The sequence below is a fragment of the Dioscorea cayenensis genome, unplaced genomic scaffold, assembly GCF_009730915.1.
Source record: "Dioscorea cayenensis subsp. rotundata cultivar TDr96_F1 unplaced genomic scaffold, TDr96_F1_v2_PseudoChromosome.rev07_lg8_w22 25.fasta BLBR01001381.1, whole genome shotgun sequence".
NCBI lineage: Eukaryota > Viridiplantae > Streptophyta > Magnoliopsida > Dioscoreales > Dioscoreaceae > Dioscorea > Dioscorea cayenensis.
The window spans coordinates 1-61,087 of NW_024087772.1; the positions used below are offsets into that span (position 1 = coordinate 1).

General features: G+C 39.6%; 2 protein-coding genes and 2 non-coding genes across 4 annotated transcripts; 3 read left to right on the top strand and 1 right to left on the bottom strand.

Annotated features, from left to right (window-relative positions):
- The first annotated feature begins 18,868 nt into the window (after positions 1 to 18,868).
- On the top strand, positions 18,869 to 20,211 carry LOC120256291. The gene is made up of 2 exons (XM_039264002.1): positions 18,869 to 19,464; positions 19,815 to 20,211. The coding sequence occupies exons 1-2, from the start codon at positions 18,869 to 18,871 to the stop codon at positions 20,209 to 20,211; spliced, it is 993 nt and encodes a 330-aa protein (XP_039119936.1).
- Positions 20,212 to 39,897: 19,686 nt separating this feature from the next.
- LOC120256293 lies at positions 39,898 to 40,004 on the bottom strand. Its single transcript, XR_005535259.1, has one exon. It is a non-coding gene; the product is annotated as a small nucleolar RNA R71 (small nucleolar RNA).
- Positions 40,005 to 41,287: 1,283 nt separating this feature from the next.
- LOC120256292 lies at positions 41,288 to 43,661 on the top strand. The gene is made up of 3 exons (XM_039264003.1): positions 41,288 to 41,477; positions 43,163 to 43,375; positions 43,570 to 43,661. The coding sequence occupies exons 1-3, from the start codon at positions 41,288 to 41,290 to the stop codon at positions 43,659 to 43,661; spliced, it is 495 nt and encodes a 164-aa protein (XP_039119937.1).
- A 6,998-nt stretch (positions 43,662 to 50,659) lies between these two features.
- Positions 50,660 to 50,766, top strand: LOC120256294. The gene has a single exon (XR_005535260.1). It is a non-coding gene; the product is annotated as a small nucleolar RNA R71 (small nucleolar RNA).
- The last annotated feature ends 10,321 nt before the right edge of the window (positions 50,767 to 61,087 follow it).

Here is a 61,087-nt window from a genome sequence, read left to right on the forward strand (position 1 = left end):
ATAATCAAAGTGGTATTAATTAATGCTATGTTCATGTATTTTTTTGGCATCTATCTTTAGATGATTGACATAAGGACTGGTTTTCATTATTAGGAGGGAATTGACTAATGTTATGTTGATTTTTTTATCCTATTTGTAGAAGACATAAAAATGAGAACCCGATCGGGAGTGGATGTATAATGTACTTGTAGATGGGATGAGATACATTAATCCCGAATTTTTGGTTGGAGTTGAGACATTTGTTGAATATGCTTGTCATCAACCAAAGATTTATGGATTGTGATAAAAATAAGGTGTCCCTCATTGTAAATGTCAAAACCAAAGGTATCTTTTAATAAGTCAAGTTGCATCTTACTAGGGATGGATTTGTCAAGGATTACTATCAATGAGTTTGCCATGGGGAACCTTTTAGATATATCAAATCCTATGCAAAACACAATGCAATTCATCTTTTACAGGAGAAGTAGAAGGATCAAATCTATATCGCAACATGGTCATGGGTGCCATTGGTTCTAATTTTGACCCAAATTATGGTGAAAAATGAGGAGGAAACACCAGATCCAAAAACTCAAAAGATTATATGCCATGCTTCAAGCACCGATGAGCCATTGTGGGCGTGTTGTTCTAAGCACTCACGCTTGTCAGCTATGACAAGATTGTTGAATATCAAATTTGAGTTTCATATGTCAGAGAAGTGTTATGATGCAGTATTGCAATTAATGAATGAAACATTACCAACTGATAATAAATTGGTTGGTAGTTTTTATGAAACAATGAAGTTTGCTACAAAGTTAGGTCTTCCTTTTGAGAAGATCCACTATTGTACTAATGGATGCATGATATACTGGAATAGCGATATTGATAGAAGAAGTTGCAAGTTTTGTGATCATCCTCGATATAAAAATAGACAAAGAGCATCTCTAAGAGGGAAAATTGATATACCATATCAAAAGATGTACTATTTTCCTCTTACACCCAGACTACAAAGATTGTATGCTTCAGAAGTTACAGCTAAGTATATGAGGTGGCATGATGAACATAATAAAAAAGATGGTGTTATGTGCCATCCATCTGATGCAGAGGCATGGAAACATTTTGATCGAACAAATCCATCTTTTGCATTAGAGGCTCGAAATGTAAGACTGGGATTATGTACAGATGGATTTCAACCATTTGGGCAATCAGGTAAGCAATATTCTTGTTGGCCTATTATTGTGACACCATATAATTTGCCACCATGGATGTGCATGAAAGAGGCTTACATGTTTTTGACTATTATTGTACCTGGCCCAAGAAATCCAAAACAGAAGTTAGATGTGTACTTGCAACCTTTGATAGCAGAATTAAAAGATCTTTGGGAAGTTGGTGTTCTCACATATGATGTTTCTAAGAGACATAATTTTCTTATGAGAGCTGCACTTATGTGGACCATTAGTGACTTTCAAGCATATGCAATGTTGTCTGGGTGGAGTACAGCAGGCAAAAAAGCTTGTCCATATTGTATGGATAAATCAAAAGCATTTAGCCTTTTAAATGGTGGAAAAGTTTCTTGGTTTGATTGTCATCGTCAATTTCTACCATAACATCATACTTTTAGAAGAAATAAAAATGAGTTCATGAAGAATAGAATTGAAGATTCTCCACCTCCTCTTATGTTGACTGGAAAACAAGTTTTAAAGCAAATTTAGGATTTAAAATTGAAGAAAGTAACAGATCTTGGTGCTGAACAATGGAATGCTCCTATTTACAAGTCATGTGGTTGGAACAAACGCAGTATCTTTTGGGATTTGCCATATTGGAGTACTAATCTCGTCCGTCATAATCTTGATGTCATGCACATCGAGAAAAATGTTTTTGAGAATGTGTTTGATACAGTGATGGATGTTGAAGGAAAAACAAAGGATAATGCAAAATCGAGAGAGGATATAAAATTTATTGCAGGCGTAAGGAGTTGGAGAAAAATGATTTAACAGGCAAATATCTCAAAGCTTATTATAGTTTGAGCACAAAAGAAAAAAAGGTTGTGTGATTGGGTGACAAAACTCAAGTTTCCAGATGGGTATGTTTCAAATATTTCAAGGTGTGTGGACATGCACAAATATAAGCTTTTTGGGATGAAAAGTCATGATTGCCATGTATTTATGCAACGGTTAATTCCAATTGCTTTTCGTGAATTATTGCCATGATCTGTGTGGAAAGCATTAACTGAGTTGAGCTTGTTCTTTAAAGACCTTACATACACTGTGATTAAAGAAGAAGATATGATTAGACTCCAAGAAAATATTCCTATAATTTTGTGCAAACTAGAACGAATATTTCCTCCTAGCTTTTTTAATTCTATGGAGCATCTTCCTATTCACTTACCTTATGAAGCAAGAGTTGGGGGACCTGTTCAATATCGTTGGATGTATCTTTTTGAGAGATATTTGAAAGTTAATAATTTATCATTTTTATTTATAAAAATGTTAATTTATGAACTAATAAACATATTTAATCATGAGTTAGGTTCTTGCGGCAATTGAAGTTAAAAGTAACCAATAAAGCAAAGGTTGAAGGTTCAATTTGCAATGCATACTTGGTTCAAGAAGTGTCTACCTTTTGTTCTCATTACTTTGAGCCTCACATTAACACAAAATTAAGAAAATTACCTTGTAATGATGACGGAGGTGAGATGGAAACATATAAAGGAAATCTTTCTATATTTACTTATCCCGGTCGATCTTATGGGTGACAAAAATCAAGATGGTTGACTGATGAAGAGTATAGTGTTGCGGTAACTTACGTCTTGTTAAATTGTGATGAGATTCAACATTATGTCAAGTAAACTTCTTAGTAGTAATTTAATAAATATATAATTCTATTACACTCATTCTTATTAATTAAGATTCTTAATTTGAAGGATATTTGTGGAAGAATTAAAGGTAAATGTGCAAAATATGATTGATGAGCAAGTAACTTATAATTCTTTTATTATTTTTTTATGTTTTTAGGATATTAATTTTATATTTATTTAATAGGTACATGATCCAAACAATAATGTCACTAGTCAAATCATTAAGGATGTTGCTTTGGGGCCTTTAAGAAATGTGATCAATTATCCTATATATTTTGTTAATGGGTTTAAATTCCATACAAGCGATTATAGTTTGGGAAAATCAACCATCAATAGTGGAGTGTGCATCAAAGGTTCTAATTACAGTGACCTATCAAGTGATTATTATGGTATTTTAAAAGAAATTATCGAATTAGAGTATCCAGCACTTCCAATTAAAAAGGTTGTCCTCTTCAAGTGCGATTGGGTTGATCCAACTGCAAATGTTGGGAAGAAAGTTCATAAGGACTACAATCTTGTTAATATCAATCATAAAAGAAGGTTTAACAAATATGAACCTTTCATTTTGGCAGAACAAGCACTTCAAGTATATTATGCACCTTATCCAAGTATGAAGCATGACAAAGTTGACTGGTGGGCTGTATGTAGAATTAAATCAAGATTAGTTATTGAGATCCCTATAACTGATTTGCCATTCCAAGATGATGAAGTAGAAGTGCATTTGATTGATATGATTGATGATGTAATAATACCTTTAAATGATTCAAATGGTGCTTTTGTTGATGTAGATGATGGACATGATGATGTTAACTTAGAAGATGCCGCTGAACCTGATTTACAAGAAACAGAAATGGAAGATGATGAAGATGATGAAGATAATAACATGTCTATTGATAGTGAATAATGTTATTTAAGTTTTAATGCACTGAATATACTTTACTTTTAACCTCACGTAGCATTTTCGAAGTCAAGTTTTATTGTATCTATTGAGTATAATTTGCTTTAAACCTTATGTAGTATTTTCTATGTTATGTTTTATTTTAATTTACCGAGTATAATTTGCTTTTAACTTTATGTAGCATTTTCTAAGTTTTTCTTTATGATATTATTATGCACTTGCAATACTTTATTTGAATTTGTTTATTGTTATTATATCAATTTAGTCTTTTTTGTAGACATGCCTAGAGGTAAAGGATTGGGCCATATCGAGGAGAAAGGTCATGCGGGGATGTACACTAATCCTACAAATGAAGAGAACTTAACAAACTCAGAGATGCCATTCAACTTAATGATAGTAGCAAACCGAGGCCCCCTAATCCCACAAATGCATCTTGTGATATTGCAAACAATGACCCAAATCATACAATTTCAACTCCTACTATATCCCAAGCTAGTAATGATCCATTTGATGCAATAGCTAATGGAGGTAGACTTCGCATCGTGGTTGTGAATGAATTGTAAGTATTTTTTTTAAAATATGATTATATGTTATAATATATGAACACATTTACATGTTTATAATTATAACATGTTAGAACCCTCTAACAAATTTTCACATGTGATAACAAAGGTGTTCAAGCAAAAGGTGGACACTAATGGCTACATATGGAAAACAATTTCACAAGCTACAAAAGATTTTTATTTTGAGGAGTTTAGGGTATTTTTATTTTGAATTCAAGTTATTTATTTCATTCTATTTTCATTATGGAATAACAAGTTTATTGTTTTGTAGAAGCATTGTGTGTGGGATTCTTCAATGGAGTCTCAAGTGAAGGTGGCATGGGTTGTGAAAGCTTCACAACGATACAGTGATTTTTTGCGAGATATAAGAAATTCTGAAAAGAAACCAGAATACATGTCTGATAATGTTTGGAGACATTGGAAAGCCTCTTGGGATAAACCTGAATTAAAGATGAAATGAGAAAAAAATTCAAATAACCGAAGGAGCATTGCAGGGCCATCATCTCATACTGGAGGGTCAATATCAAATGTTGAACATGGCAAAAGACTTGTAAGTATAAATAGAATTTATTTGTATGATGAATGAATGCAATATAATAAAATTAACTTGCATGTTATATGAGTTTACAATTGTTGTAGTATAAGGTAAAGTACTTTATTTTTATTTATGTCTAAAATTACATTTGCTTTTATTGTTAACTAAATGATTATATCTAGTCAAAATGTATATGTTGTCAATGTTATAAGAATCTTCATTTGGATGAATGTGTTCACACCATGAGTGGTTATTTTTTTTTTATTATTTATTACTACTAAAAAGCATGATGAACAAACCTTGTTTACATATGTTTTTTTTTTATTAATGTCTAAAATTTCATATGTTTTTATTCTTAACTAAATAATCATAGCTAAAGCGTATATTTTGTGTATGTTATAGGCATCTTCATTAGGCCGTATGCCTACACCACATGAGTTGTTTCTTTTTACTCATACTAAGAAACATGATGGGAAAATTTTTATTGATGAAAAATCAAAATCACTCAATCTCAATGTAAGTTTTTAAAGTCTTTTAAATCATTAAGATTTTTCATTTTTCATAGTTTATTTGTAATTATTGATTTACATATTTTATATTATGCATATAAGATAAAGTATTGAGCTTGAGAGAGGCACCTCAAACATTTTTTGGATCTGGAAATGATAATTCTCAACTAATAGATGAGGTCGCACTTTATTATGAGGCAGTTGGTGGTGAAAAAAAGAGAAGGGTGTATGGTCTTGGATCTCAAGCATCTTATTATTGTGGTGGTAATACAAATGCAAGCAAATCAAGTACTAGCTCTTTTGAATCACAAAATTAAGAGGATCTTCAAAATGAGTTGGCAATTATGAAGAAGAAGATAGAGGCTCAAGATAATTTGATAGTTGATTTGAAAAGAACAATTGAGATGTTGTGTAATCACATCGGTATGCCTCCTCTACATGGAACACAAAATGCAAGTAACAATCAACCAAAGGAGAGTGAAGGCACAAGAGATGGAGATGGAGATGGTGGTGAAGATCCTTGACTTTTATAAATATTAGTGCTTTAATTGCTACTTTTTTTTTGCTTGTCTAACTTAGGGTATTTTTTTGTATTGTTACTTGTTGTTGATGTCTTACATTCTTATGTAGTGGTATTATTGATATTCTAAATACTTATGAATTCCCATATTTTATTTATAGTATAATTTATAAAAATATTGGAGATTGCTATTTTTAAATTATATTGAATTTGGGATTGAATGGATGTAGGTTCAATTAATTGCTTATTGAATGCACAGGAATTTTAAAATTTTAACATTAGAATTACCTAGGTATTACACAGGGAATCTATATAATTCACAAAAGCGTTACCTAGGGATTACCCAGGGATTTTATATTATTAATAAGATATTTACCCAGGGATTTTCTATTATTAACGATATATTTACCTAGTACTTACCCAGGGATGTTTCGTGGGGACATTTACCGAGCGATTCCCCAGGGATTAATCCATGGGTAATTCCTAGTATTTTATTAAATCCTAGGAATTAATTAGCTAGGGATATCAATTATGTACCCAGAGATTGATCCGTGGGTAATTTACATAGGGATAAGAAATTTCGTGGGTAATGTTTTACCCACGAGCAATTTACCTAGGGCCTCAAATCCCTGGGTATTATCTTGGTAAACAGATTTACCCAGGGATTTTTATAGTGTTACCCACAAAATTATCCATGGGTAAATTGTTACTTTCTTGTAGTGATTAAACTGTGCCGACTGCTATATCATCTGGATGAATACTGGCTTTAGCTCAAAATTCTGAGCCGTAATCTATGGCCGCACAATACTAGACCGTGTGCCTAGAACTGCGGGTCTGGCATAATCTGATAGTGTCCTCTGCTGCTCATTCTGTTCTGCCATATTATCTGACCCTTCACCTTCTACCTCAGCTTGATTTGACTGTTCTAGCACGGGTTCTTTTCCCCTTCTATGAAGTGTTCGTTCAAGTTCAGGATTTCCTTCAACCAATGTCAAAGGGTTCCCTCAGGTCATAAACTCAAGCTGCAATCAAAGAAAGAAAAACAAATCAGATTGATGGAAGAATAAGAAATTGTAAAATAGAATAAATGGTGAATAGCTAAAATAGCAAAATCCAAAGTGTTTCTAAAATGCCTATTCCCAAGCAACGATGCCAAAAACTTGACAAACGCCCTTTGCGTGTGTACCGTAAGTGCACAGGTTTATTGAAGTAATAATACCTTGGTGAGCGGGTAGTCGTATCCACAGGGAATAGTGATTAGAAACACAAGGATTGCTATTTAACTAAAGTAAAGATGGATCGATAATGGTGTGAACAATATCAATATGAAAAGAGATAAAAAAACAAGAAAGGGAGATGCTATAAAAAATAATAGGAAAGGCAATCGATAGAAAGTGGAGCACACGGACATTGCTCCGCCTGGGACTATTGCTTCAAGTACAAAACCAACTATTATATCTCCTAACTGATGCTTAAAGAGTCATGGAAATCCTAAAATACATGGTCCCAAACCTAAGGTCAACCATGACTACCCCTACACTATACCCCGGTGCAGAAATCGCTCAGTCTCAACACCTCACATTGTCCAAAGTTACTTAAAGCTCTAGGGACTTCAAGTGATCAACCCTATTCCCTGACATAGATTCAACCCTTTTGTCCAGGCGAAAGACCCCTAGTGACAATTAAGCCCCAGATACTAAGGATTACTTCAACACTTCACTCTATTGCTTGCTCAACTAAGCCACAACAGAGTTCGTCTCGTAGCCCTTCACTCTATTGTGATCGCAAAGAACTCTTGGAACGTGGAGGTAGGATAAATCACACCGGAGGGGAAAGGGACATTCTGCTACCTCTCGACTCACCCTCTTGACCCTCTCCAATCTTGCTTTGTTTAACCTTCATGGTGTGTCACTCACTCACAAGGATTACAAATGTAGGTTCTCAACCCTAGTGTCACTCTAAGGGAAAACCCATTCAACAAGCATTCAAGACTAGAACTCAATTAAAGACATCAATTAAAGAAACAAAATAGAAAGGTCAAAGAAACGATATCATCCTAGGGTTTACAAGTCCAAGTACCCACTAGGGGTTTAGCTCTCCATGGAACAAGATACAATCAATAATGAAATCGAAAGTAAAAAACATGCAATCCATAAGTAGAACCCCTTGTAGTCCGTATCGATGGTCTTGTGAAGCAGCCTCATGATAAGTGCTTATATATTAGTAATACGAAGTATACTTTTCTTATGATGAGCATTACTTTTCTCAGATTTTATCACTAATAAATGTATATTTGTGTTTTTTTGTACATGTAGGGCTGTGGAGACAAGTATGGAAGAAAGAAGCCAAAGTAGATTGTGTTTGCATTTTGTTGATGGAATCATAGAGTGAACAAATGTGAAGATACAAGTTGTGCTCAAAGACATGTAGGTATGTGCCAACCTCCGTTGTGCTCAAGTGAATATTCAAATTGGATGGGCACAAAGGCAGTCACACTCATGTGTTCCGACTTGTGCAATGCTAGAAAGATTGTCGTCAAATGTGTTTTTATTTAAATATGCAACACGATCTACAGCATGGATTTGTGCCCATTTATGTTGCCTCGATGAAAAGTGTGGATTCGGGAGTATTTTGGTGGAGTACTGAAGCAGGTACTGTAGCAAATCAGTGTAACAAATTATTGTAGCAGTTACTATTCACAGGCCACTGAAAAACAAATTTCTGCAGATTCACACGAGCGTGTGGAAATTCCACAGGGCAGTGTAGATGCCCGATTCCATCCCTATTTAGGTCACGATTTCAGCCCGATTTGGGGATCCTTCTTTCCATCCTTTGGCCTATCTTTTCTCACCTTTGGAGGCACCCGCGGCTAGGGTTTGGAAAGGCTTTAGCTAGGCTTTTGGAAAGATTTACGGCCTTCAACACTGCATTTCTTTCAGAAGAGAGTTATTGGGGGAGCTTTCGTTGGCACCGATCCGGCGAGGTATGACCTAGGCTTGACAATGGGACCTTTGGAGAAGACGCGAACACTCCACAAGACCATCGACATAAACACCAAGGTGGTTTTATTCATGGACTGCATATTTTTATTTTTAATTTCATTATTGATCGTATTTTGCTCCATGTATAGCTAAACCGCTAGTGGGTACTTGGGCTTGTAAACCCTAGTATGATATTGTTTCTTTGACCTCTTATTATGCTTTCATTAATTGATGTTTTTAATAGAGTTCCAATCTTCAATGCTTGTTGAGTTGATTTTCCCTTAAAGTGACACTAGAGTTGAGAATCCATTTTGGTAATCCTTGTGGATGTGTTGTCACCATGAGCGTTAGAAAATGCTATTTTTGAGAGGGTTGAGGGGTGAGTCCAGAGATAGTGGAGTGGTCCCTTTCCCCTCCGGTGTGATTTATCCTACCTCCACGTTCCAAGAGTTCTTTGTGGTCATAATAGAGTGAAGTGCTAAGAGACGAACTCCGCTGGGGCTTAGTTGCACAAGCAATAGAGTGAAGCATTGAAGTAATCCTTCATATATGGGGCTTAATTTTGACTAGGGATCTTCCGCCTAGACCAAAGGGTTAGGTCTATTTTAGGGAATAGGGTTTATCTCTTGGAATTCGAAGAGCCTAAAGCAACCTAGCACAATGTGAGTGTTGAGATTGAGAGATTTCTCCACCGGGGCATAGTGTAGGGTTAGTTACCCCATTTATCGTCAATTGCCTATCCTATCTTTTATTTGCGCCTCCTTCTTCTTTTCTTATTTCTATTTGCATTGATTTTTATTCACATCACTATTAATTCATTTTCATTCTAGTTAAATAGCAATCTTTGTGTTTCTAATCATTGTTTCTTGTGGATTCGACTACTCACTCACCGGGGTATTATTACTTCGACTAACTCGTGCACTTGCGGTACATACACAATAGGGTGTTGTCAAGTTTTTGGTGCCGTTACCGGGGACTAAGCGTTTTAGAAACACTTTGCATTTTGCTATTTTAGCTATTCATCATTCATTCTATTTCACATTTTCTAATTGTTTCATCATTCTAATTTGTTTCTTTTTCTTTGATTTTAGGAAAAATGATCAACATAGATGAATTATTTGACACAATCATGGGAATGGTTGAAGATATTGAACAGAAAGTTCAGTTGTTTGCAATACAGTCAACTTCATGTTGTAACTTATAAGAGCAATTCACCATCAACCATACAGTGGAAAGATCAGTTGTTAATTACATTGATAGAATTCAGGAGTAGAGTTGTGAGTTCGATAGTGTGCTGGATCAGTTTAAAAAGGCTACACTGGCATCTGTAAGCGATCATTTGGAAGAAAGCTTGGAGAGGGTCTTTGCACAGTTCGACTCTTCCTATCATGAACAAAGACAGGAACTTTTCTCATTAGGCATTTCAACTTTAGTACATGGAATTTGTGAGATAGAGGATGTTGTTGTTGTTGAAGGTAATTCAGATGCACATGCACAAGCGGAAGTGGTGGAGAATGATCTTGAACAAGGGTCGGAAAATTTTGAGGAAATTAATAGATTAAAGGAAAGCAGATTGTGACCATCGGTTGAGGAACCACCCAAGTTAGAGCTCAAAACTTTGCCGGCACATTTGGAATATGCTTTTCTAATGGAAGGATCAAAGCTACAGGGAGGAATAACAGTTGTGAGAAATGAAAAGAATGGATTAATTCCAACCAGGACAGTTACAGGGTGGCGCGTCTGTATTGACTATAGAAGATTGAATGATGCGACTCGAAAGGATCATTTTCCATTGCCTTTCATTGATCAAATGTTAGAACGATTGGTAGGACATCAGTTTTATTGTTTTCTTGATGGTATGTCAGAATATTTCCAAATTCCTATAGCTCCAGAAGATCAAGAGAAGACAACGTTTACTTGTCCCTATGGGACTTTTGCCTACAGAAGAATGCCTTTTTGGTTGTGTAATACACCAGCGACATTCCAGCATTGCATTACTGCCATCTTTGACGATCTCCTAGACGATATCATGGAGGTATTCATGGATGATTTTTCAGTATTTGGGGACTCTTTTGACATTTGCCTGAAGAATTTGGAGAGAGTGCTAGTAAGATGTGAAGAGTTAAATTTTATTCCTAATTTCAAGCTCATGTACGATGCAAGTGATTATGCCATTGGAGCAGTGTTGGGTAAGAGGAAAGGAAAATAGTTTCATTCAATTTATTATGCTAGCAAGACTCTCACGAGTGCTCAAGAAAACTATACAAGTACAGATTAAGAATTGTTAGCAGTGGTGTTTGCTTTCGATAAGTTCAAGCCATACCTCATCTTATCTAGGGTCACTGTATTCACTGATCTCTCGGCACTAAGCTATCTCATGAGCAAGGCTGATGCAAAACCGAGGTTGATTCATTGGATCTTATTGTTGCAAGAGTTTGACGTGGAGATAAAAGATAAGAGAGGAACCGAAAATGTGGTTGTAGACCATCTGTCTCGGTTGGAGGGGTGCGAAGGTCAAGAGTCGTCAAGCAAAGTAATTAATAATTTCTTCCCCGAAGAACACTTGTATGCAGTTTAGAGTTCAAAATCAGAGGACACTCTATGGTTTGTAGATTTTGCAAACTACTTATCAGGGAAAGTACTTAAGCAGGGCCTCACATTCCAGCAAAAGAAGAAGTTCTTCAGTGATTTGAAAAATTACTTTTGGGATAATCCATACCTGTTCTGTATTTGTGCAGATCATATGTTCCGAAGATATGTATCAAGGGAGGAAGGTTTGGACATCCTAGTACATTGTCATTCCGGGCCAGTTGGGGGGCATTATGCTTCAAGTAGAACTGTTGAAAAAAGCCTTAGCGACCGGATTCTATTGGCTAACTTTATTCCAGGGTGCACATCAGTTTGTTCTACGATGTGATATTTGTTAGAGGGCTAGAAACTTATCATGACGGGAAGAACTGCCTCAGAACCTGATGCAATTTTGTGTGGTATTTGATGTATGGGGGATTGATTTCATTGGACCATTTCCAAAGTCTAATGGTAATCAATATATTTTGGTGGCATTGGACTATATTTCTAAATGGGTGGAGGCTCAAGCTCTACCTACTAATGATGCTAGAACCGTGGTTAAATTTTTGAAGAGGTTGTTCACTCGATTTGGAACTCTACGAATTATCATTAGTGATCGAGGAACTCATTTCTGTAATACTAAACTTAAGAAAGTGTTGAAGTGCTATGGAGTGCATCATCGCCTTGCTACCCCCTACCACCCACAGACAAGTGGTCAAGTGGAAGTCACGAATAGAGAGCTTAAGAGAATCTTGACAAAGTCTGTGGAACAGGGAAAATGGGATTGGTTAGAACACTTGGATGACACATTTTGGGCTCACAGAACAGCTTATAAAACACCGATAAGGACCACCACCTATAATTTGGTATATGGTAAGTCATGTCATTTGCCCGTGGAGCTCGAGCATAAAGACTATTGGGCCATCAAGGCCATGAATTTTGACTTGAACAAAGCGGGGAAACAAAGAATTCTTTATCTCAATGAGTTAAATGAGTGGAGGATGAAGGCATATGAGAATGCAAGGATTTATGAGGAAAGAATTCAGAAGTGGCATGATAAGCATATCAAAAATATGAAAGAATTCAAAGTCGGCGATCAAGTGTTATTGTTCAATTCTCGTCTAAGGCTCTTTCCAGGAAAGCTCAAGTCCATATGGTTTGGGCCATATACCGTAACTGAGGTGTCACCCCATGGGGCTATTGAAATTTCTCACCGAGAGAAAGGTACATTCAAGGTTAACGAACATCAGCTAAAACCTTATTTTGGTGGAGAGGTTAGTAAAGATGACAAGTATTCTTTCTCCATGAGCCCCCGTGAGGTAAGGTCAGGTATGTCAAGCTAAGTGATGTTAAACAAGCGCTTCTTGGGAGGCAACCAAAGTCTTTACTATTTTTCTCGGTTTTCGATAGTGTTTGCATGAATAAGAGCTTGAGTGTTGGTGTCTTGATCTTTTACAAGCTATTGTTGTGATTTTCTCGTGGATTATTGGTATTATCATGTGCTTTATTGTGTGTGGCGAAGTTTTCTTGGTCGTTTGAGCGTGTCTTTCATGAGTCTCTGGTTACTTTTGCATAATATAGGCAGGCTTTGAATAGATGTAAATGTTCAAAAATTTTCAGCCGAGTCTGTGATTTTTTCTAAGTCATCCAGAGAAGACACACGGCCGTGTGGAATTTTCACATGGGCGTGTGTTTCTGTTCAAAGTTCAACTTCTCTATCCCAAGAAGACACAGGGGCGTGTGAATTCCCATGTGGATGACCCTGTGAATTACACACTGGCGCGGGTAATTTCCACACGCCCATGTGAAATTCTGCAGAGAGTTCTCATCCATCCCAAGAAGACACAGGGACATCTGAATCCCCCTGTGAGTACCCCTGTGAAGATCCACGGCTGTGTGGAATTTCCACATGGGCATGTGAAACACTTAGAGAAATTATCGTGTGGACAGAGGAGCCACAGGGGTGTGTGGGTGCACCTGTGGGTTGGTCACACGAGCGTTGGGAATTTCCACACGCCCGTGTGGGTGTGTTCAAAGGCAAAAAAAACTATTCTGAGAGCACACAGGGGCGTGTGACTGTCCCTGTGAGGCTCTCCTGTGGAGTCACACGAGCGTGAGTAATTTTCACACGCCCGTGTAAATGTAGAAAATTCAAACGACCGTAATTTCTCTTTATAAATCTTGTTCACCTTTTCATTTTCACACTCCCAAACACTTTAAGAAGGCATCCTCGCACTGTCCCGACTTTGCACCGTCAATTTAGAGAGGTTTTACTCGAGTTTTCTGGCAGATTTCAAGGTTTTCATCTTCATCTTATCGGTAAACCCTCATTCTCTCTTTTCTTCACCATACTTGATTTATTTCGATTAAACTGGTGAATGTTTCTTTGTTTCTTTGATTAAATGGTTGGTGCATGTTTAGAATAATTTTAGAAACAATTTTGGGATGTATTTTTGGATTTTTAGCACAAGGGCCGTGCGGTTCAGATGCCCCGTGAATCCACATGGGCGTGTGGAATTTCCACACGACTATGTGGATTTCTGCAGTATTCTTATTTTGAATGAATTTGATCGATTTCTTCTCAATACTTGCTGGTATGGACCCCAGGAAGAAGTAACATGCCGGCAAGCGTCTTAGAGATCATTCCCCAGAGCCAGAACACATGGAGTTTGCGATTCCCGAGCATTAGGCTCGGTTGGAGCCATTATCGAAGCTCAAGTTCAGTCAGACATGATTCTCAGACTTGAGTGCGCTCAAGGAGGTTCAGTTGGCTGATGATATGGCTGATGAGATTGAGGAGATGCTTGCAGTGGGTAGTTGGAGACAGTTGTTGTTCATACGGGTGCCGACGATCCGTATATTTACTCTAGAAGTTCTTGCTTCTCTCGAGTTCGATCGTTCCTACAGTAGCTTTGATAGTATAGACATCATTCAGTTCAGAGCGTTCGGGCAGCACTATAGCATAAATATCGCACAGTTTTCCATCCGACTTGGGCTATATGATGAGGCATTTACTGATACTGAGGAATATGATTGTTTTCCTATAGATTACCCCGGCAACTTAACACCGCAGCACGCGTACAAAGCGCTATTCAAACAGTGACAGTATAAGACCGCGGTGTCAATGGCTACATACCTCTACCGACCGAGTTACAGATATATTTACGCCATCCTAACTAGATTAGTTAATTGCCGTGGTGACAGTACTAGAGTTTTGAGTAGACATGAGGTATTATATTTGTACTCTATGGTACAAAGCGAGCCGATTCACTTGGGACATATCTTGGAGGAGTATTTGAGGCATCAGGGGTAGTATGCGAGAGTGGGGTTGATCTTCTCAGGCCCATACATCACTAGACTCATCATCGGGATGTGTTAATTGGATATGATTAGAGGGGCTGAGAAGACGATCATACCGGCTCCCCTGTGTATAGAGATGATGAAACAGATAGGGATGGTACACAGGTAATGGCTGGGAGTTCATGTACTGATTACACGCGCACCAGAGCCAATCAAGGCTGAGGTTGATGTAGCAGAGGGCTTACAGGCAATGCAAGATCCACAGGCCGAGCAGACAGAGACAGAGGCACCTCCCACAGCACAGGAGCCACCCCTAGTGCGTATATTTTCTTCCACACGAGCCCATGATCGATTTGAGAGGCTCGAGAGTGCTTTGGGAGTGCTACAGGCAGATCTGGCATAGGTTCGGGCTACACAGGTCACGAACCGCACTGAGGTGATGGCGCGTCTTGACATATTACAGCAGTTACTCGAGCGATACGTGACCTCACCATTTGTTATGAGAGCCTGGACTCCTCAGGCATCCCCATTACCACCATCACTAGTACCAGCACCAGTTGATCCACTTTCTTCACCAGTACTAATAGTAGCACCAGCAGAGACCACAAAGGACACCGACGCTTGATACGTCCTTCTTTTAGTTCTTTATGTTTTTGTATTTTATTTTACATATTTTATTTTTGACTTGTAGTACTTAGAAAGGATTTTCCTTCTGAGTTTATTTTCATTTTTGTTGTCTCAAGTTGTATTTCATTGCTTTATCTTTATATACTTGAGTTTTATTTTGTTTTTGTTGAGCTTTACTGAATCCCCATTGTGTATACGTGTAGATGGTCATGTGAGTATGGAAATTAAGGACTAGTCATAGACATGGCTAATGTGATTTTCACATAGTTGTGTGTGCCCCACAACCCATTGAAACTCAACTCTCAAGGAAAATAGCTCTATTAAACATACCATTAGGAGTTAAAGGGAGTATTGTTTCAATTACCCCCCTTCACACATTAACGGTAACGTACATCTTAAGTGTGGAGGGAGTTCACATTACACAAGTTTTGACTGAAATTACTTGTTCACATAGCCAATGGCGGTTCACCTTAGTTGCAATGGTTGTATTCTTAAGTTAGGATAATTTTTAACATTGAATGTTCTCATACTCTAGTTTTTACTTGAATTTTTAGGAATTTTTGACCGATTGACACTTGTTGCACTACTCACTCATTAAACCTTATGGAAACTCAAGTTTGATATTTAAGGGACTATTTAGTTGCTCTTCGTTATGTTAATTTTGCTAAAAAAATGGGAAAAAAAGAAGGAAAAATGTTTGTTTTGGTTGTGCATTTGGGGTGGAAAGAGCTAGCACCTATGAAGTATGAAGCTACTCTTATAAGTCGGATACTAGTTATGACCTAATAAGAGAAAGAGCTATCTCATGAGATGAGTGAAAGCTACTACTCTGGTAGAAAGAGCTACCACCTCGAAAGTGTGAAAGCCACCTTAGCTGCCGCTTCGCAAAGGGCTACCTTAGAGGATGTGTGAAGCTACTACCGTCTCCTTACTTTGTTTTGTATATAAATAAGTCCCTTATGCTTAGAACTTTGTGGTGTATATGTTAGGTCGACTTGAGTGAGTCCATACACACCTACATGATTTCGGGTGTGTTGTCATTTTTTATTCCAGTTTTTAGCTAGAGCATTGATCTTTCGTATTTAGTGTTGAAATTCACCTTACTTGTAGAATGCTTTCATTGCATGTTTTAGTGAACCTAAGGCTAAGCACTTTCAATATTTCCTTCTTCTATGCTTCAATGTTTTATTTTTTCTTGAGGACAAGAAAAAGCTTAAGTGTGGGGGAGTTTGATAAGTGCTTGTGTATTAATATCTAAGTATTCTTTTTCTTACAATGAGCATTACTTTTCTCATATTTTATCACTAATACATGTGTATTTGTGTTCTTTTGTGCATGTAGGGTTGTGGAGACAAGTATGGAAGAAAGAAGTCAAAGTAGATTGCATTTGCACTTTGTTGATGGAATCTTGGAGTGAACAAACATGAAGACACAAGTTGTGCTCAAAGACATGTGGGTGTGTGCCAACCTCCGTTGTGCTTAGAGATGCAAGTGGGGCGGGGAATCCCCGAAACATTCCCCCGCGAGGCGGGGAGAGGGAAAAATTCCTCCCCGTCTAGTGGGGCGGGGAGGGGCCGTGGAATGCTCTCCCCACCCCACTAGGATCCCCGCCCTGCTCCCTGTGGGGAACCCTGTGGGGAATCCCCGTGCCCTACGGGGATTCCCCAACAAAAAAAATATATATTACAGATTTTTAGTGTATTTATTAAAGATTATCTCAACATTAATATAATATTATATATATAATCAATAAATATTTATTTGTTAATATTTATTGGGAAAATTACTTATAAGTCCCTGAAACTTTTCATTTATACCAATAAGTCCCTCTGACCAAATAGTATACCCTGCAGTCCCTCCTTTTTAGAATCATTTCTATTTCGTCCCTACCGTCATCTTTACCTGTTCATTATTTTGAAAAACTCCACTTTACCCTTTGCTTTTGGGAGGGAAATCTGGCGCCATGTCATGTCAAGGCAGCATGGTGCTTGTACTTTGGCATCACTCAAAAGTCTTCATCCTTACCTTTTGTCTTGCTTGAGAAACTTGAATCTTTTTTCATTTCATTTTTCTTTTTCTTCTTCCTTGGCCTTGGTTTTTGGAGTGATTCTCCTCTTTTTATCACCCATCTCTACTCACCATCTCTATTCTTCAGTGAGAGTTAACTTCACAAAGCTATATCCCAAAGAACGTGTGAAGGTATTTCTTAGATCCCCATCAAGATGCATATCTTGGTCTTAATGTAGGGTTCCCCGGTATTATGTTCATCGGTCCTTCATCTATAGTGGTTTTTCTTAATGCAGGGTCTTCATGGACATGTTTTACGGTGTTGCGAAGTATAAAGGGGATGGTTATGTGTTAGATTTCACTTGTCTTGATCGGATGGCTAACATTATTTGAGAAGATATGCACATATTGGGCTCTCGAACCTCCTACGAGTGTGAGTAAAAGTATATAATGCCAGGGACGAGCACAAGACAATATGCTCCATTAGCTCAGAGGATGACTTTCAGAACATGTGTAATGTTCATCGTATATTCAAAAAGACCATGGTGAACATGATCATAGATACTGTGAACGAAACAACGGAGGCCATCTGTACTTCACCAATGTCACTGTAAATATCTTATTCTATTTGGTTTTGCACTCATTTTTGTATATTGTGGCAAGGATTTGCATTATGTTTCGCATATGTGGTCATTAATATGTGTTTCGGTATAGTATCGTTTGTTTGGTATTAGTTTTATTTTTTAGACATTAGTTTTTGTTATTTCCGAAGCTTATTTGCCATAACTATTCAGTTTTAAAGTGTTGTTGTTTATTTATTTTACTAACTGTTTACCGAATGTGTATGACAAGGGTACCAACATCGCAAAATACACTAGCAGTGACACATGGAGGAGGCATAACTATAAGCAATTCTTTACAAGATATAGAAGCTGAAATTTTCATGGTTGGCCAACGCTTCGAAAATGCACAAGAATTCAAGGATTCAATGTGCGACTTAGCCATCAAACGCAATTTCAACTTCAGGTTCATAAAAAATGATAAAGATATAGTTACTGTCACATGTGCTGCTGAGTTATGTCAATGGCGTGTCCACGCCTCAAGAGATAACAACCTCCCAACATTTAGAATCAAAAAACCCCAAAATAGTCATACATGTGGTGGGGGTATCGGCACAACATCTCATCCGAGGGCTTCTAAAAATGGGTTAGCAGGCAAGTAATGAGTAAATTGCGAGATTGTCGTCTATACCGGGCTGTAGACATACAACGTGATGTATTGTATGACCATGGTGTCCGGCTACCATACAAACAAGCATGGATGGGTAAAGAGGTGGCAAAGTGAATTCTCCATGGAAGCGACGTTGCAAGTTATGATCTGTTGATATGGTATGCAAGTAAGGTTTCCGAAACCAACCCAGATAGCATCGTTATCATTGAGAAGGATGGAGAACGCTTTAAGCGTGGTTTTTTTTGCCTTCATGCATGTCTTCAATGTCTTCAAGGTTTTAAGTGTGGTTGTAGACACATGCTATTCCTCGATGGCACCCATTTGCTAGGTAAATATGGTGGCATCCTACTAGGCGCAACTGCAAAGGATGGTAATGAAGGTCTATTTCATCTAGCTTTTGCTATTGTTGATAATGAAACTGACGATAACTGGACGTGGTTCATTTCCACTCTGGGTGATGCAATATATGGTGAAGATGACTACCACAAAATCATTACATTCATTTCAGACCGTTCTAAAGGACTTGTTAATGCTATTGCCAAAGTCTTCCCCTCTGCCCCACATGGCTACTGTTTGCGACATCTCCAAGCAAACTTTTTGAAGGCTAATGGTCTCCTAGGGAAAGGATTAAAAGATGAGTGTTGGAGGTTGGTTGTTAAGATTGCATATGCATGCACATCTTCAAAGTATGATGCAACTGTGGGTGCGTTTTCAGCGATATCAACACAGGCCCATAATTGGTTATTTCAAAAGTCGGACATGATGCATTGGTGCAATTACTTGTTTAGAGGACAACGCTGGGGCGAGATGTATTCGAATGTGGCAGAGTCTTTCAATGCATGGATTAAGGAGGCACGACATCTACCTGTCTGTAACATGGTTGACGCGATAAGGTATGCGTATAACTAATTTAATTAGATTACTATGCGTAGTTGTCGTTCTATTTCAGCTGAATGTATTTACTTTCAAACATTCTAATGTAGTATCTATATTAAATATTTGAGTTTGGCTTTACCATGTGGTTTTAAAACGTAATGAGTACTTTACACTTTTGTTATTTCGTATTTGTTTTTGGTGTATAGTTTTTATGGTTGTTGTTCCTTTTTTGTATTTCTTGCATACAATTGATATTTAGTGTTCCTTATTTATGCATAGTGTTTAATATTGTGGCTTTGCCATGGTTTTTTATTATATTCACAGTAGTAGTGTTTTTTTCTCTCATGTGTACTTCCCACCAATGTAGGTTCAAGATGATGAACCTAATGTACAAGCGGCGCGAGAATAGCATGAAATGGGAAATCCATCTTTGCCCGGAGATTCACAAGAAGATTGAAAAGACTATTGAAGAAAGCAGATGCTTAGTCATAGGCCGATCTGATGGTGATATTTTTGAAGTCGTTGACAAGCAAGGCAACCATGTCGATTTACGTAGTAGAACTTGTTCTTGTCGTCGGTGGGATGTGTACGGTCTTCCTTGTAACCATGCCTGCTGCGCAATCTTACAAACTGATGTAAACATTCATTGTTACATGGAAGGCTACTACACAGTCGCATTGTACAAAGAAGCATATGAGACATCTTCGTATTCGTCCACCTATCTCAAAGAAGAGACTCGGATGACCAAGAAAAAGGAGGATTGAATCACAAGCATTTGGTGTTCGTGACTTACATTGTAGTCGATGCCACGAAGTTGGGCATAACAGGGTCACATGTAATGAAGTAATCGCAGACTAACTGTATCCTTTGTACCCGTCTCTTTTGTTTTTTGATCACTTCCATCGTATATTGAATGATTGATACTTATATATATTGCATATAAAGTTCTCGAAGTTTGTTTGACAGTACATGAATTCGATCAGGTTCCTCAAATAATAAGCGGATACACGAAAAACCAAAAAACAAAATTAAAAACTGAATGTTATCTATGAATAGTGAATTTAAAGTACAAAAACTGAACGGGTAACACTAAAAATTGAAGGTTTCCTAAGAATAGTAAATTCAAATTATCAAACTTGAAGATTAAAATTGTGTACTGAAGGCGATCTATGAATAGTAAATGTAAAGTATCAAAATCAGCTACCACAACTAAAAACTGGATACATTTAGCTATATTCAAAGATAAAGTAAGTCCACTAAATACTGAAATACTATATCCGCTGTCAATTAGCACAAAACAGTAAATAAAAAAGTCAAATCTGAATAAGTTCCATACAATGTTCAAGGTAAATCAAAATGTCCTATATTAACCATTGTCTGAAGCTGGGGCCAAATCAATAGGTGCAGGTGCCTCTTCACTCGGCTGGCTATGTGGATCTATTTGCATATGTGGAGCAGTGACTGTGTCTTTGAGCAAGGGTTCTGCTGGGTCATTACTTGCATCTTTAGTTGTTGGCGCAGTTCCAATCATAATCTCTGAAATATCTGCACTACCATCTTTGTGTATGGGCTCATTTGCAGGCACAACTTCTGAGTCAATTTCAGGCACCTCTTCGGCTATTGCCTCCATCTTTTGAGGGTTTCGCATAATACCATCCTCCACGATACGTGCAGCATACTCTAGGCGCACGTGCGAGACATCTGATTGGGGGAGATACAGCTTTTCATCATTCAACACTTGCTCCATAAACCGCATTAAATAAACTGAGCAATCCACACTATCCATCCTTTGTTTTGGACATCCTTGCACATGAGTTAGTGTGTATGCCACAGTTTCACTAATACCAAGCTGCTTCTGCAAATGCTCTTCAAACAGTGCATGCTGGAAGAAGGAAATATATTACACACACATTTAAAAAAATGAAATTAAAGAAACCAAATTGATCAAATCTTGTTATTACCATGAGCTCTTGCATCTCGATTATGAACATGACCACCGATTGAGTCATAGTGCAAGTACTCCTTCTTAACTTTGTCAAGAACAAGTAAGTGATAATGTTTGTTCCACACGATTGGCATGAGGATTAATTCTATGTCGGGGAAATCTTCTACCGCAGGGCTCATCATTCTTTCCATTCCAGCGGACAAATGTTCTTACCTAGATAAAGCAAGGGCCATTGGGCGGGTGATTGTAGCGGTCATCTTATACACATTAGGAGATTTCTTCAAAGTATCAAGTAACATGAGAACAAAGAGCGTCAACTACATCGATCGGCACCATCATTTGCCATCAATCAATGCATACTGAGATGAGAACGGGATGTGTGACCCTTCTCATTTGGTCCGGACCATTGTCTTGATGTAATATACAACAATTAATTAATTAGGTAGCTGACAATGTGATGCATGTTCATGATAGTGCACATATATGATTGAAAACTAATGTCGTATCCCAAATAATGAGAATTTATTTAGAATACTATACGCTTAATGCTTAAAATAAATATTATGTATCAATAAACAGCAGTAAATACAAATATTGATTACTCTAGCAGAAAAGTGGATTGCAACTCTGAATTGCATATTTAAAATTCTAATATAGAACATTTGAACAATGTGCTTACTCATCAATTTGTCGATTAAGGAAAACACTTAGTGACAATTGGTGTATCTTTTGCAGCCGGCCAAATCCGGTAGGCCTTTTATTGGTTGGATTGAAATCGGTTCGTGGGGCAGGTTGTTCTATCAATTTCTCTGCTTCACCTTCTGTATCTCCTTCCTTGGGTATGCATATAGAGTCCCCGGATTTTAGCTGTGCTAGCGATTCTATCGCATTGTCGATGTCCTCTGTTGTTTTCTTGTCCACTTCACTTAATTGGGATGGAGTTGGTGTAGCTCGTTTCCTACCTCTGGGTGCTGGTGCACCTTTTACTTGGGCAACTTTTGTTGGTTGTGCAGTTTTCGAGGCACGAGTGACACGTTTCTCTGGCTGAGCGATCCCTGAGCCTGAGGCTTCTTGCGATGTTGGAGGTTTGGTTGCTCTTGGCTTCAATGCCACTCTCTTGGATCTCCTCGATGATGGAGCTGGGCTAATGTCATCTGTTAATAGAGGTGGTATAACATCTTCTTCCTCGTTGCTTGTGTTCTTCCTTTCTTCAAAAATAGCAAGCTTCGCCCGAAGAGCTATCACTTCAGCCATCAATGTTTCGTATTTGTTATCTTCCATCTGTTTCCTCGCTGGACTAGAACTTGATGATTTTTGGACTCTTTTGGTGGGCTTACTGACTTCTCACTTTCATGATCTGTTGTCCGGGATGCCTCTCCAACTTGTTTTCTCTTACCTTTTTGTTTCAATGCCTTGATGAATTTTGGTGCTTTCGTTGCACCGGATAGAACCAAACTTGTCCTTGCAAAGCTGAGCTCAATCTTTCCTGAACCAATGAGGTCAACTTCAGATTGTCTCTCTAGCATAAGCAGGGAAAACTAGCAAATACAACAACAAACATTAATATGGACGTATACACATTATTCTCAAAAAGGAACATCTAATAAAAAAACTGAATACATGTGTAAGATACTAAACTGGAATCGATATAAAAACAATAACCATGAATATATAACAGTTAAATGTGATACATATTGGTAAATATGGATACTAACGACCTATGAGTAAAAAGCAATAAAAAAATGACACAAAAAGGAGAATAGTAAAAGGAAATACTCAATGGATTCTAATTTGCATACCTCTTTTCCATCGAATGACTCGATCAAGGCACTCACACCTGTTTCTTTCTTGATTCTGGCTTCACCATAACAGAGAATGCGTGGTGTTCTTCCAAAGTGGATCTTCTTCCCAGTTACTTCATAAACCAAATTGTCAGTGCAACTGTACATCCTCGCAAATACCCTATGCACGGTTGCTTCCCGGAACATTTGTCCTTCACACGAGCAGCTGCATTGGGCAAATCATCCATAATCCACTTGTAGGTTGCTTGGGCCCATGCATATTGATCCAGCATTGACAGGTCTTCCACATAGTAGGCTAACCATGCTGGAGATGTAGATGAAGTGGTGGGAAAAAGGAAGGATCCCATGATGTATACTAGTAAAAGTTTTACAAAACTTTCTTCTTTCTTGCTGTCTTTCTTGCCAACCATACTCATTAAAGTCCTTAACAAGCACTCCCTTGTTCGGTCTACTCCTTTCATTAAGAACTCTTCCTTGAGTGTACAACGTTCCTTCTTCCTTGAGAAATCTATTGCGATACCGTTACATTTTAGTCCAAGTATCATTGAAACATCTTCAGGACGGAATTGTAAGTGACTGTCTCCCAAATTGAAGGTTTTGCTCCGTGTATCGAAAACCTGCATCAATGCATCCAATATAGTACACTCTTGTGCTATTGGCTCAATATCCATCAGATGACTAAATGGCGTCCCTCAGAGTAACTCCCAGTGTCTTCGTGTCATCTTCTCTTTCAACTGGCGTACACTGTCTATGAGTGGTGCTAAGTAACAACGTCCATTCACCAAATTTCCCAACTGGCTAGCCATAACTGTTCTGATTGCATAAACAATACATACACATTCGGGTGATTATTTTGAATGACACTAAACATGTTTGTACAAAACTGGATATATAAAACAACCATAGCCATTCCATATATTAAGTATTATATTTGAATGAACGACAAAGAACAAAAATAAACACTAAATGCTAAAAATACTGTCATACATAAAACAATTCCAATAAGTCATCATTATGAGATACAGACCACAAATATACACTGGTTTTGATATCAGTGATTTATAACTAACAATCTATATACAGAACATACTGACAAAATTCTGCAAACACAGAATCTTGACAAAATTCTGTACACACATCATAATAAGATTGGAATTCAGTGATTTATAACAAACAATCTGCAAGGATTTTGGACAGGAATCAACTCTCTTACACAACTATATACAATTTTGTTCGTTTCATTGCAAATTAGGGCACAAAGTAATCACACTAACCAACCATTAGATGGAAATTACAAGATCACATGTTCTCGAAGAAATATAGATCATTCACCAAAGGATTCCATGCTTCATTCATCATAGAATGCACAATCAAATTAACTAACCTAACATTACCCAAGAACACAAACGATTTTGGCCATGGAAATCATAAGGCTTTCATACATGCTTGTAACGATGGCACGGGAGCAACGAGATGATCCAGTCAAGTGGCTTTCTTCTTTTCTCTGGTCTCCGGCGGCAATGGGTGCAACTCCGGCGAGGATGCCCTTGTAACTCGAATGGAAGATGAAAAGGCTTTGGTTGTCTCGGGAGAAGAAGAAGAAGAAAAGGTGGGGAATGATGTGACAGTTATTGTATTTTATGAGAAGTTGGTTTCTCATTTTTCAAAGCTTTCAAATCAGTTAAAACTGAATGGGCAATCAGGTAATTTCCCTTGAAAGATAACGGTGTTATCCATCCGTTGGGCTTTATAGAAACTAAATGATAAAGGAAGGACTTTTAAGGGATTTGGCAAAATCAAGGGATTTTTTGGCCATGTGGTAGTGTTTCCTGGACCTTTTGAGCAATTCCTCATATTTATTTGTAATTTTAATTTAGTTTTAAACTTTATGTTATTTGTATTACTTGATTTGTACCTTAATGTTGTTGTTTCATCATACATTATATTTTGACTTGTTAGGAGAAATATTTTGTGTGAATTTTTATTTTATATATATGATGTGTATGTTGTAAAAAAAAAACTTTGGTTCAGAATTTTTATTTTATTTTATCATACATTATATTTTTTATTTTCAATTGTATATAGCATCTTTAGCATATGAGTAACATAAATGTATTAAAAATATTATAGTTATTTACAGAAAATTTTTCTTTGCATTTGTTTAGTTTAGTGTTTAAGTATAACCAAATGAAATTTTTTGATGACTTTTGATTATAATTTTCGTATTAATGTTTTGGGCGGGGCGGGGATTCCCCGTGGGGCAGGGATCCCCGCGGGGGACTGAGCCGGGGGGATTTTTTTCCCTTTGGGATTTTAAACCGGTGAATCCCCGCCCCGTGGAGAGCGGGGATGGGGACCATAATCTCATTCCCGCCCCCCTCCCCCAGCTCCCCACTTCCATTCCTAGTTGTGCTCAAGTGAATATGCAAATTGGAGGGGCACAAAGGCAGTCATACTCATGTGTTCCGACTTGTGCAATGCTAGCAAGATTATCGTCAAATGTGTTTTTATTTGAAGATGCAATGCGATCTACAGCATGGAAGTGTACCCGTTTATATTGCCTCAATGAAAAATGTGGATTCGGGAGTATTTTGGCGGAGTACTGTAGCAATTAGTATAGCAGTTACTGTTCACATACCGCTGAAAAATGAATTTCCGCAGATTCACACGCCAGTGTGGATGCCCGATTCCAACCCTATTTAAGTCGCCATTTCAACTCGATTTGGGGATCCTTCTTTCTATCCTTTGGCCTATCTTTTCTCACCTTTGGAGACGCACACGGCTAGGGTTATTGGGGGAGCTTTCGTTGGCACCAATCCGGTAAGGTGTGCCCTAGGCTTGACGAAGGGACCTTTGGAGAAGACGCATCCACTCCACAAGACCGTTGACACAAATATTTCTACTTTTATTCATGGATTGCATATTTTTACTTTTGATTTCATTATTGATTGTATTTTACTGCATGAAGAGCTAAACCCCTAGTGGGTACTTGGGCTTATAAACCCTAGGATGATATTGTTTTTTTGACCTCTTATTATGGTTTCATTAATTGATGTTTTTAATTGAGTTCCAATCTTGAATACTTGTTGAGTTGATTTTCCCTTAGAGTGACAGTAGGGTTGAGAATCCATTTTGGTAATCCTTGTAGATGAGTGACACACCATGAGGGTTAGACAATGCTAGTTTGTAGAGGGTTGAGAGGGTCAGTCAAGGATAGAAGAGCATCCCCTTTTCCTTCCGATGTGATTTATCCTACATCCACCTTCCAAGAGTTATTTGCGGTCACAATAGAGTGAAGTGCTAATAGACGAACTCCGCTGGGGTTTAGTTGCACAAGCAACAGAGTGAAGCATTGAAGTAATCCTTAGCATCTGGGGCTTAATCGTGACTAGCGGTCTTCCGCCTAGACCAAAGGGTTAGATCTATTTTAGGGAATAGGGTTTATCACTTGGAATCCCTAGAGCCTAAAGCAACCTAGCATAGTGTGAGGTGTCGAGACTAAGAGATTTTTCCATCGGGGCATAGTATAGAGTTAGTCGCGGTTGACCTTAAGTTTTGGGACCATGTTTTTAAGGATCTCCACGACTCATTATACATTAGTTAGGAAATATAATGATTGGTCTTGCACTTGAAACAATAGTCCTAGGGTGAGAATGTCCGGGTACCCCATTTATCGTCGATTGCCTCTCCAATCTTTTATTTGCGCCTCTTTTTTCTTTTCTTAATTCTATTTGCAATGATTCTTATTCACATCACTATTAATTCATTTTCGTTATAGTTAAATAGCAATCTTTGTGTTTCTAATCACTATTCCTTATGGATTTGACTACCCACTCACCGAGGTATTATTACTTCGACAAACCCGTGCACTTGCGGTATACGCAATAGGGCATCGTCACTCATCTTCTCCAAGGGTACCCTCGTCAAGCCTAGGGTACACCTCGCTAAATTGATGCCGACGAAAGCTCCCCGAATAACTATCTTCCAAAGAAACACGGTGTCAAAGGCAATAGAACCACTCTAAAAACCTTGCCAAAGCCTCTCCAAACCCTAGCCGTGAGCGCCTCCAAAGATGGAGAAAAGATGAGAAAAATATACGGAAAAGGATTCCAAAATGGGCTGAAATCGCGGCTTTAAATAGGCTAGAATCAGGCATCCATAGGCGTGTGGAATTTCCACACGCCCTTGTAAATCTGCAGGAATTGATTTTTTCAACGGCCTGTAAATAGTAACTGCTATATTAACATGCTACAGTACTCTGCCAAAATACTCCCGAATCCACGCTTTCATCGAGGGCACATGAACGGGCACATATCCATGCGGTAGATCCCGTGCATCTTTAATAAAATCACATTTGACGACAATCTTGCCATCATTGCACAAGTTGGAAGACATAAGTGTGACTGCATTTGTGCCCCTCCAATTTACATCTTCACTCGAGCACAATAGAGGTTGGTACACACTCATATGTTTTTTAGCACAACTTGTGTCTTCACTTTTGTTCACTCCAAGGTTTCATCAACAACATGCATTCACGATCTACTTTGGCTTCTTTCTTCCATACTTGTCTCCACAACGCTATATGCACAAAAGTAACACAAATACACATGTATGAGCGATAAAATCTGAGAAAAATAATGCTCATTGTAAGAAAAAAATACTTCATATTACTAATACACAAGCACTTATCAACACGTCATCCTATCATGGATGTTTACTTGGCGAGGAGACAACACAGGGATCATGAACATCTGAGATCTTTCCTTTTTATGGAGCATGGTAGCTAGGGAGCCGGCTCACATCGGTTACGCGCTAGATTGCCAATTGAGACATCAGTCTCATAACTCCCATCTGGCAGCCATATTCCCTGGTCCTTACATCACCATGCTTGCACAAGGCTTGGACTGATCGATCGTTGCATATGTACGCGCCGTGTAGGGGGTATGTAGCCGCTTAGAGTCACCACGCTCCGGGTTATGCGCATAATTGATCGGCAGGACACACCCGATGGAGTGCAGTATTGGGTGGTCCATGGGACCAACTCTAAGCCTTCAGATGATGAGGAGTCTCTCTCAGAGACCATCGCCACCGCGGCTCCCCCGATCTCGACTACAGTTCTTACTATTGCTACTGATGCTCCTCCTCCACCTCCAATGATTGCTGCACCAACTATATCAGTTCCACCAGCCCTTAAGGAGCGCTTGGCCGATCTTGAGGAGGGTCAGGTGAGGATTGAGGATCTACTACGACAAATTATGGGGCATCTGCAGCATCGGGACCCCTCGATCACTCCAGTGCATACATCACCCACTATTACAGTTCTAGTGGACCCAGAGTCTCCTCCATCTTCACCGACACCACTTAAAGCAGCTATTGAGTTAATGTTCTCTAAGCATAATTTGAGTTTGTCAAGGGTGTGTGGGCAAGGCTATGATGGAGTAAGTAACATGCAAGGAGAATTCAATAGCCTTAAAACTTTAGCCATGAAAGTGACTGCATCTGCTTATAATGTCCATTGTTTTGCTCATCAACTTCAATTGGCACTTGTAACTATGGCAAAAAATCATGTTCAAATTGCATTCCTCTTCAACATTGTCATAAGTGTAGTGAATACTGTTGGTGCTTCATGTAAATGGAGAGATGCTCTTCGGGAGAAACAAATTGATAAAGTTGTGGAGGCATTACGAGTTGGTGAACTTTCCACATGAAAAGGTTTAAATCAAGAAATGAGTCTTCAACAAACTTGTGATACACAATGGGGATCACATTATGGGTCTTTGATTAATTTGATCATTATGTTTAGCTCAATTATTGACATGCTTGAAATTGTTATGGAGGATGGTACTAGCTTGGGGCAAAGAGGTGAAGCTTATGCCTTATTAGATTCGGTGCAATCTTTTGACTTTGCTTTTAATTTGTATTTGATGAAAATATTTTGGGCATTACAAATGAATTGTTGATGGCATTACAAAGAAGAGATCAAGGTATTGTGAAGTAATGGCTTTAGTTAGAGTGGCTAAGAAACTACTACAAACAATGGGAGATGATGGATGAAAATCTTTATATGATGTGTTCTCTTTATTTCGTCAAAGAAACAATATTATTGTGTCAAATATGGATGATATATTTGTAACTCGAGGAGGGCCACTGCGCAATGCTCACAAAATGACAAATTTCCATCATTATCAAGTTGAGTTATTTTACGCCATTATTGATATGCAACTGCAAGAACTAAATAATCAATTCAATGAGATGAATATTGAGTTACTTATTTGTGTGGCTTTAAGTCCTTGTGATTCTTTTGTAGCTTTTGATAAAGAAAAATTTATTTGCCTTGCTCAATTTTATCCATTTCATATCTCTAAGGCGAAACTTCTTATTCTTAACAATCAACTTGAGACTTACATTTTTGATTTAAGATCTCATGATGAGTTTAAAAGCCTAAAAGGTATCAATGACCTTTTAATAAAACTTGTTGAGACAAAAAAGAATTGTATATCCATTGGTGTACTTTCTTGTGAAGTTAGCTTTTATATTGCCCGTTTCTACTACATCAGTTGAAAGATTTTTTTCCTCCATGAAGATTGTGATAAATAACTTGCGCAACAGAATGGGAGATTCTTGGATGAATGATTGTTTGATTACATATATAGAAAAAGATATATTTTGTACTATTGATAATGAAAAAATCTTGTGTCATTTTCAAACTATGAAAACACGCAGATAGTAATTGTAATATATTACTATTATGTGAAAAATTTTAATGCATTTATGTTTTATTATTTATATTATTTATATTTAGTATTGGTTTGCCCCCACTTAATAAAAATTCTGAAACTACCCCTGCATTAGTGTTATTAATTTTAAAGCCAACATCTGAATGTTACGTTTTGACAATGCTTTATATGCAAAAAATAACTTGATCATTTTTTTATTTCAGTTGTGCTATTTTTCTTTAATGGATAAGAGTTAGATGTACAAACCTAGACAATCTAGGGAATATCAATAAAGAGTCTATCAATTTCTCAAGTTTATAATGAAAATTCACGTTCATGTGTTGCTTTCATTGTATTGGTCGTAAGTGTTAGTCCTTTTGTCAAGAGCTAAAAACACTATGGCTATTGTTATATGTAAAATTTAGTTGGCAGTTCAACCTTACTTGATCTCCTATGTTTTATCCCAGGCATCATCAAATTCATTTTTTCCAGCTGTGTTTCATATATTGTTTGTTGGATCTTCATTTTTCTCAATTTTCCTCAACTCTATCTGCCTATATTGTATTCAATGAACTCATTGATTGCATTGGATTTTCATAATGGTTCTGTGTAACTTTACATATGATGGAATGATCCTTCTAAGTTGTACATTAATGATTTGTAGCATTTATGCATCTAACCTTGACTTCATTCTCATTAGATCATTTTAAAGAAAGGTGGATTGATGTGAATATGAAACGGGTACTATCATGGGGTGTTTGTTTGGCAAAATTCCATGTTAACATGGTTCTTTGTAAAAGCACAAATTGGATTTCTCAGCTGGGTTAATGTATTTATACTTTTTACTTTGTGTGAGTGAGCATGTTTTTCCCCCTAATAAAGAAAGAAATAGTCTGTTGATATTTTTTGGATGTTGGTGCTCTTTAGTCAATATTTTTATGAGTGAACTATTTGCTATTCTTGTTCTGTATTCCATAGTTATTTCTCAATGAATATTCTCACAATGAAGACCATCTAAAATATAGAAAATTTTTAATGTGGCAAGTGTTTGATGACTAGCAATGGAATGCTTGTGTATTTGCTGATTCAAGTGCAATTAATGATTTGTAAAGAACTTTGTTTACAAATTCATTGACTTTTTTTCTTGGTTTTCAGTATTCTGATAATTTTATAATTTAGCATTTAATAGTTTTTTATTTAATTTTAATTACAATTATAGCTCTTTATTTGATAATGTTTGTTTGCTTAGGTAGGAGAATTCATGATTAAAGATCAAGAGGGTTGAAGATGAAGAGGATACACGAAGCTTTTTGCTTTGTGTAATTAAACAAAAACATATTTTGTAATATAAGTAAACAAATAGTGTAAAATTCTTTACATTTTGTTATTAATCAAATACATTGCATTTGAGCTCATTACTTGTCAATAAAAGTCAATGAAATTGAATTTAGGATACTTTTGAATGTATTGAAAGATTCATGTTTTTTGTTTACAAGTTAAACAATTTTTTTTATTATTAATAGGAAAATAAATTAATATTCAATTCAATTAATGAACAAATAAATAGATGGTTATAACCTCCTCTAAAAGTATAAACATGTTTGTGGGCTCCTTTTTCTCACCCTGCCTTTAATTAGGGTTAGACCGGTTAAAAAATAATGGATCACAAATCAAATTTTAATTTTTTAGGAGTTCAAAAGATTATGGTTCGTGACTTCCATTAGGGGCCAGCCGCTAATGTTAATTACCCTGGACATTGTTGCAGGAACCTCCGATTAAGAAATAAGTGTGAACAAGGAAATAAGTTGTGGTAATCAATTCCATTCATTTCAATAAATATGAATTGATAGACTTCATTGGAAGTACAAGGAATTTGAAGTCATCTTGATGCCACTTAGGCTTATAGGCCTAAGTAAACAATGAATGTAGCATTTTATCTCCTTCCGACTATTTTGCCAAAAAGCACGCTTTCACTTTTGTTGACATTTGGTCTTCTTCAAGTTTTGAGAATTTGAATCTCGAACATGATTTAGCCATTTGTGCTTGTGAAATATTTTGGCAACTTGTGAACTCTTCAACCCTTTAACTTTTGATGCTTTGAGGTTGTTGAGCTCATTTGTTGATTCATTTGAAACTGGTATCTTGGACATTTGATTTTCGTCTTGGATTTGATTTGTATTTCAAGTTTTGCATTCTCTAGGTTGATGAATCGCAAACTTCATTATACTTTTCAAAAGCTTCAGCTCTCATGTTTCTAAAGCTTCATTCAGGTCTTGAGTTATGAAGCTCTTTAGGTCTTAGACTTTTGAAACTACTGGGTTCAATTGTCAATTTGTATGAATTTCCAAATCTTGATTCTTTTCATATCTTGAATCTTGACTTGGTTGCTTTGATTTTGATTTTGTTTTTCTTTTATATATTTTCTTTTATATATTTTCTTTTATATATATATGTATATATATTCCTTATCACATCATATATATATACGAACATATATGATATGTCGCTGCATATGCCTTGTGGCCACTTTGAAATATATATCTCGTCATTGTCTTGACATTATATATATATGTATATTATTAATTGTCATTGCATATTGTTAGGTATCTGAGTAGGAATTGGGTGTACCAAGAAGGAAACGAAGGACATAGAGCCAGAATATTAAGAAAAGAGATTGAGAGAGAGAAGGAGATTAAGAGAGATGGTTGAGGGTAATTGCTTGCCTCTTTTTCATTCATTACTGCTATATATAATAACATTACGATGACACACATTCATAAGCTACAAACCTTTTATAACCAACTCTACTTCCATTATCTCCACTACCATCATTACTTTTTCAGCTACCTGAATCCAACGTGATAATTTTAGCAACTTCCTACTAAATCTATATTAATTAATGCATGAAAAAATCCTTGAATTGAGTGGATTTCGTTGATCTTCTCATTCGCCTGGTTGGCAACTACCCATATTCTGATCCACCACTTTCCTCACGTGCCTCCTCACATGCAATAGTGTTGTCCTCTCGGAGAAGCATCTTGTCCTCAAGGTGAAATAGGGGAAACTCGAAACTGATGGAAGCTTCTATTTCCCAAGTAGCTTTACAGGTTGGCTGGTTATCCGTTGTATGAGTAATTGTGGAATGGTACGAGTGCCATGTATGATCAATCGGTGACCTAATATTCTTGTCGGAATAAGGACTAGGTGTTCATTGAGAAAAACAGCTGGAAGAGATATTGGTAGTAATGGTGGTTCACCTTTGTATTGCTTCAGCTTGGAAACATGGAAGACATTGTGAAGCTTGGATTCCAGAGGAAGATGAAGTCTATAAGCAACCAGACCAATCTTTTCAATAACTTGGAAGGGTCCATAGAATCTCCGTGAGAGTTTGTGGGTGAGACAGTGGTGGGGAACCGCTATTTGCCGGAAAGGTTACAACTGCAATAATGCCCAATTGTCGACATTGAAGGACACATCAGTGCAACCAATGTTAACTTTGTTACGCTTTCTTGTTTGGGTGCACAGCAAGTTTTCTTTGAGGTGGTTCATGATGTCAATGCGGTTGGAGAGCAGTTTGTCGACCGAGGCAGAAGATGTTGTGCCCTCGACGTAGTCTAACAGAGAAAGTGGTGCTCTGCTATAACCGGCTTCAAAAGGGGTCATCTGGATAGAAGAATGCCACAAAGTGTTATAATTCCATTCAGCTAGTGATAAATATTGGTACCATTGATAAGGTTGGTCGGCCACATAGTAGCGGAGTTAGTCCTGTAAGCAACGGTTAACAATTTCCATTTGGCCGTCAGATTGGAGGCGATAATAGCTAGACATGGAGAGTAAAGTCCCATGGAGTTTGAACAGTTCCCTCCAAAATGAGCTCATGAAGATGGGGTCTCTCTCAGATAGGATGTTGGATGGTATCCCATGGAGCCGAACAATCTCTCAGAGAAAAATGTTGCTACCTGTTATGCTGTGAATTGAGATCCAAGTGCGATGAAATTCGCGTACTTGGAGAGCAAGTTCACAACTACTAGAATGGTTGTTTTTCCATGAGACAGTGGAAGATGGGTAATTAAGTCAATGGAGATGTAGTCGCATATCTTACCTAGTATAATTAATGGTTGCAGAAGTCCCTGTAGCGCCCGATTGAAAGGCTTTGTTGTTTGACATGTGAGGCATTTGGCAATGAAGTTGCGAACACGCTTGTGCATGTTTAGCTAATAGAAAGCTGCTACCAAACGCATATAGGTACGCTACACTCCAGCATGCCCCCCTATTGATGACAGGTGGTATTTGGAAAGTAGAAGAGGCTGGAGAGCGGACTCCTGTAGAATGAGTACATGGTTTTTAAAGTAAATTAGTCCATTGCGTACCATGTATCCTAGATGGGGGGCTAGAGTTGTTTGAATGTCTTGGAGCAACTGTTTGGTAGCCCATGAGTTCCATAAAACTGGCGAAGAGCATCTCATAGTGCGCTTAAAGATTGGGAGTTGGCTTGGAGAACTTGGAATGATCCCTTGGGAAGCCTGGAGAGCGCATCAGCAGGCGCGTTCTGTTTTCCTGGTTTATAAACGATATCGAAGTCGTAGCCTAAGAGTTTGGTGACACATCTCTGCTGCTCATGAGTTTTAATGATTTGGCTGTATAAGGTGTGAAGACTTTGGTGGTCAGTTTACAACTTCTGTAATTGTGAGCATTTCTCGTGTATATGCAGATATTTACTATATGCGAGGAGGCAGCCATTTACTATAGCAGGCAATTGGATGTTTATTTTGTGATAAGATTACGCCGATCTCGCTACCTAAGGCATCAGTTTAGATAACAAAAGTTTGTTTGAAATCAAGTAAAGACAATACCTGGGTGTTGGTGAGCACTATTTTGAGGTGTTGAAATGCTGTATGGCAGATAGCGACCACACGAATGCATTCTTGCACAGGAGGTCTGTGAGTGGTGATGCTATGTTGCCGTAGTTTCTGACAAAACAGCGGTAATATCCCGCCAACCCAAGAAAGCTACGCAGACCTCGTAATGTGGTTGGAAGGGGCCATCTTGGATTGCTTTGATTTTGTCAGGTTCGACTGCTACACCCTTGACAAAGATACGGTGGTCGAGATAGTTGATTTCAAAACATCCAAATTTAAATTTGACTGCTTTGCATACAAGCAATGGCTTCAGGGTAGATCAAAGACCTGTTCGAGGTGTTATATGTGTAATATCCAGGAGGTGCTATATATGAGTATGTCAACGAAGAAAATAAGGACACTTTTACGGTAAGCCGGTCAGAAAATCGAGGTCATGAGCGCCTAAAAGAGGTTGATGGCATATTTGAGAGCCCAAAGGGCATCATGAGGAATTGGTAGTGCCCCTCGTGTGTTCAAAAAACTTTTCTTTCTTAATCCTGCGGATGAAGACGAACTTGGTGGTATCCGGCGCAAAGATCTAGCTTAGAGAAAAAATATGCACTGGTGAGTTCATCGACAGTGGGTATCAGGAAGTGATCTTTGATTGTGATTGCATTCAGAGCTCTGTAATCCATGTAAAAATGCCAAGTTACATCTTTCTTTTTAGCTAAGAGGACTGACAATAAAAAGGGACTAGTACTCGGTTGAATGAGTCCCCACGCAAGCATCTTCCCAACCGGCTTTTCCATTTCTGATTTTTGGATGTATGGGTATCGGTAAGAATGGACATTAATGGGAAAAGCTTAGAAAAGTAAGGGAATATGGTGGTTGATGGTACGAGGAGGTGGAAGGCCTTCTGGTTTGGTGAAAATTTCAGAGAAGGAAGTTAGGAGTTCACGAAGGTTGAAGATGAATGGAGTTGGTGCTATGGCGTCGGGTTCAAGGTTTGTGTTGGGGGTAATTAGTTCAATAGTAAGTTGATAGAATTGATGGGTGGGGTTTGTAGTCAAATGAGTGAGGTTAGATGGCTTGGTTCGGTCAAACCATGGAATCGAATTCGTTCACCTTACCAACTAATTTCCATCCACATTTGATTATAGTCAAATATAACAGGGCCCAATCCACTCATCCATTGAACTCCCAAGACCACGTCAGCACCATATATTGGAAGTAAGAACAAATCAACATTGAAGAGTGATTTTTCTAATAATAAGCTCACCTTCGAACAGATGCCAGCACAGTCCATTGTGTCGCCATTTCCCACCGTGACACAGATGTGATGCGAGGAATGAACCGTGAGCCCCAAGTGTGATGCAAGCTTAGCATGGATAAAGTTGTTGGTGGACCCACCGTCGATCAGTATAGTGACGTGGTATCCGTGTAACTCGTTGGCCAGCTTGAGAGTGGCTGGAATGAGTTGGCTGGTGAGAGCATGAAATGATATGTTGGGAAGTTCCATTAGTTCATGGTTTTCTGGTGGAGGTGGTGGTGTAGTAGGGTCATCGGTTGGTGGTGTAGGTGGAAAGTCATTCTCGTTAGTGTCTTCCTTAGCCATCAAGCAGAGAAACTGTGGTGGTTGACAGCAGTGACCCGGCATGAAGTTGGCGTCATAGTTAAAGCATAAACCCTTCTCATGTCTAATGGACATCTCAGCTGGGGTGAGGCGTTTGATGGGAATTAGAGGAGGTTTGTTTATTGGTGGAGTTGGTATTGTTTGTGGAGGTGATGGACAGAATGGAGGATTAGACCAGTAACAATTTTCTGGAGGCATTGCATTTTTCTTCTACTAGTTTAGCCATTCCTATGGCTTCATGAAGGTTTGCAGGTTTGAGGAGGTAAATCTCTCATTGGATGTCATCTCTAAGGCCCAAGAGGATGCAATTAAGAAGATTAACAGGGTTTAGGCCTGAGATACGAGTGGATAGTGTTTCAAATTCACCAAGATAAGCTGTGAAAGTACTTCTTTATTTCAACTTCAACAGTTGGGCCTCATGGTTAACAAACGAAGACGGTCCATAACGAAGCTCTGCTTACCAGACGAATTAGTCCCAACTAGTGAGTTGTGTTGTAGCGTGCATCTAATGGTACCATTGGAGTTCTTGGCCGCTCATGTAAAATGCTACGATGTGTCGATGTTTATCGCCAGTGATCTGGTAGAAGTGAAAGAAATGCTTTATTTGAAAGACCCAGCTAAGCACATTATCATCAGTGAACACAAAAACTTCTAGTTTAGGTAGTCGAGTATGTGGTTGAAGGGTTGGTGTGAAGGTGTCTGGGGTAGAAAAGAGTGGAGGTAAGGGTAGAAGAGGGGTTGGGGATGTGTTTGTCTCCATTCTGGTGAGTTTTTTCATCATCTCTGACATAACCGCTTATTGTATCGCCAATAACTTTTGCAACAGATCTATGGTTTCATTATGTTGCTGCATAGTGGTAGTGTGGTGTTGGACTGTGGTGCAAAAGGTGTCGAGTTGGGAGATTATGGAATCGTAGCGAGCTAGCTGCTCACTAATGGTATGCAGTTGTTCTTCCATTGCACAGGCATGAGTTTGTATTCCTTCTATCATTGGTAGGAGGTCAATGAGAGCACCAATATGTTAGGTATCTAAGGACGAATTAGGTGTATCAAGAGGAAAATGAAGGACAGAGAGCAAGAATAGTAAGGAAAGAGATTCAGAGAGAGAAGGAGATTGAGAGAGATGGTTGAGGGTAATTGCTTGCCTCTTTTCCATTCATTAGTGCTATATATAGTAACATTATGATAACACACGTTCATAAGCTACAGACCTTTTGTAACCAATTCTACTGCCATTATCCCCACTACCATCATCATTTTTTCAGTTACCTGAATCCAAAATGATAAGGTAAGCATCTTCCTACTAAATCTATATTAATTAATGCATGATAAAATCCTAGAATTCAGTGGATTTCATTGATCTTCTCATTCACTTGGTTGGCAACTGCCCACATTCTAATCCACCACTTTCCTTACATGCCTCATCACGTGCAACACATATCCTCCTCATGCGAGTATAATTTTTAGATTTCGAGCCAACGCTGCACTCGTTGCTCGCATAACTGCTATTACCTGATAAGTGCTTGTGTATTAGTACTACGAAGTATACTTTTCTACATTGAGTATTACATTTATCATATTTTATTGCTTATTCATGTGTATTTGTATTCTTTTGTGCATTTAGGGTTGTGGAGACAAGTTTGGAAGAAAGGAAGCAAAAGTAGATCGTGGGCGTGATTATTGATAAAGTTCTTGGATCGAATAAGGGTGAAGAAACAAGTTGTGCTCGAAGACATGTGGGTGTGTGCCAACCTCCATTATGCTCAAGGGAATACATAAAGTGGAGGGGCACAAAGGCAGTCACACTCATATATTCTGACTTGTGCAACATTGTTAAGAGCTTCATCAATGTGGATTCATTGAAGACGTGACGTGATCTACCACATGGATGTGTGCCCAATCATGCGGCCTCGATGAAGAAAATGAATTCGAGAGTATTCCGGCGAAGTACTATAGCAGTTTTGCTGTAGTAAAATCACGGTAGCAATTACTGTTCACAAAACACAAGGAAAGAATTCCTAGAAATCCACATGACCATGTGGAAATTCCACACGCCCTTGTGGATGCCCGATTTCAGCCCTATAAATACCGCTTTCAGAGTTTCTTTTGGGGATCTTCTTCCTATCTCTTGCCTAACTTTTGGGGATAGTGCGGCTAGGGTTTAGAAAAGCTTTTGCTGGTCTTTAGGAGCGGTTCTACGGCATTCAACATCGAGTTCATTTGGAGGAGAACTATTGAGGGAGCTTTCACCGGCATTGATTCGGCGAGGTGTGCTCTAGGTTTGATAAGGGAACCTTTGGAGAAGATGAGGCGGCTCCTCAAGACCATCGACACGGATGATAAGAGGGTTTTCTCTATAGATTGCTTGCATTTACTTTTGAGTTCATTCTTGATTTTGTATTTCTCCATGGAGAGCTAAACCCAAAGTGGGTGCTTGGAGTTGAGAGTATTCCTTTCCACCGGGGTATAGTGTAGAGGGCTAGTCATAATTAACCTTAGGTTTTAGACCTTGTGTCTTTGGATTACCACGACTCATTAAACTTCAATTAGGAGGCATAATAGTAGTCTTGCACTTGAAACAATAGTCGTAGGGTGAGCATTGTCAGAGTACCCCATTTTACCGTTGATTACTTCTCTTTCCTATTCTTGCTTGTTATCTCTTCTCTTTACTTTTATTTGCATTGATACTTTGGATCAACATCACAAATTCATTTTCACTATAGTTAAGTAGCAATACTTGTGTTTCTGAGCAACTATTCCCTGTGAATTCGACTACCCACTCACCAGGGTATTTTATTAATTCGACGATCCGTGCACTTATTGTGCACACACGCAAGGGGTGTGTCAAGTTTTTGGCATCATTGCCTGGGAATAGGCATTTTGAAAGCATTTACACTTTGCTATTTTAGCTATTCATCACTTGTTCTATTTTCCACTTTCTTATTTTTCCATCATTCTGATTTGTTTTTCTTTCTGTGATTGCAGCTCCAGGTTATGACCCTAGGTAACCCTTCGACATTGGTTTAAGGTGATCCTGAAATTGGAAGAAGAACTCACAAACGGGGAAAGGAACTTGTACAAGAACAAACAAATCAAGTTGAGATAGAAGTTGAAGTGTCTGATAATATGGATGAACAACATGAGCAGAAAAGGATACTGGTAGATTATGCAATACCCGCAGTTCTTAGTACGCAATCTAGCATTATGAGACTACCGATTATAGCTCAGATTTTTGAGCTCAAGCCAGGCTTCATCTAGATGTTATAGCTGTCAGAATAGTTTAATGGTTTGGCAGAAGAGGATCTGAACAGCCACATCAAGAATTTCTTAGAGATGTGTGACATGCTCAAGATTAATGGAGTTACAGATGATGCTATTCAGTTGAGGGCCTTTCCATTTTCCTTGAAGGGGAGAGCAAAGCAATGGTTACATTCATTACCTAGAGCATCGATCACTACTTGGGAGGAGATGGTAGAAGCTTTCCTTCACAGATATTTCCCTCCTAGAAAATCTGCAAAGCTCTGGAATGAAATATCCTCTTTTGTTCAAATAGAAGTGGAGTCGCTTTTGGAAAAATGGGATAGGTTCATGGATTTCCTGCGAAAATATCCTTAACATGGGTTCCCCGAATGGATGATTATCCATACTTTCTATATTGGTTTGAACCCAAGCACGAAGCAATTGCTTGATGCTGCAGCATGAGGTACCTTAGGCAGTAAACCCCTCGAAGAAGGCCGACAACTCATTGAAGAAATGGCTATAAACAGTTATCAATAGAACACATGAGACAAGAAGAAAGTATCCAAACTTCATCAGATTGATGCGGTCACATCATTGCCGCCCAGGTTGAGTCCTTGAACAAGAAGTTAGACACTCTAACTTCTCCTAGATTAGCGGTAGTGATGAGTTGCACTAGGTGCGGGGGAGGACATGCTTCATCTGATTACCAGATTGCTATAGGTGATATAACTTCAGTGGAACAGGTGGATTTTTTAGGAAATGCAATGAGGTATCAAGGAAATCCGTATAGCAATGCCTACATCCGGGGTGGAGGAGCCACCCAAACCTTTCTTGGAGTAATCAGGGGCAACAAAAGGCCATGGCACCACCGGGTTTCCAAAAACAACAACAACAACATGGCCCAAATATGGAGAATAGAGTTTCAAGGTTGAAGAACCGGATGATAGATTTGGAGAAGGCCTTGACCAAGTTCATTAAATCTTCAGACATGAGATTTCAATAGGTTGACGCCATACTTCGCAACCATACCGGATCATTGCATTATTTGGAAAACCAAGTGGGACAAATTACAAAGTCACTCTCGAAAAGACCTCAAGGGAGTTTGCCAAGCAACACGGAGGAAAATCTGAGAGAGCATGTGAAGGCCATCACTTTAATGAGTGGTCGTGAGGTTGAGAGTAGGCCCCTTATTGAGAAGACAATGGTTGAGTCACCCAAGGAAGTGTAGGTGGAGGAAAGAGCTAAAGAGAAAGAGGTGGAACCCTCACCTTACAAGCCAAGAATTCTTTACCCCTCAAGATTGAAGAATGATCAAAATGATGAATAATACAAGAAGTTTTTGGGTCTATTCAAGTAGTTGCACATCAACATCCCATTTGTGAAGGCGTTGTCTCAAATGCCTCACTATGCAAAGTTTCTCAAAGACCTCTTGACCAACAAGAGGAAGTTGAAGGAGAGTGCATCTATGATCTTAGATGCTTCGTGCTTGGCGTTGTTGCAAAACAATATGCCAAACAAGAAGAAAGACCCTGATAGCTTCATCATTCCATGCAACATTAGTAACTTGGGTAAAGAAAAGGCATTAGCGGATTAAGGGGCTAGCATCAATATCATGCCTTATACATTCTTTCAGAAGCTAGGCTTGGGAGATCCTAGGCCCACTCGGATGACACTTCAATTGGCTGATAGATCAGTTAGACCTCCAAAGGGCATCATTGAGGATGTGCTTGTGAAAGTTGATAAGTACATCTTTCCTCCGGACTTTGTGGTGTTAGATGTTGATGAGGACGTCGAGGTTCTATTGATACTTGGAAGACCATTCTTGCGCACTTCCAAGGCTCTCATTGACATGGATAGTAGGGAATTGACACTAAGAGTTGGAGATGATAAGTTGACATACCACCTCGCCGAAGCCATGTGATATTTCTCTTGATTTTGATGGTACTTTGTACTTTCTTAACACCATTGATGAGTTAATTGATGATTATGTGCAGGAAATGTTGTGTTCAGACCTACTGGAGGGATAGCTAGATCAAGAAGTGGAGAATAAAGAAATTTTATCACTTGGTCTAGAGGACAGGGTGCAACCTACCCCGAGAGTCATGAAGAGGATGATCCAAAAACTTAAAAGGTTAAGGAGACATCACAAGAAGCGACCCAATGCTAGTGGGGATGAGCATTCACGAAGTAAGGGTGATGAACTCTTGAGTCCTAACAAGCTCGATAACTCCCCCTCTACCTTGCAAAAATTGTGTTCATCATGCTTTCAAGTTATAGGTATGAGGGCAACTTTCATTCATGAATCCCTGTGAGGTAAGATCAGGTAAGTCAAGCTTAGTGACATTAAACAAGCATTTCTTGGGAGGCAACCCAAGTCTTTATTGTTTTTTTTCTAGGTGTAGTTTAGTTTTTGCATGAATAAAAGCTTTAGTGTTGGTGTCTTGATTTTTACATGTTATTGCTGTATTTTTCTCGTGGATCGTTGGTATTTTAGTGTGGTTCATTAGTTTTCTCGTTGTAATTTCTCTAAGTCATCGAGAGAAGACACACAGTCGTGTGGAATTTCCACATTGGTGTGTGTTTCCATTCAGAGCTCAACTTCTCCATCCCAAGAGAACACAAGGGCGTGTGAATGCCCCTGTGAGTGACCTTGTGACGGTCACATGCCCGTGGAGAATTTCCACATGGGCGTGTGGATCTCTGCAGAGTGCCAAGTCTCCATCCCAAGAAGACACAGGGGTATGTGAGTGCCCCTGTGGATGACCCTGTGGGAGGTGCACGGGCGTAGGTAATTTTCACATGGCCGTGTGAAACTCTGCAGAGACAACTTTTCCATCCCAAGAAGACACAGGGGCGTGTGAGTGCCCCTGTGAGTTCTTCTATGAACATCCACATGCCCATGTGGAATTTCTACAGGGGCGTGTGGAACACTTAGAAACTTTTCTCGGGAGAACAGAGAAGCCACAAGGGCATGTGGGTGCCCCTGTAGGTCGGGCACACGGGTGTGGGTAATTTCCACACACCAATGTGGATGTATTCATAGGCAAACAGATCCATACTGAGAGTACACAGGGGCATGTGGATGCCCCTGTGAAGCTCTCTTGTATAGTACACTGCCCTGTGGAATTTCCACACGCCCGTGTGGATGTACAGAACACAGAGAGCGGTGACTTTTCTTTAAAGCCCACTCGCGTTTCTTTGTTTTAAAGCTCCCAAATGGTCCAAGAACGCTTCTCTTCATCTCCCCAACCCTCTCTCTATCTATTTAAGGGATTTTTAGGTTGTTTGTTGGCCGTTTTCGAAGCTTTTAGTTCTCACTTCATCGGTAAGCTTTGCCTTTCTATTTTCTTCGCCAATTTTCCTTTGTTTTGCTCATTGTGGTCATTTTCGCATAGATTACATGTTAAAGATGTTGGTGAATGTTTATAGAATATATTTCAAAGCTTTCATGATGTATTGTGAATTTCTACATAACTGTGTGGATTCCTGCAGAATGAGTTTTTAATTTTTATTTGATCATTTTTTTTTTCAATTCTTACAGGAATGGTTCCTAGATCAAAGAAGTTGGCCGGCAAGCGTCCCCACGAACCCTCTCCAGAGCAATTGGAGTTTGTGATCACAGAACATCAAGCTCGGTTCGAGCGCTTGTCGAAGCTCAAGTTTGGACAGTCGAGGTTTGCAGACTTAAGTACATTGAGAGAGACACAACTTGGGGACGAGAAGGCTGATGAGGTGGTAGAGCTTCTCTCAATCGGTACTTACCACAGATTATTGTTTATTCGAAGTTGGCCATCCGCATGTTAATAGTGGAGGTGCTCGCTTTATTTGAGTTCTACAGATCTTATAGTAGCTTCGTGAGCATCAATGCCATCTAGTTCAGAGCATTTGGTCGGTGTCACAACATGAGTGTGACACAGTTCTCCATGTGACTCGGTCTGTACGATGAAGATTATATTGATACAGAGGAGTATAAGCAGCTACCTACCGATTACCCAGGCAGTTTGACTCCTCAGAATGCTTACAGGATGCTGTGCGGTTAAGGACAGTACGAGCCGGGGATTTCCCAAGCGACATGCCTCTCCCGGCCATCTTATAGATATGTCCACGCTATTCTCAACAGATCAGTGAATGGCTGTGGTGACAGTACAAGGGTTCTGAGCAGACAAGAGCTGCTATACTTATACTCCATAGTACAGAGTGAGCCACTCCACCTGGGACACATCATGGCAGAGTACGTACGTCACCAAGGGCAGTACGCTAGGGTAGGAGTGCTTTTCTTGGGCCCGTACTTTACTAGACTCATCATGGGGATGGGTCTCTTGGATGCGATTAGAGGACCGAGAAGATCATTGTGCCATCTCCCCTCGGCTTTGAGACCATGAGACGGATGAGAATGGTTAGAAGGTACAGAGACGGCGTCTATGTTATGATCATGCCCCCACTAGAGACGACGGAGGGTGAGGGTGACAATGTAGAGGGTTCTCAACCTCCTATTCAGCTACAGCCAGAGCAAATGAAGACAGAGACACCCCCTGCAGAATAGGAGCCACCACCAGTGCAGATCTTTTCTCCTTCTTGAACCCATGATCACTTTTAGAGGCTCGAGAGTGCTGTAAGGGTACTATAGAGCGACTTGGCTGAGGTTCTCACGACACAAGATGTGAACCACGCCGAGGTGATGGCGCGTCTTTTCACATTACAATAGTTACTCGAGTGAGACGTGACCTCACGTTTGTTATGAGACCCCGAGCTCCACCGACACCTCCAACATCATTAGCGGTACCATCACTACCACCAGCAGCACCAGTTTCATCACCTGTAGTAGCAGCAGCTAAGCCAATAAAGCAGGACACCAACGACAAAGGCGTCTTTATCTTTATCTTTATGTTTCGTTGTTTCTATGTTTTTTTATTTTATTTTTTTATTTTATTTTGGACATGTATTACTAAGAAAGGACTTTCCTTTTGAGTTTATCTTTTTGGTTTTTAGCTATTCCGCGTTGTATTTCATTTCCATATCTTTATAGACTCGATTTTATTTTGTTTTTGTTAAGCTTTACTGAACCTCCCTTGTGTATAAGTGCAGATGGTCTTGTGAGTCTTGAATTTGAGGAATAGTCATTGGCACGGTTAATGTGGTATTCACATGGCAGTTGGAATGCAACTCTCAATGAATATAGCTCCACCAAACATATTAGTAGGAGTTCAGGGGAGTATTGTTTCAATTTCCCATATCCACATTCATGTTTTTCTACTTATGCATTCATCATTCATGCTCATGTAGCCAATGGCGGTTCACCTTAGTTGCAATGGTTGTATTCTTAAGTTTAGGAAAATTTCTAACATTGAATACTATCATGCTCTAGTTTTAGTTGAATTTTTAGGAATTTTTGCCAGATTATCACCTTGTTGCACTCCTCATTCATGAAACCTTGTGGAAACTCAAGTTCAATGTTTAAGGGACTATTTTAGCATGCTTCTTGTTTTAATTTCTTTGAAAAAAAAAGTATATGTTTGTTTCGTTTGTGCATTGGGGGTGGAAAGAGCTACCACCTATGAAGTATGAAACTATTCTCATAAGTTGGATACTAGTTATGTCCTAATAAGTAAAGGAGTTATTGATCAGCGATCCGCAAGTGCACGGAGTCGTCAAGTAATACCCCTCGTGCGAGCACGAGAGGGTCGTATTCCCTGGGCCCAAGAATCTACTCTTACTTCCTCTTTGCGCATTGTCTAGCCGAATGATTCGAAGGGTTTCTCTAATCTATTACTTGAAATAAAAGAACTACAAATGGAGTCTATGATAAGGTAGGGGTATAAAATCAGGGGAAAGAAATGGTCACGGATGCGGATTCCCTAGGGGCTACTAAAGTGCAAGGGATGCTAAGAATGTCATGCAATTGAAGGTTTGGACCTAGAGATTTCCTAAATTAGATCAACCCGATGGTCACGGCAATTAACCCCTAATCCGGTATAAGTATTGACATAGAATTTCTTCTGATCAAATCCTCATACAATTGCATTAACAAGTGTGGAAATCCCTAATTAGGGCCGGAACACAACTTGGTCTCAGCCCCTAATGGTGGAGGGTGCAGAATACCCCGATGGTCACGGCGTATTCGTACATGAATCCCTTCCAAACTTGGTGTGTCTAGTACAAGGGCGATGGTCACGCTACCAAGTATAACCTAGCAGCTTGGTTTCTGAGAGTTCTCATGTAAGCAACACATCAAATGCACCAAGAATGAATCACAAATACACAACAATTGCAATAGACAAAAATTAAATCATCCAAATACACAAGTTCACCCCTAAGGTTCACCGGCATACGGTGACCTTTGGGGTCTACTCATCCATGCAAACAAATACAAGCAACAAGTCCATGAAAATAACTACAAATGGCATAAGAAAACTCCCTCAAACAATAGAAGTAGGAAGACAAGCCAAGCTAAGTGGAAAATGCTTCCCACGGACGCGCCTGATGAGGGGCGGCTTCCCTCGTGCTCTACAAACTCCCAAAGAAGAGATCGATGAAGATCTAGCCAAAACCGAGCTTCTCCCTTTGATTTCCCTTCTCCAAAAACGTGTGATCTTGCCTCCTAAAGACCGGGTGAAAATCGGCTCCAAGAACTCTCCCAAAAACTCCTCTCCTTGCCCTAGAAAAATTGGTTTCATTTATATCCCGTCAGTCCATGCGGGCATCCATGCGGGCGCATGGAGCCCGTGAAGCTCACAGCCAAATGCCTAGAAAACATGCCGGTGCTACAGTACTCAGCTGCAGTATTTTGCTACAGTACCCGAGTATTGTGAATTTCCAGCAAACCTCACGGGCACCCATGCGGGCGCATGGAGCCCGTGAGTGTGTGTATGCTTCATCCCTCGCTCTCCCTATTCACACCACATTCAATGACTACCGGTGTTAAAAATGTTAAAGACACCCTCAATAGTAGGTCAAGAGTCCTTCGGTCCACATTCAACACTTTAGTAACTAAGTGAATGCATGATTGAGTCCGAGAGAACAAATACTTCTTTCTTTCTTTATTTATTTATTTTTTTTTCGAGTCTGCCTAATGTAGACTGCACAAAATATCTTATAATCTTTCAGAAGGATGCACATGCTAATTAGGCACAAGATCCACCCAACTTACTTGATTACAATCTACATAGACGCATTCATGCTAAATTAGCAGAGGAATACTGACATAGACTCTTTTTTTTTTTCATTTTTCAAATTTTTTATTTATTTATTTATTTTTAGATAACAATTATATACATGTCTCCTGAGCACTTTCATGCAAAACTTCACTTAGGGATAAAACAAAATGAACAAAAGAACCAAAAGCTCTTAAAAGACCATTGAGGGATGAATTTACCACTCTAACACTTTAAATCAAAGTAGTGGGTTAGCTGGGGCAAACAAGGTAAAAGTACTGTGTCAAAGCTGTGAAGAAAACACTAGAAAGAAAACATGACTTCCTTATACCACAAATAACACTACAACTCATTACTATCATTCATTCAAGCCAGGAGGTTCTTAACAATAAATCATAGCTATCACCGGTGAAGTAAGCATGCAAATAGCCCATCCCATCCCCACACCTAGAATTGTACATTGCCCTCAATGTACACTAATCAGCAGAACATGGTGTAGAATTCATAATAATTAAATAAAGCATGAAAAGGAAAGGAAAAGAGACTGCCCCATTTGGTTGATGAAGAGTGTTCAGTGAAAGCACAGTCATTGGGAACAACGCTAGCAAAGGGGAAAGGAGGAAAGGCAACAATCCGTGAGAAGTCACTATGTTGTGGTAAGGCAAAGGATGGCACTCCACTTGATGCCGCATCGTGCCGTGGCCGATTTGTTAGGACTCGCTTGATCGGCATACCTATACCACAAAAACAAGTGATCAAACCAATATTTTTATGAATACATTCATAGGAGATAACTATATCATCATGGAATTAATGAAAAATTGAAAGCACAACAATTTCTATGTGAAGAATGAAAATTTCAGCTATTGCTACAGTAACCCGCGAAAAAATTTTGCAAGAGTTTCTCCTAGACATCTAGCTTGCCAAAATTTACAAAATGAAGGAAAAACTCAAAGAAACAAGCATACACCACATCACAACAACCAAATATGTCATTCAAGCTTCAAAGATAAAGTGAGAACACAATAAAAATCAAGTTTGTAGCAAAAACCTAGAATTAGGGCTTGGAGGCTTGGGGTGATGAGATCCGGCGAAACGGTTGATAAAACTCCGATTAAAACCCAAGAGTGAGTTTGCAAGATGGAGGAGAGGTGATTAGAGAAGAAAAACTAAAAAAAATGGTGAAGAAATGAGGTAGAGTGAGGGAGAGATGAGAGGAAAACAAGAGGAGAAGAAGGAGGAGAAAGTGGAGAGAGAAAGTGGGACAAAGCCCCTTTAATGGGCAGCCCAGCCCATGCGGGTCCCATGTTGGCGCATGGTGCCCGCATGGGCTGGAAAAAACCAGCCTGAAAGGCTCACGGGCGCCCATGCAATGGCGCCCGTGAGCCTCTCAGCCCACACGCGACCAGTGAGGCCCACAGCCCGCGCGCACAGGGTCCCCGCGAGAGGTCCCTTGCGGCCGCAAGGATGGCCACAAGGCCCCGGATCATGCCACAAGTGTCCATACGGGCCGTATACGGCCCGTATGGACCTGGAAAATTGAAAAATTGGCATAGTTCCTCTCGCAAACTTAATAAAATACGAATTACAACCTCGTGAACGCCGAAATAACAATGAAACACAACTAAACAATACTAATTCAAGTCCAAAGCTACACAAGCAAGCCTAAGCATGAGTTGAGCATAACAACAAAAATATGAGAACCTCACGAGCATATGCATTCAACCACAACAAAGAGACTAAGCAACTAAAAGAAATACGAAAATTTAAGGACGACGAATTTAAAGACTTGGGTTGCCTCCCAAGAAGCGCTTGTTTAACGTCATTAGCTCGACGTACCTTTTTCTTACCTCAAGGTGGATCAAATGGTGGGGACTTACCTCCAAGCCCAAGAGAAGTGCTCCAAGATGGGAAACTCATCGAGAGGCATGAAAAGACACGGAATTTACCCTTTCCCTCGAAGAATAGTCGATCGATCTCCCGTGGTGGTGATAGTGTGCAATTCATCCCCAATTTCTGTTTCTTGTCCCTCTTACACCAAATTTTCCTTGTGGTTGATTTCTTCTTATTACTCGGCCACGGAAATGTTCCCACATAGCCTACATGCTTTACATGTGTGGGAAGTGGGTTGTTCTCCTTGCACTCATCGCTATCCATTCCTTCCAAGAATTCATCCAAGGGGTTAATTGCCAAGACCTCCCGCACACAATCAAGAATAATCATATCAGTTTTATCAAGAAAGTAGAGGGGATCGTCGTGGTCCAAGGTGTGTTTCATGGCTACTGGGAAGAGTGAGAATGACTTCCTCATCCCCCACTCTCAATGTCATTTTTCCCCTTTTTACATCAATGAGGGCACCGGCTGTGTTAAGAAACGGTCGCCCGAGGATCAATGGGACTTCAACATCATCATCCACATAAAGAATAACGAAATCCACAAGGATAATGAGCTTGTCTACTCTAACTAGCACATCCTCAACAACACCGCGGGGCTTCTTGATAGAACGATCTGCAAGTTGTATCGTCATCCTTGTGGGCCTCTATGTCTTCTAATCCCAATTTTAAAAATAGACTTGTAAGGCATTACATTGATGCTAGCCCTAGAGTCTCGCTAAGGCTTTTTTTCTTGCATGCCTTCCCCAATCACACATGGAATAATGAAACTCCCGGGATCGACCAATTTCTCGTGGAGCTTCCTCCGAATCATTGCGAGCAGCTCCGTGGTAGTGTAACTGCTTTCTAATTCCTCCAATTTTTCTCTTATTAGTCGCTGGTCTTTCATAAACTTTGCATACTTGGGCATCCGAGTTAACGCTCAACAAGAGGGATATTTATGTGCAAACTCGCTTGAATACATTGAGGAATTTCTTGAATTGAGCCTCGTCCCTTATCTTGCCTCGACTCTAGCCGGATAGGGGATCACCGGCTTGTACTCGGGTATCCTTGGTGTTGGTAGTTGAATGGTTCCTTCATCTTGTTTTTCCTTTACCCCTTCAAGTTCACTCTCAGATGGGTTAGTGTCTTCCCGTGCGGCTACCCCATTATGTTTAATGCTTGAGCCCTCCTCGGCTCGTGCTTCAACCTGCTTCCTGCTCCTGAGAGTGACGGCATTCAAATGCTCCCTTGGATTATTTTCAGTGTTACTAGGTAAGCTACCTGGCGGTCGCTCCCGAGTTTGCCTCTAGCAAGTTGCCCCACCCGGTTTTCCAATGACTCGAATGGAGGCTTGAACATTACTCAAAAACAAAGTGTTTACTTCAGATGAATTGGTTGTTGATGTTCACAAATTTTGCCTCGGTATTGATCATAAACCTTGCTAACACATCTTCGCAGGGTGAACTTCTTCTCGAGTGTCAAGAGGTTGAGGTGGAAGTCCCCGTGGTCGTAGGGGGCCGATGTTGCCGTTGTTGACCCCAAGAAAAATTTGGGTGATTCCTCCACCCCGGATTATATGTGTTTCCATAAGGATTCCCCGGGCCACTAGGAGCTCCCCCAACATAATCAACCTGCCTCAACTCGGGGCATCCGAGGCTATTGAAATTGGGCACCCGAACGAGTAGCATGCCCGGCCCCACAAGTCTCAGTAAGACAAAATCGCACTGAATTTGATCTCGTACCCAACACAAACTGATCGAATCTCTTTGTTAGGGCCTCAACCTTGGCGACTAGCGCAGTGTTGTCATTTATCTCATAAATTCCAGCTGCCTTAGGGGGTTTTTACCTAGTAGACCAATGACACTCATTACTTGCCATGTTTTTCAATCAAGATTTCAAAGATCCTCATGAGTTTTACTACTCAATGACCCCCTCACTGCAAAGATCGATGAGTCATGTCTCGTTGCATAATTCAGGCCATTGCAAAGCATCTGGATCCTCATCCACGAGGAAAAGCCATGATGGGGACACTTGCGTAAGAGATCCTTGAATCTCTCATGTGCCTCAAAGAGTGTCTTGGAGTCCCCTTATCGGAATGCAAAAATCTCTTGTCTCAATCTAGCGGCTTTGCTTGGTGGGAAATACCTAGCAAGAAATTTGTCCACCATTTCCTTCCATGTGGTGATCGATCCCGGAGCCAATGAAGTGAGCCATCTATATGCTGCTCCCCTTAGACTGAAAGGGAATAATCTCAATCTTATCGCATCATCGGACACTGAGTTAATCTTGAAGGTGGAACAAATTTGGAGGAAGCAAGACAAATGAGCATGCGGGTCTTCATCAGCCAACCCATCAAATTGTATGGAATTTTGGACCATCCCAATTGTGCTTGCTTTGATTTCAAAGTTATTAGCAGGCACGGTGGGAGCATGCACACTGAATTCCTCACCAGTAAACTGAGGTCTTTCATAATCAGACAAGGTACGCCTTGGTTCTACCATGACTGAAGGTTCACTAATCTCAACTCGTGTTCCTTGATGTTCTGAACTCTCAGCCACCTCTCTCAATCTTTGATGCAAGGTTCTCTCGATTTCGTTGACAGGTTCTACAAGATTTGCTTGATTGGCGCGTGTCATAAGATGGTGCCTTGCACAGTAATGAGAGTCAATGATTAGGAAATAAGAGGACAATAGTAAAACAAAATAAAGGCAAGTAAAAGGAAAAATATGTGCAAAAATGACTAAAAAGAAGCAAATATACAGAATTGAAGAAATAATGGCTAAATCAATAAACTCTAAGTTTTCCGAGTATTCCTTGTGGGTCCCCGGCAACGGCGCCAAAAACTTGATGAGCGATCCGCAAGTGCACGAAGTCGTCAAGTAATACCTCTCATGCGAGCACGAGAGGGTTGTATTCCCTGGGCCCAAGAATCTACTCTTACTTCCTCTTTGCGTATTGTCTAGCCGAATGATTCTAAGGGTTTCTCTAATCTATTACTTGAAATAAAAGAACTACAAATGGAGTCTATGATAAGGTAGGGGTATAAAATCAGGGGAAAGAAATGGTCACGGATGCGGATTCCCTAGGGGCTACTAAAGTGCAAGGGATGCTAAGAATGTCATGCAATTGAAAGTTTGGACCTAGATATTTCCTAAATTAGATCAACCCGATGGTCACGGCAATTAACCCCTAATCCGGTATAAGTATTGACATAGAATTTCTTCTGATCAAATCCTCATACGATTGCATTAACAAGTGGGGAAAACCCTAATTAGGGCCGGAACACAACTTGGTCTAGCCCCTAATGGTGGAGGGGTGCATGAATCACCCGATGGTCACGGCGTATTCGTACATGAATCCCTTCCAAACTTGGTGTGTCTAGTACAAGGGCGATGGTCACACTACCAAGTACAGACCTAGCAGCTTGGTTTTACAGTAGTTCTCATGTAAGCAACACATCAAATGCACCAAGAATGAATCACAAATACACAACAATTGCAATAGACAAAATTAAATCATCCAAATACATAAGTTCACCCCTAAGGTTCACCCGAGCATCCAGTGACCTTGGGGTCTACTCGTCCATGCAAACAAATACAAGCAACAAGTCCATGAAAACAACTACAAATGGCATAAGAAAACTCCCTCAAACAATAGAAGTAGGAAGACAAGCCAAGCTAGGTGGAAATGCTTCCACGGACGCCCTGCGATGAGGGGCGGCTTCCCTCGCTGCTCACAAACTCCCCAAAGAAGAGATCGATGAAGATCTAGCCAAAACTGAGCTTCTCCCTTTGATTTCCCTTCTCTAAAATGTGTGATCTTGCCTCCTAAAGACTGGTGAAAATTGGCTCCAAGAACTCTCCCAAAAACTCCTCTCCTTGCCCTAGAAAAATCGGTTTCATTTATATCCCGTCAGTCCATGCGGGCATCCATGCGGGCGCATGGAGCCCGTGAAGCTCACAGCCAAATGCCCAGAAAACATGTCGGTGCTACAGTACTCAACTACAATGTTTATGCTACAATAACCGAGTATTGTGAATTTGCAGCAAACCTCACGGGCACCCATACGGGCGCATGGAGCCCGTGAAACTCACAGCCAAATGCCCGCAGCAATAACAATGACCTGCTACAATGCCGCTACAATGCCGCTACAGTGCTGGGACCCCAAGAATGCCGTTTTTGGTATCGAATTCATCCGATTTACATTTTTGAGCATCGTTCGACTCATTTAAGACCTGCAACACCGAAATAACCAATTTAGACATAAAACGGGCATCAATTCGTTAACATATTCACAAATGATACAAGATTAATACATATAAAATACATACATTTAGGCGTTTATCAGTTATCTCGTAGGATGAGTGAAAGCTACTACCCTAGTAGAAAGTGCTACCACCTCGAAAGTGTGAAAGCTACCTTGGCGGCCGCCTAGGAAAGGTGATAAATGCTTGTGTATTAGTAATACAAAATATTCCTTTCTTACGATGAGCATTACTTTTATCAGATTTTAGCGCTAATACAGCTGTATTTGTGAACTTTCGTGCATGAAGGGCTCTGAAGCCAAATATGAAATAAAGAAGCCAAAATAGATTGCGATTGTACTTTGTTAATGAAATCTTGGAGTAAACAATGTGAAGACACAAGTTGTAGTCAAAGATACGTGAATGTGTGCCAACCTCCATGCGCTCAAGCAATTACATTGTTTGGAGGGGCACAAAGGCAGTCACATTTGCGTATTCTGACTTGTGCAATGTTAGCAAGATCTTCACCAATATGGCATTTTATTGAAGAAATGATGCGATCTACGGCATAGACGTGTGCTCGTTTATGTTGCCTCGATGAAAAGTGTGGATTCGAGAGTATTTTGGCAGAGTACTATAGCAGGTACTGTAACAAATCATTGTAGTAATTTAACTGTAGTAGTTACTGTTTACAATCAGTAGAAAACCAGATTTCCAGTAATCCACCCGTACTTAAGGAAACTCCACACCCCCGATTCCAGCCCTTTATAAATCTGCGACTTTTACCGATTTAGAGATCCATCTTTTATCCTTCTCTCCATCTTTTCTCCAACTTTTGGGAGGCCTGCGGCTAGGGTTTAGAGGGGCTTAGTCAAGGGTTTTGGAGTGGTTCTACGGCTTTGACACCGTGTTTCTCTTGGAAGATAATTATTGGGGGAGCTTTCGTCAGCACCGATCCGGCGAGGTGTGCCCACGATAATACAACCGGCATCACATGGAGAGATCGGTTAAGAGATTATAAAAGGAGAAGGAACCTGTGAAGAAAGGAAGGAAGAAGACCGATGAGAGAAAGACTAAGGAGAGGTGAAGGGAGGCCAGCAAAGGAAATGAAGAGAAGAAAGAATAAGGAGTTCCTTTCATTATTTTTTCTCTCTATCAGACATACATATATAAAAGAAAAAAGGTTTCTGCCTCTTGTTGCCGCCGTCGCCATTGCTGTTGTAGCTGCGTCTCTGTGAGATGGAGAAGGGAGGCCCTCTGCCCCTCTTTGAGAAAATATTGAAGTCACCGTCCCCGCTCCTCCCTCATCGTCGTTGAAGACTGAGAGTTACATAGATGTTAATCGCCGCCGAAGAGAGCAGTAAGCGAAGAAGAAGAAAAAGAAGACTCTTGCAGTCGTCGTCATTATTGTCACCATAGCCTGCCATCATTATTACTGTGCCGCTCGCTGCCATTTTATTTCTAATGGTGTCCCCAATACACCACTGCTAACGTACTGCCTCGGGTGGTAGTGCTGCCATTTCCTGAAGCTAACAGAACTTCGATACCCACGTGGCTCACCAAAGTCATGGCGCACCAGGAAGTAAGCGATGGCAGAAGCAACAGCGATAAGGATGACGGCGACCTTATCCACATTCTCGAACACAGTGCACCCATCCGGGTGCTCCCAACGATCCCCTTCCCATGCTGTCTTAGGTCGATACCTTGTCAAGCAAATGTCCAGTGCGCTTTCCACATTTGCTGCTTAGCCATCCATGGTGGTAAAGATATCTACCACGTCCATACCTCCTCTCAAGTTATTATCGAGGACCCTCTCTGCTACGTTACCTTAAGTGTGCATCTTGAGTAATCAAAAGAGAAAAAAGGATGTCTGTTGATTTAGGGACCTTGAATACACGAGAAATTGCCCCTCCATGTTCATCTTCTACTCTCTAAGATGAGATCAATGTGCCGCAAGAAGAGAATGAAAACATTATTGAAAAAGCTTAGAATTACCGAGGGGACAGATGAAGAAGTAGAGGCAAGAGTTAAACTACTTGAAAGACAGAATGCTTCGAATACTACTGCGCAAACCCATCAAGCTATGAATGAAGAGATCTTAGTATTTAGATCTGTCACCAAGAAAGCAAGTAATGAAGCAGCATCAAAAGCTGAGCATATTCATGAAGGTGATTATGAGATTAGATCTCTCAAGACAACTACTAAAAAAATGATGAGATGGAAGAGGTGATTCTCGAGAGGTATTGGCTTGCTCAATATTTGAAATTCTGTATACGACATGAAATTCTTGCAGATATTACCGAATATAAATATGAGTATTGATCATCCTTTGCCACACTCATTCTTGAAGTTATCATTTCTGGTGGATAGAAGGCTAGATATAATTGTTCAACAGTTGATTTGGAGGAAGATAAGCTGTCATGGGATATAAATGATGTACCTAGGGAATGAACAGATCAGCATCAAGATGAGGACATTTACTGACATTCAAGAAGCAGTGTTCGAAGATCGATAATGGGGAAGGGAACCATTTAGTAAGATATACATCTATTTTCATGCATGAGTCCTGTAACGGTATATACTCATGTGCATCATTTGTTAAATAAAAAAAAATTCAAAAAGGGCCCATCATGCACATGGTGATGAATATGATTTATATATATAATAAAAATAAAAATGTGGAGAAATATGTGATTTTGGAGATACATGTGATGATAAGAATAAGATTAAAAATATTCCCAAGAATCTGGTAAGTCTTTATAATGAATATGCTTTCCATTCAGCTCATGCTTGTCTCTGCTATGCTGGGGTAATGACACATCCCTTGCATGTGTGAACCGCAAGTGCACAGGTCATCGAAGTAATAAAATACCCTGGTGAGTGGGTAGTCGAATCCACAGGGAATAGTTGCTCGGAAACACAAGTATTGCTACTTAACTATAGTGAAAACCAATTTGTGATGTTGATCAAAAGTATCAATACAAATAAAAGTAAAGAGAAGATATAACAAGCAAGAATAGGAAAGAGAGGTAATCAACAGTAAAATGTGGTACTCAGACAATGCTCACCCTACGACTATTGTTTCAAGTGCAAGACTACTATTATGCCCCTTAATTGAAGTTTAATGAGTCGTGGCAATCTAAAGATACACGGTCCCAAACATAAGGTCAACTGTGACTAGCCCTCTACACTATGCCCGATGGAAAGGAATACTCTCAACACCTCACACTGTGTGGGATTTCTTGAAGCTCTATGAATCCCAAGTGATAAACCCTATTTCCTAATATAGATCTAATCCTTTGGTCTAGACGAAAGACCCCTAGTCATGATTAAGCACCAGCACTAAAGATTACTTCAACACTTCACTCAATTGCTCGCGCAACTAAGCCTCAGTGGATTTTGTCTCTTAGCACTTCACTCTATCATGACAGTAAAGAACTCTTGGAACATGGAGGTAGAATAAATCATGTTGGAAGGGAAAGGGGACGTTCCGCTACATCTCGACTCACCATCTCAACCCACTTCACTCAATTGCTAGCGCAACTAAGCCCCAATGGATTTTGTCTCTTAGCACTTCACTCTATCATGACAGCAAAGAACTCTTGGAACGTGGAGGTAAGATAAATCATGTTGGAAGGGAAAGGGGACGTTCCGCTACCTCTCGACTCACCCTCTAAACCCTCTTCAATCTCGCTAAGTCTAACCCTAATGAAGTTGTCATCCTTTCATAGGATTACCTAGATAGATTCTCAACCCTAGTATAACTTTAAGGGAAAATCAAATCAATAAGCACACAAGATTAAAACTCAATTAAAACATCAATTAAAGACAGCATAATAAAATTTAATGAAACAAAATCATCCTAGGGTTTACAAGTCCAAGCACCCACTAGGGGTTTAGCTCTCCATGGAGTAATACAAAATCAACAATGAAGTCAAAAGTAAATACGAGCAATCCATAGAGAAACACCACTTGTCATCCATGTCGATGGTCTTGAGGAGCTACCTCATCTTCTCCGAAGGTTCCCTTGTTAAACCTAGGGCACATCTCGTCGAATCAATGTCGGAGAAAGCTCCCCCAATAGTTCTCCTCCAAAGAAACTCGATGTCGAATGCCATAGAACTACTCCTAAAACCCAGGAAAAGCCTCTCCAAACCCTAGTCATACTTTCCCCAAAAGTTGGGCAAAAGTTAGGAAGAAGATCCCCAAAAGAAATTCTCAAAGCGGTATTTATAGGGCTAGAATCAGTCATCCACACGGGCATGTGGAATTTCCACACGGCCGTGTGGATTTCTAAGAATTCTTTCACTACTCGTTGTAAACAGTAACTACTAAAGTGATTTTACTACATCAAACTGCTACAGTAGTCCACCGGATTACTCCCGAATTCACTTTTTTTTCATCGTGGCCGCATTATGGGGCACACATCCATGTGGTAGATCACATCGTATGTTCAATAAAACCACATTGATGAAGCTCTTAACAATGTTGCACAAGTCGGAATATATGAGTGTGACTGTCTTTATGCCCCTTCATTTTGTGTATTCTCTTGAGCACAATGGAGGTTGGCACACAGCCACATGTCTTTGAGCACAATTTGTGCTTTCACCCTTGTTCGATCCAAGAACTTCATCAACAATCATGTCCGCGATCTATTTTTATTTCCTTTCTTCAAAACTTGTCTCCATAACCCTAAATGCATAAAAGAACACAAATACACATGAATGAGTAATAAAATCTGATAAAAGTAATGCTCAATGTAAGAAAAGAATACTTCGCATTACTTATACACAAGTACTTATCAAACTCCTCCACACTTGAGGTTTTGCTTATCCTCAAGAAAAAATAAAACATCCAAGCATATAAGAAGGAAAATTGGAAGTGTTTGGCCTTAGGTTCACCAAAGCATGCAAAAGAGCCATTCTACAAGTGATAAGTTCTTGTGTAATAGTAATACAAAGTATTCTTTTATTACAATGAGTATTACTTTTATCAAATTTTATTGCTTATACATGTATATTCGTGTTCTTTTGTGCATGTAGGGTTGTGGAGACAAGTGTGGAAGAAAGAAGGCAAAATAGATCATGAATGAACTTTGTTGATGAAATCTTGGAGTGAACAAACTTGAAGACACAAGTTGTGCTCAAAGACATATGAGTGTGTGCCAACCTTTACTGTGCTCAAGCGAACATGAAAATTAGAGGGGCACAAAGGCAATCACACTCATGTGTTCCGACTTGTGCAATGCTAGCAAGATTGTCGTTAAATGTGATTTATTGAAGATGCAATGTGATCTACCGCATGGATGTGTGCTCGTTCATGTGGCCTCGATGAAAATGTGGATTCGGGAGTATTTTGGCGGAGTACTGTAGCAGATTAATGTAGTAAATCACTATAGCAAATTAATGTACCAGTTACTGTTCACAGGCCACTAAAAATTCGATTCCTGGAGATTCACAATTCCACACGCTCGTGTGGATGCCCATTTCCAAACTCTATTTACGCTATGCACTTTCACTCGCTTTTAAGAATCGTTTTCCCCATCTTTTGCCCATTTCTTCACCATCTTTGGAGGCGCTCGTGGCTAGGGTTTAGAGAGCCGTTGGCTAGGTTTTTGGAGTGGTTCTACGGCCTTCAACACCGCGTTCCTTTGGAAGATAGTTATTGGGGGAGCTTTCGTCAGCATCGATTCGGCGAGGTGTGCCCTAGGCTTGACGAGGGAACCTTTGGAGAAGACGCGGCTACTCTACAAGACCATTAAAACGAACACCAAGGGGGTTTTATTTATGGATTGCATATCTTTACTCTCGATTCTATTATTGATTGTATTTTGCTTTATGGAGAGCTAAACCCCTAGTGCGTACTCGGACATGTAAACCTTATTATGATATTATTTCTTTGACCTTTTATAATGGTTTCTTTAATTGATGGGTTTCCTTAACCAAGCCACTGCCTATGAGTCGCTGGCTCATTCTTCAACAGGGTAGTTTCGAATCTCGACCCCAATGGAAAGATGTTGGAATCTTCTTATGCTCTGCCTCTGGTTCGACATCGATAGGGAGAAGTGCATCAGTGAGTGAGTTCATGAACTACTTGAGTTCCAATCTTGAATGCTTGTTGAGTTGATTTTCCCTTAGAATGACACTAGGATTGAGAATCCATCTTGGTAACCTTTGTGGATGAGTCGCACACCATGAGGGTCAGACAATGCTAGATTAGAGAGGATTGAGAGGGTGAGTCGAGAGGTAGCGGAACGCCCCCTTTCCCCTCCGGTGTGATTTATCCTACCTCCACATTCCATGAGTTCTTTACGGTCGCAATATAGCGAAGTGCTAAGAGACGAACTCCGCTGTGGCTTAGTTGCGCAGGCAACAGAGTGCAGCATTGAAGTAATCCTTAGTATTTGGGGCTTAATTGTGACTAGGGGTCATTCGCCTGAACCAAAGGGTTAGATCTATATTAGGGAATAGGGTTCATCACTTGGAGTCCGTAGAGCTTTAAGCAACCTTACACAGTATGAGGCGTTGAGACTGAGCGATTTCTCCACGGGGGTATAGTGTCAGGTTAGTCATGGTTGACCTTAGGTTTTGGACCATGTGTTTTAGGATTTCCACGACTCATTAAGCATCAGTTGAGAAGCATAATGGTTGGTCTTGCACTTGAAACAATAGTCCTAGGGTGAGCAATGTTCGGGTGCCGCAATTTCTGTCGATTGCCTCTCCTATCTTTTATTTGCGCCTCATTCTTCTTTCCCTATTTCTATTTTCATCGATTTTGTTCACACCACTATCGATTCATCTTCCTTCTAGTTAAATAGCAACCTTTGTGTTTCTGATCACTATTCCCTGTGGATACGACTACCCACTCACTAGGGTATTATTACTTCAACAAACCCATGCACTTGCGGTTCACATGCAAAAGGGTGTTGTCAACAAATAAGGAAAAATTCAAACACCGAATAAGAGAAATCATTAGTCTAGCTAAATACTTGAACCAAAAAGGACAACAACCCGATATTCTATAAGTGTGTGTAAAATCACTCAAGTCAACCCAATGTGTACTTCTCAAAGCTCTTATTAAGATGGACTTATTTAAATACAAAATGAAAAGGTAACAGTTTCACACATCCTCTAAGGTAGCCCTTTTGACAACGCCCCTTGCGTGTGACCTGCAAGTACACAGGTTTGTCGAAGTAATCAATCCCAGATGAGTGGGTTATCGTATCCACATGGAGTAGTGAACAGAAACACAACGATTGCTACTTAACTAAGTGAAGATGAAACAATAATAGTGTGGATAAAATCAATGTGAACAAGACTAAAGAAAATAAGAAAGAGAGGCACAATAAACTGAGAGGAAAGGCAAACGATAGAAAGTGGGGCACTCGGACATTGCTCCCCCAATGGTTACGATAGAAAGAGAGGCACAACCTAACTAATGTTTAATGAGTCACAAAAATCCTAAAATACACGGTCCCAAGCCTAAGGTTAACCGTGACTAACTCTACACTATGCCCCGAGGGAGAAATCGCTCAGTCTCAACACCTCACACTGTGTATAGTTGCAATAAGCTCTAGGGATTCCAAGTGATAAACCCTATTCCTATATGTAGATCTAACCCTTTGGTCCAGGCGAAAGACTCCTAGTCACAATTAAGCCGTAGATACTAAGGATTACTTTGACGCTTCACTCTGTTGCTCGTGCAACTAAGCACCAGCGGAGTTCCTCTCTTAGTACTTCACTCTATTGTGACCGCAAAGAACTCGAGGAACATGGAGGTAGGATAAATCACACCGAAGGGGAAAGGGGACGCTCCACTACCTCTTGACTCACCCTCTCATCCCTCTCCAATCTAGCAATGTCTAACCCTCATGGTGTGTCACTCATCTACAAAGGTTACCAAGATGAACTCTTAACCCTAGTGTCACTCTAAGGGAGAAATCATTCAACAAGCACTCAAGATTGGAACTTAATTAAAGACTTCATTTAAGGAAAACATAATAAAAGGTCAATAAAACAATAACATCATAGTGTTTACAAGTCCAAGTACCCACTAGGGGGTTTAGTTCTCCATGGAGCAAGATACAATCAATAATGAAATTGAAAGTAAAAACATGTAATCCATAAGAAATCCCCTTCGGTATTCGTGTCGATGGTCTTGTGGAGTAGCCTTGTCTTCTCCAAAGGTCTTCTTGTCG

What these genes read in the sequence shown, in the direction of transcription:
- LOC120256291 (XM_039264002.1), top strand. Translation starts at nt 18,869, where the DNA reads ATGCTATTCCTCGATGGCACCCATTTGCTAGGTAAATATGGTGGCATC. An exon ending in AACATGGTTGACGCGATAAG is followed by an intron (nt 19,465 to 19,814) that starts GTATGCGTATAA and finishes CCACCAATGTAG; the next exon opens with GTTCAAGATGATGAACCTAA.
- LOC120256292 (XM_039264003.1), top strand. Translation starts at nt 41,288, where the DNA reads ATGACACTTCAATTGGCTGATAGATCAGTTAGACCTCCAAAGGGCATC. An exon ending in GGCTCTCATTGACATGGATA is followed by an intron (nt 41,478 to 43,162) that starts GTAGGGAATTGA and finishes CAATTCTTACAG; the next exon opens with GAATGGTTCCTAGATCAAAG. An exon ending in GGTAGAGCTTCTCTCAATCG is followed by an intron (nt 43,376 to 43,569) that starts GTACTTACCACA and finishes TGTACGATGAAG; the next exon opens with ATTATATTGATACAGAGGAG.